The sequence below is a fragment of the Pristis pectinata genome, chromosome 20, assembly GCF_009764475.1.
Source record: "Pristis pectinata isolate sPriPec2 chromosome 20, sPriPec2.1.pri, whole genome shotgun sequence".
Lineage (NCBI taxonomy): Eukaryota > Metazoa > Chordata > Chondrichthyes > Rhinopristiformes > Pristidae > Pristis > Pristis pectinata.
In genome coordinates this window covers 11,617,739-11,681,252 of record NC_067424.1, presented here as the reverse complement: position 1 = coordinate 11,681,252, position 63,514 = coordinate 11,617,739, and the positions used below count along the sequence as shown (strand labels likewise).

Genomic DNA, 63,514 nt, shown 5'->3' with positions numbered 1-63,514 from the left:
TGCTCCTCTATATCTCTACTGCTACCGGGGGGCCTATAGAATACTCCTAGTAGAGTAACTGCTCCTTTCTTGTTCCTTAACTCCACCCATACGGACTCTAGAGATGATCCTTCTACAACATCCATCTTTTCCACAGCCGTAACAGTGTCCCTGACCAGTATCGCCACCCCTCCCCCTCTTCTCCCCCCTTCCCTATCCCTCTTAAAACACCGAAAACCAGGAATATTCAATATCCACTCCTCTCCTGACGTCAGCCATGTCTCAGTAATAGCCACGATATCATAGTCCCCCATACTTATCCAAGCCCTCAGTTCATCCCCCTTATTCCTGACACTTCTTGCATTTAAGTAAACACACTTCAGTCCATCTATCTTACTACTTTTGCAGCCTGTATTCTGCTTCTCCTTCCCCAAAGCCTCTCTACCTGTTTGATCTAACTTTTCCCCATTCCCTTCTTCCTCTGACCTACTCCTCCGGTTCCCTTCCCCCTCACAAACTAGTTTAAACCCTCCTGTACCACCCTAGCAAATCTCACCGCAAGGATATTGGCCCCCTTCTGGTTCGGGTGTAACCCGTCCTCTCTGTACAGGTCCCACCTTCCCGAGAAGAGATCCCAATGATCCAGAAATCTAAAACCCTCCCTCCTGCACCAACTTCTCAGCCACACATTTATCTGCCACCTCCTCCTATTCCTACCTTCACTATCACGTGGCACTGGCAGCAATCCTGAGATTGCTACCCTTGAGGTCCTGTTCCTCAATTTTCTGCCTAGCTCCCTGAACTCACTCTTCAGGACCTCATCCCCCTTCCTACCTATGTCATTGGTGCCAATATGGACCACAACTTCTGGCTGCTCTCCCTCCCACTCAAGAATTCTGTGGACCCGATCAGTGACATCCCGGACCCTGGCACCTGGGAGGCAACATACCATCCGGGATTCATGCTCACTGCCACAGAACCTCCTGTCTGTTTCCCTGACTATCGAGTCCCCTATCACTACCGCATGTCTCTTTCCCACCCTTCCCTTCTGAGCAGCAGTACCAGTCCCAGTGCCAGAGACCTGGTAACTGCAGCTAGGCCCCTGCAGGTCATCCCCCTCAACAGCTTCCAAGGCAGAAAACTTGTTACTGAGGGGAACAGCCTCCGGGGCTCTCTGTCCTGTCTGCCTGCCTGACTTCTTCTTCCTCTTCCCTCCCCTGACCATCACCATTCTATCTGCCTCCTGAACCTCAGATGTACCTACCCTAAGGGGGGTGACTGTCACCTGATGCACCGTGTCTACAAAACTCTCTCCCTCCCTTATGCTGCGCAGTGTTTGTAGCTGCGACTCCAGCTCATCAACTCTGAGCTGAAGTTCGTCCAGCCTCAAGCACTTACTGCAGATGTGGCCATCTTGGACCGCAGCAAGGTCCACGAGTTCCCACATCAAACAGCTGCAGCACACCACCATGTCCTCCATCTGACTACCTTTTTTTTCCCTAGTTAGTCCCACCTACAAATCTATAATGACCAAAAGCTAAACCTTGCCTTTACCTACTTACCAGCTACTTACCCTCCTTGCCCCTTCACGCTGAAATCACATTGTATGCTGAGACGAGGAAGATGTGGAAGTGTTTCTTATGGTCAGTGGTTGCTTTAAGACCTCTAAATTCAGTCTGTACCATATTTTGCATGTGCAGAGGAATGCAATCTCACTTCTGAATCATTCGGGTATCGGAGATCAGAATCATGCTTAGTATAGGGCTAAATAAAGGAAATGAATGAAAAATTTACATGCTACAATTTTGGCAATTGCTAGCATTTGGAATCCTGTTTAATTATATTTTAAAACTGTTTGCTTGCAGCCTAAGAAATGCTTCCATTTGAATTTAATACAGGAGTTGGGATGTCATGTTACAGCTATATAGGACATTGGTGAGACCGCACCTGGAATATTGTATGCAGTTCTGGTTGCATAGCTATAGGAAGGATGTAATTAAGCTAGAAAAGGTGCTGAAAATATTTGCAAGGATGTTGCTGGGATTGGAAGGCTTGAGTTATGAGAAGAACTGGATAGGCTGTAACTATTTTCTCTGGAGTGTAGAAGGCTGAGGGGTGACCATGCAGAGTTTTATAAACTCATGAGGGGCATAGATAAGGTGGATGGTCAGTCTTTTTCCCAGGGTAGGTGAGTCTAAAACTAGAGAACATAGGTTTAGGGTGAGAGGGGAAAGATTTAAAAGGGTAGCTGAGAGGCAAGTTTTTTCGCACTGTAGCTGGTATATCGAACAAGCTGCCAAAGGAAGTGGTTAACGTGGATATGATAACAACATTTAAATATCATTTGGACAAGTTCATGCATTGGAAAGGTTTAGAGGGATATTGGCCAAATGCAGGCAAATGGGACTAGCTCAGGAAGCACTTTGGTCCACATGGATGAGTTGAGCTGAAGGGCCTGTTTCCATGCTGCATGACTCCCTGTGACTAAAGCCTAAGCAGATGGCTGGCAGGGCAGTGGGATTGTCCTAGAACCACTCAGTTATGGAAGAATGTTGGTTCAGGACAGAATCAGCATTGACATGCGGTGGACTCGAGCTGTTTTTGCTTGTTGTATAAGCCTAGGTAAAAGGGAGGGCTGCTTCATTTGAGTTGCTGGCAAATGACTAGTACCTGTCTAGTTAATTCCAACATGGAGTCAGCATCTTCAGCAGAGAAGAGTTATGATTGGCAGAGGGGAGTGGGGGGAGTTGTTCAAATGCTTTATTCAAGTTTTAATTGTACTTCAGAAACCCTATAGTGATTCACAGTTACTAACTAGATATCATGGCATTATTTAATAATTTGGCCTGGCTATTAAGAATTTCATCTCCCAAATGAAGCTGAGGTTAAGCGTTATCCCAGAATTTCCTTTATTTTTTTTAACTGAAATCCGAATGCAATAGATTACCATTTTCATTGCTGCTTTGCATTGTGCATATTTGGTCCAACTCTGAAATGGAACAAACAGAAATTCTGAAGTTTGGAAGAGAAACACAATTCATATATTTAAAAAAAACTAAGTGTATTTCAACTCAGTGAATATTTTGAAAGTTGTATTTTTCCAGTGAAGGACCTAAAGATGGGTATCTGCAATTAAATAAAACCAGTTTTAGAGAAAATATAATTTGAAGGTCTGTGGGCTAATATGTACAATTAGTAACTGTAATTGTATCATGTAGAATCATTAATTTTTTGCAAAAAATAATCTAATCTTCTGAGCCATAACCTCAAGCATCCCTGCCTAGGTTAATCAAACCAGTAAATGGTTTGAGACTACTTTGTCAGCCTGAAGCAATTTAAATTAGTTCAGTCAGAGATTACCATGGGGATTTGTCTGGAAGAAAACTCATGAAGCCATAAATAGTAAAGCTCACAATGGCAAAACACTTATTGCAACTTTAATGACCATTTCATCCTGGATCTTGCCCTCAGCATAGTTTTAACACTGACTTTTTTGTAGTGTTGATCAGTAAATTTTACATTTCTCTCCCCACCATAATGTGGCTTCAGTGAGAACCAAGTTGGGTGGGGGAGGGAGGGAAATGTTCGTGCTTAAAATAGGCATGTAAATTCAAAAATTTATTTAGCTGAGAGGAAGTAGGGCATTTATTTGACTGGGAATCTTTTCATTTATTGGAATGAAAGAGAGGACTAAGTTATCAGGAAAAGTACTAAAGCAATAATTTAAATTAAATTACAGATATGTATTCAAAAAAATGAATACAGTGGAAAAAAGTGAATGGGTCTACAAAAATGGGACAAACTTTCTGGAACAGGAGAAGACAATGAAGTCGTATTCATTTGTAACTAATTTTGAAATGCTGTCATTCACATTTGACTCAGAGACTGCTCCGCTTTGGTGCTTAATTACTACTCTTTCTACATGCTCCCAAATGAAACAGATTCTTCATCTAATAAAATAAACTGAGTAATGAGGTAAGATCTTTACAATGCACAAGAGCAATTTTTTCGCCACATCTCAAATGAAGGTTCCAATGTGGATGAGTGTGATGTGGTAATTGAATGTTGGTGCAGGAGGTATTGTCAGCATGCGGATTTGAGCTGTAAAATGTGGTTTTCAACTCGGTGAGATCAAGGGAACAGTGTGATTAGTGGTTCCCTTGTATTTTAGAGATGGTGCCATCATTTTGATCCCTTCTGCGTATGTTTTGCATTATAAAACTGGAATTGTTACAGCATGGAAGGAGGCCATTCAGCCCATTAAAACTGTTTTCTAAAATAGCAATCCATTTTTCAGTTTTTTCTATGATCATGCAATTTATATCTTCAAGTATATATCCAATTCCCTGTCAAAAGCAATGATTAATTCTGCTTCCCTTTTAGGCAATGAATTCCAGATCATAACTATTTGTTGCATGAATATTTCCTCATGAACTGAAAAGAAAAAAAATGCTGCAAATGCTTGAAATCTGATACAAAAACAGAAAATGTTGAAATAAGCAGGTCAGGTAGTATCTCTGAGGAGAAAAACAAAGTTAGTGTTTCAGTGATTTTTTTTCTTAACTAGGATAAGTTGGATAAAGAAGGAAGTGTTGAGTGTAAAGGGATGTCTGCAACAGAGTGACACTGATTGATGTGGTGGTGATGGTCTGGCTGAGAGAGGGTAGTGAAGGCTTGTTAATTGCAGCTGATCTGTCTTAAGGAGATGAGTGAGAACAGAGGAGAAAGTTTAAAAAATGCTGTAAGTGTAAGATAAAACAGGGCAGATGCTAGAAATTTCAAATAGAACACATTACTCAATGGGTCACATAGCACCTATGGAGAGAGAAAAAGATGACGCTTTGCCTTGTTAATTTTTTAATATCAGAATTGGCCAATTCTGATACATAATGGAAAGGCTGGTTGTTGATTACAACATTGAGGCCAGAGGGTGTATGTAACATGACTTGTCAGACAACTATTGTTCCTTGAGCTTACATTGGGCCTGATTTGAACAGTTCAAGTAGCAAAGACAGGTCAGAGTGGGACTGGGACAGAGAATCAAAATCAACTGGAGGCTCAGGGTCATCCTCGCAGCCTGAACAGAGCTGTTCTGCAAAGTGGCTTCTCTGCATTTAATTTCTCCAGTAGAGAGGAGACCACATTTGTGACTGCCAAATGCAATACAATGAATTAGAAAAAGTCAAAGTATGTCATTGCTTCACCCAGAAGGAGTTTCTGGATCCATGGTTGGTGGGAAGAGAAGAGGGCAAAATGGCATATGTTCTATCATCTACCATTGCATTGGGAAAAGGAGGACTGGAATTTGGTTAAGGTGGAGGAGTTGTGGAGGGAACTGTACTTTGAATGCTGAAAGAGAAGGGGAAGATGCATTTGATGGTGGTATATTGTTAAAGGTGGCAGAAGTTATGGAGCATGATCTGTTAAATGTGGAGGCTGGTAGGGGTGAAAGGCAAGGACAAGGGGAGTACTATGATCCTCAGGAAAGGAAGGGAAGCGAACTCCAATCACCTTAAACCTTGTCCCTTCTGCCAGTAGAAAGTTTTGCTTTATTCTCTGTGAAGACCATTAATTATTTTGACTCTCACCAACTTTTACTGATACACCATAGAAAGCATCCTATCTGGATGTATCACGGCTTGGTACGGCAACTGCTCTGCCCAGGACCACAAGAAACTGCAGAAAGTTGGAGACACAGCCCAGTGCATCACAGACACCAGCCTCCCCTCCTTGGACTCTCTGTCTTGGCGAAGCAGCCAGCATAATCAAAGACCCCACCCACCCAGGACATCCTCTCTTCTCTCCTCTTCCATCGGGTAGAAGATACAGGAGCCTGAGGGCACGTACCACCAGACTTAAGGATAGCTTCTACCCCACTGTGATAAGACTATTGAATGGTTCCCTTATACAATGAGATGGACTATGACTTCACGATCTACCTTGTTGTACTGCACTTTCTCTGTAGCTGTGACACTTTACTGTTATTGTTTTTACCTGTACTACATCAATGCGCTCTGTACTAACTCAATGTAACTGCACTGTGTAATGAATTGACTTGTACAATCAGTATGCAAGACAAGTTTTTCACTGTACCTCTGTACAAGTGACAATAATATACCAATACCCCTCTCAGCTGGGGAAGAGAAGAATCCCCAGCTTTTCCAACACATCCACTTAATTGAAGTCCTTCATTCTTAGGCCATTCTACTAAATCTTTCCTCCACTATATGGGGTATTTGCCAGCTCCCTATCGCTTTTGAAGAAGCTGTATGCCAACCAGAAAACAAGGCTCTGGTAGCAGAGGGCATCCATGCCAGTTATAAATTTGAGCAGAGAGAAATAACTACCATAAATTCACATCATCTACTGTGTCTGGGATGGGTAGAATGTGCCAGGGGTCTTCAGACATGTAATCACAATTATCTTTGAGCTTGGAGAAAAATCCAATTGTGATAACTTCAGAGAGGTCTCCTGGTGTCTACCACAAGAATAGTCATCACCAGAGTGTTCTTCAACCACCTCCTCCCAGTAGCTGAAGAACTTGATATGTTATTGTCACATGTACTGAGATACAGTGAAAGGCTTCTGTTTTGCATGCCATCCACACAGATCATGCATACATAATTACATTGAGTTAATAAAAAGAAAACACGAGGCAGAATATAGTGTTGCAGTTACAGACAAAGTGCATTGTAGATAGATAAATAAAGTGCTACACAAATTGCATTTTCTAGAGGTTCATCATCCATTAACTACCTTTTTAGACCTCAAAAACTTTTTTAACTCCATCAAACTAAAAGAGACTGAGAGCATCCTCTATAAGTTCTGCAGCCCACAGACATTTGTCTCCATCTTACATCTGCTTCATGATGGCATGCAAACATGAGTTTAACCAACAGATCCACAGTAAATAAAACGTCAGTGGAGACTGGTGGTCAACAAGGGTGAATCAATGCCCCATCATTTCTGGTGCATCTTTCTTGCCTCAATGCTGCACCTCACCTCACCTCAAAAGCTTCCAAGTGGAGAAGAGCTAATCATCAAGACAAATCGGAAACTTTTCAATCTAAATAGAAAATGCTGGAAATACTCAGCAGGTCAGGCAACATCTAGAGAAAGAGAAATGAATAATAGTTCCGGTCTGGGACCCTTCATCTAAGCAGGGAAGGAAAGAAAATAAGATGGTTTCCTATAACAGAGAAAGTGGGGAAGGATGGATAGAACAAAGAGGATATCTCTGATAGGGGGAGACCAAATTAGTGAATTACTTGAATTTAAATTCCCCAGCTGCCTTGATGGCAACCAAACACCTGTCCTTTGGTTCAGTGGTCCAGGGCATTGGATTCTAGCCCTGGAATTTATTCATTGTACTACCATGCTACTGTAGCAGCTGCTTAATTTTAATATTTTGTTTATGTAGGTTTGTTCATTCGTCATTGGCATTTGGTACATTGTGCTTTATTAGACTTCATTTGAATAAAAAATGCACAACAGGGAGAGAAAAATAAATGATAGTCTAAGTACCTTTTGGCATTGAAAGTCTCTGCCTAATTTTCCATGTAGTTTGCAGAACATAAAATTGGGGCTCACATTTGTGGATTTACTGTGACTGAAAATGTTACATGATGCATGCTGTGACTCAAAGGCGATTACATAAAATTCCTAATTTGCAATTTAAATCAAGAGGCACTGGTAGTTAGCGTAACACACTTTTAACTTTATTCTAGTATTTGAAGAAGCTTTGTAGACGCTGATTGCATAGATTGCTGCTATTGCAATAAGTCAGAGCCCCTGCTGTGTAATTGGATGGTGCTCTTCAAAGCAAGAGATGGAACTGAACAAACAAGGCTGATGCAAACAGCCTCTAAAACATTGCACCTTGAACAATGAGGAGCCCATGATTTTTATTTAATTCACTCTCAGGACATGGGTATCACAGGAAATTTGTTCTTATAAATTTTGATAAATTTTTTATAAATTCATTCTTGTGTTGTGGACATCACTGACATTATTTGGGTTTCTTTGTGGTGCTAGAAATTAATTAATACTGAAAAATAAAAAATATAGAAGTAGGCCATTTGACTCTCAAGCCTGCTTCAATATAATTGTGATTGATCCTCTATTCCAATAACACATTCCCATTCCCTCCCCATACCCCTTGATGTCTTTTGTGTCCGGAACACTCTCCACTCCCTCATTAAGTATATTACGGAACTTGTCCTCCATTGCATTCTGTGTTAGAGAATCTCATAGGTTCATCACCCTTTGAGTGAAGACATTTTCCTCATCTCAGTCTTAAATATCTTACCTGCATCCTAAGACTATGACCTCTCATTCTGGACCCCCTGGCCAAGGAAATCATCCTCCCTACATCCAGTCTGTTGAGCCCTGTCAGAATTTTGAATATTTCAATGAGACCTTCACTCATTCATTTAAATTCTAGTGAATGCAGATCGAGTTGATCCAATCTCTCCTTAATTAAACAGTCCTGCCAGTCTGGTGAGCCTTCTCTGCACTTCCTCTGTGTCAAATATGATGATGCTAACAACCAAAAGTAATAAATTTTAACTTAATTTAAAATAAATGAATTGGAGCACATGGTTTAAATGTTTTGTGAGGTTATATGGAAATAAAATCACAAACTGATTCTATCCTTACCAATCTAGGCACAGCAAGAGAATCAGCTGCAGTGACTTCTCATTCCCACACCATTCTCTCTGTAGTCCCATTGGAATCTTTCCACGACCCCTTCTGAATTCTCATCTCTGCCCAAACCCTTGAGACACTGTTACATGATTAAGGGAAACAAAGTTAGCTTCCATTGATGACATCCAGCTCCATCTCACCATCTCTGACTGTCTCTATTTGATATAAAATCTCTGTTTAAAATAGTGGGCAAAATAACAACACAAGACATTAAAGGTTTGTACAGTAATCATGAACAGTTTTATTTTTGGGCTCAAGTAAAATGCGTGGGGCAAATCCCACCTATTTCCTACTGATTTCTGTCACGCATGGCTCCTAAATAACACATTTGAATATGGTTTATATATATTCTCATATTTATAGTCTACTATTTCATGTTTTTTCTTGAGAAATCATAATAACTTTCATCCCCTCTCATCGAATAGCATTCACTGAGCAACTAATAGTGAGGATATGAGGGACTCTTATTCCTGCCAATAAAATTCTCTTGGGACTAAGTTCAAGGGCACTGATTTGTTATGCCAGACATTCTTTACAATCCTGCGGTGAATGAAGTTCACATATTTTAAATATAGTGTCTGGCTGTCCATTCTTTTAGCCAGTCAAAAATGTTTCATGTATTTGTTATATTTTTAAACAAAATGAGTGTCTATGTAATTAAGTGCCATTAGATATAATGTACATGATTTGTACAATAATTTTTAAACTTTGTATTTTGAGTTTGTGAGATTAGTACAAAGGTAATCTCATCTCCATCATGAAGTCATTGGCCCAGAATTTTCTGGAGTTAGACACTTCAAAGAATGTACTGTCGGTTAGGTATTTTAGTTCAAAAAACATACTGCGCTCCAGCTAGCAGTGATAGCTGATAATGGCAGGACCTATGCTAAGAGGTATCTGGGATTTTAGTGATCAATAGCACCAGCAATTCATCACTTTAACTCATGAGGTTTAAGGATAAAAAAATAGTCAAATTGGACATAGAGATAAAAATAGAGGGAAACAAGATATGGATCAAGAGAGAAAACACAGACAGAAAAGAAAAGTAGAAAAACAGGACCTCTTGGAACAAGTTATTATCTGCAGGAGTGAGACTCTGTGTAGTTTCAATTGATCCTTTGCTTGGTCAGAGACTGAGTGGATTTGCAAGAACACAGATCTATTTATTTAAAAGGGGCATGTCATTAAGTAACAGTCTTAATTTTATGCAAATACCATGATGTTTAAGATAAGATAAAATAAAACAGCATTGAGGGCAATTTTTAATTTTCCCAGGACTAAAGTGGGAAAAGCAGAACTATCCAGGAATTTATCATGATTCACAGCTGACAGTGAATCTCTTCCATACCACAACAGCTGAGCTATTTACAAATTAGCAAAAGTATGTGCCAATAAAATCTGGACCTTGCGCTACTGTCTTCACAGTGACTTGTTCTTGTCCAATTACTCCTTCTTCAGAAGTCCCTTAATTTTCACATCCTTCTCAAGAATACAAAGGACTCCTCAAAGGGGAATAATCTGTATTAAAGCCGCTCTCTCTGCCTGCATAGCAGTGATCAGAATCAATTTTTAAAAATTATTCCCAAGATATGGAGGTACAGTTATTAAGGCCAGCATTTATTGTCAGTACACAGCTGCTCTTGAGAAGGTGGTGGTGAGCTGCCACTTTGAACTGCTAGTAATCTGTGCAGCAAAGATACACCCACAGAGCTGCTAGGGAGTGGGTTCAAGGATATATACCCAATGAAGGAGCAGCTAAACATTCATGTCAAGGATGTTGTGAGAGTGAGGATCTTTGAGGTGGTGCATATGGTGTCTTTGTTCTCGTGGCTAGTGGGGTTTGGGAGATGCTATCAGAATATGGAAACCTGTACATTGAATAACTGATGTACGGTAGTGTTGATCTCTGAAAAGCGCAATATTGGTCCTAGTGAAATGCATTGTCTTCCATTCCAGATGCTGATTGTTCCTGCTATCTGTGCTGTTCTTTAATAAATCAATTCAAAATGGCAAAGATTGACATGTGTCCAAAAACTTTCCTCTACCCCTTCCATATCCACTAATTTTCCTATATCACAGGACGAAGTTTTAGACAGAGGTATTCTTGGCGTTCATGCTCCCCAGTTATACTGGGTTGCCCACCTCACCATATTTCACTAAATTATGCCCATACCATGATTTTCACAGGTTAATTTTGTTAATAATTTTGATGACAGAAAGGGAGAATAAAAATGGCAAATTATTATCTGTTTGTTTCTTGCCAAGTGCATAATCATGTGGGTTATCAGTGCTGTTGTATATAATGTACTGTCAAATGGAGAATAAAACATTGAAGAAATCTCTCCTCAACACTGTGTCACAAACCAGCAACAAAAGAAACACACTGAGCATGATTCAGTGTTAAAAACTATTTTATTAATCACTACTTATGATAATACGTAAAATAAAAGTAAAAATGTTAGTATGTTAGAATTCAAGAATGTTAAACCTCGAACGTTAACCCCAAAACTAAACTCTTCGTGTGTGTGTGTGACAAAGTCCAAAACTCCCAGTTCCGGAATGGTTCTTAAAGTTCAGTTCCGCAAGCCATAAGGTGAAACATGAGCAAGGGCTTCTTCAACAACCACCGTTGTCTGAAGATAAGATGTAGATGTAGAAAAACATAGAGAGAGTACATACGAAATCCAAATGTTCCACGATGGAACCCAAACGACACTTCAGTGTTAACTCGGTAGTGACTTCCTCACCCCGAAAAGCATCCGAACCGTGGTCGTCCACACACAAATACCTGTTTCCTTCTACAGGTCAGCAACAAAGTGAACTCCACCGGATTACTTCCAACTTCCATACATGGATTTCAGTGGCAAACACAGTTATTGTTTCTCATCCATCGATAGAGAAAACAAGCAGGCTGGTGTCTCTCTCCCTTCTCTCTCTCTCTCCTTCTTCTTCTTCAACAACGTCATTACGTCCTTTATCTTCTATTGACGTAAGCACGCCCCACACACACATACACACACACTCTCTATCTTAAAGGGACTTTCACTGAGTCCGTAACAACTGTAATAATGCTCAATAAAATAGAAACTGTTCAAAGAATTCAAAAGAGGAGCCAAAAATAAAGCACAGGGTCAAATGGGACAAAAACATATATAATTTGATTCTACATTTATTGTTAAATATTCTACAAACTATTACAGAAAAAAGTTTTTTTTAATTCCAGAGCCAGGTTCAAAATTAAGTTGAATCATTTATTATTTCATTACATATATTCAATAGATTTTTATTTTGTTCACTTTCGTTTCCGTACTTGGACATGCTGAACCACTTTTTAGAAAGATTATTGATAATCTTTCTCTTACTTTCACTCTCCAAGCTACTTCTCATCCCCAGTAGAAAGGATTTAATAGAAGGTAGCTGATCTTTCTGATTTTTTTCAACAGCAGTCTCCATTGAAAAGTGAGGAGCAGAGAAGCATGATGGTTATGTTGCTGGGATAGTAATCCAGAGGGTACTCCTAAGAATCTGGATATAGATAAGTTCAAATACAATGACAGCTGGTGAATATTAATTGGTAAATTGGTTTATTATTGTCACATGTACCGAGGTACAGTGAAAAACTTTGTTTTGAATGCCATCCATACAGGTCATTTCATTACAACAGTGCATTGAGGTAGTACAAGGGAAAACAATAACAGAATGCAGAATAAAGTGTTACAGCTACAAGGAAGGTGCAGTGCAAGTAGACAATAAGGTGCAAGGCCATAACAAGGTACGCTGTGAGGTCAAGAGTCCATCTTATTATACAAGGGGAGCCTTCAATGGTCTTGAATAAAAAGATAGTTTCAGTAACGATGACTATGAAACCACCAAGTAAATGAAAAACTCACCCCCTCTCCTGTTCCCCACCCACCTCATTAATGTCTTTTAGGGAAAGAAATGCATTGTTATGTGATCTGGCCCATATGATTGACTCTTATCTGGCTCTGAAGGGGCCTTGCTGTCCTCTGAGTTAAATTGCAACATCCAAGAAGGTGCTTCCTAATTGGAAAGTGGCTCAGCTTCATAAGGACAAGAGAGGGGCTTAACTTTATCGAAATGCATATCACCAGCAAGGACAGCATTTATTGTCTATCCCCAATTGCCCCTGAGAGAGAGGTGGTTAATCACCTTCTTAACTGCTATAAACCTGCTGTACTCCCAACGTTGTCATGTGGTGAATTCCAGGATTTAGACCCAGTAATGATGAAGGAATAGCAGTACATTTCCAAGTTATGATGGTGTTGGACTTGGAGGAGGTGCTGCCCTTGTCCTTTTATGGTGGTAGAGATCTCAGATTTAAGAGGTGCTATGGGGTAACCCAAAGGAGTCACCAGCTGTCACTTTGCAAATCGTATACACTCCAGCCACAGTGCACCAGTGATAAGAGTGGTGAGGTGTCAACTGAACAGGCTGCTTTGCCCTAACCTTACCAGTGATGCCCACTTTCTGTGAATAAAAAGCATTTCTCCTTTACAAGGTTAAAATTCCATTGCCAAGAGACATAAAGCATTATTGCAACTTTATCTTTTCATAACCTCAATGCTATGTTGGTGCTGGAAGCGTGGCGATACTTGCGGGCTGCCTGCAGAACACTCTACGCAAAGATGCATTTAACTGTGTGTTTCGATATACATGTAACTAAAAAAGAAATCTTATCTTATCTTATGTCCCAAAGTGCTTAAGATTAGTGAAATAATTTTGTACATACAACAAGGCTGCCTGGTTAAAACACATCATTCTCTTGCTCATGGTTCCCGATCATTGAAATGGGGATAGGAATCAGAATCAGAATCAGATTTATTATCTCTAACTTATATGATGTGAAATTTGTTATTTTGCAGCAACAGTACAGTGCAAAGACATAAAATTACCATAAATCACAAAAATAAATAATGTAAAAAAAAATAGAATAATGAGGTAGTGTTCATGGGTTCGTGGACCATTCAGAAATCTGATGGTGGTGGGGAAGAAGCCGTTTCTGAATCATTGAGTGTGGGTCTTCCCCAATGGTAGTAATGTGAAGAGGGCATGTCCCGGATGGTGAGGGTCCTCAGTGATGGATGCAGCCTTCTTGAGGCACCGCCCCTTGAAGATGTCCTCGATGGTGGGGAGGGTTGTGCCTGTGATAGAGCTGGCTGAGTCTACAACCCTCTGCAGCCTCTTGTGATCCTACTGATTGGAGCCTCCATTTCAGGCTGTGATGCAACTAGTCAGAATGCTCTCCACCGTACATCTATAGAAATTTGTAAGATCCCAGGATTGATTCTCAGTCCTTATTCAGCTGGTTGTCTTAGCCACAGTACTACAAGTAGCTACAGCACCACTGGGTAAAAAAAAGACATAGTTCTTGTTGTCAGACACTACCCAGTCACTCTACAGAAGGTAGGAGGTGCTGATTGAACCATGGTCCACAAATGCTCAATGCTGCAGGAGTGAAAAAGGAAATTTCACATAGAATTAAGAGCTGTCAGAACCCATTGAGTGATAGATCATCCAGCACAATTCAGTGAATGATTTTGATTTGGCAAATGATATACTATATGGTCACTATCACACCGATATTTGTGGGAGCTTGCTGTGCTCAAATTTCCTATTTTATTTCAGTGGATATATTTCTAACTGGGACATGCTTAAGTCATGGAAGTGTTGTATAAATTAAAGGTTTGTTAGACCTGTAAATAAAAGCTAAATACACCTTTAAGAAAATTGTCTGAAAGGAAAACATTTATTAGTTATTGCTTAAGAATACCAAACAGCTGTAAAAGAAAATTCACCCACTCAAAGCAAAATGAATGACAAATTTAAAGCCCTGATATTTTTTAAACACAAACATTTTCAACGGGTTTGTCTGCACAGAACTTGATTGCAAATTCTAATGTAATTTGATTGCAAATTTTAATGTGACTAATGGATTCCAGTATCACAATCTTAGCCTGCAGTGATGGTGCAGTACTGAGGAAGTGCTGCACTGTCGGAGGCACAGGGTTTTTTTAGGATGAGACGTTATTGGTGGACTTATCTCCCCTCTCAGGCTGAAGGAACAGAAGATTGCCTTCCAGCGCCCGGGGGCAACATCTACTCCTCCAACAGCATGGTTTAAAGAAGAGCATCTGTATGGCCACTGTTGAGCTTATTCCATTCGAATAAGCGGCCACACCCCCTACAGTGGCAACACTCCAAAAAGTATTTGGAACATCCTGGGGTTGTGCAAGGCGCTTCAGAAATGCCGAGCCTCTTTCTTTACCGATAAGATTCCGCCTGCGGTTGTTGGCTGTGGTCACCTGGCTCTGCATCCACCCCCGTGTGAATGAGGGTTGGTTCCGGATGACGGGCAGAAGGAGCCCCCACCCTCCCTATCTGGAGTGTGAAGGCGGAGCGGGAGCGGCTCCGGATTTCAAGGAACATTCACAGGTCAGTGCCCAGGCGTTTGATGCACTGACCCTGCAGCGTGACTACCGGACCTTGCAGGTATATATATATGTAGATAGACAGATAGATAGATATTGTATTAAATATATATTGTATTCAAAGAAGCAGATGGTGTGAAGGACGAATTGATCTCCACGGCGGAGTAAACCCCCTTCTCATTGTTTGGGGGCGGGGGTTGAGTTGTTGCAGTTATTTGGAGGGGTCTCCTGATAATTGCCGTCGCAGGCGTTTGCAAACCAGCTGGGATATTTGGGGTTGGGGCGGACACCTGTTTTAAGGGGTGGGGAGAGTGTGGGGATATGCCTTCATTGTCCCCGGCGAACAATGCAAAGCTGAGCCCAGCCCCCAGCGCTGGAAACCTCTCGCAAAGTTGCTGAGAAACACCCTTGTCCTTGGGGTTGGGGTTGGTGGGGGACTCCGGCGGCTGTGGCTGGTCGGTGCTCGGGGGGTGGGGGGAGGCTGGGGCCAGCAGCCGGCGGGGTGGTGTGGCGGTGTGTGCCGCGCTATTCAGCGCTGGCGGCTGGGAGAGGGGGTGCGGGGAGGGAGAGAAGGTCCCTGTCTGGGCTCCGGACCACAGACAGTCCGGCGCAGGCAGGCGGGTACAACTTGCCCCTGTTGCCCGACTCTAACCATAGTCACCGGTTAGTCTGACTGTCTCGCTCTAACTGCAGTGTAGTTACCCTACAGTCTGACCGCCCTTTCCTCTGACCACAGTCGCCCAGCGGCTCTCTCCCTGACTACAGTCTAACTGCTTTGGATGGATATGGGCCAAACATGAGCAAATGGGACTAGCTTGGATGGGCATCTTGGTTGGCATGGACGAGTTGGGTCGAAGGGCCTGTTTCCGTGCTGTATGACTCTATAACTGCCCTACAGTTGCTGCCTTTTAACTACAATCCCCAGGGTGACTGACTGTCTTTCCCTGACTACAGTCTGACTGCTCTCTGCTCCAACCATGGTCACTCAGGAGGCTAACTGTCTTTTCTTGACTACAGTCTGACTGCCCTTCACTCTGACCATGGTCACCGGGGAGGCTGACTGTCTCTTCCTGCTTGGTTGCCATGCACTCGCTTGTCGTTCCCGAGCACCGTGGCTGTCTTTCACTCTGACTACAGTACACCAGTAACACAGGTAATTAGAACTAATTTTGTAAAACAGTAGTGATATGAACTATTGATTAATTTGCCTTTTTTCTTACAACATAGGAGGCCATTCAGCCCATTGAGTCTATGCCAACTTACAGAAAATTCCATTTTCCCTGTAACATATTCTTCCCATAAGCTCTACCACCCATATATTGTGGGCAGTTTGTAGTGGGCATTTAACCTACCAACACATCTTTGGGATGTGGGAGTAAACCAGAGCACTCAGGAGAAACCATGCCGTCACAGGGAGAACATGCAAACTCCACACAGACATTATTAGAGGTCAGGATTGATCCCAGATGGTTGGAGCTGTGAGGCAGCGGCTCTACTAGCTGTACCACTGTGCCGTTCCCTAGGCTGTTGAACTATGTTTTCACTTGCCAAAAATGTTAACTGTGTGCACAGTGGAGCATTTACTCCCTTGCTGCATCTTCCCTATATCTCTGATGCCAGTGTTGAATCCTATGGAGAATAGTCATCAATCTGGCCCAGTTCTAAGTCCCTGCACATTATGGGCTAGTAAGCTTTTCTGCTCTCTTGTCTCTCTCCCTGCTCCATGAGCTCCTCATCACTCCTTGAGCAAGTGGTGGGTGAGGAGCATCTTGGACCAAGCTTGTGTGATGTAACCTTGCACTGCTTTGCATGACACCTGGGTGCCAACTCCACTTAGAAATGGTAAGATGGCATGAAAGTATAAGAAAAGGAGCTTGAAGAAAGCAAACCTTTTAATTTAAAATACTCGATTCATGGGAGATCCCTATAGTAAAAGATATCAATGCCTTAGAGAAGAGTAACCAATTTGATCAGGAGACAAAACTTGGTTTATGCATAGATGTCACCAATTTATTTCTTGATGTTTCCCCCTCTGTTGGCATGGATGCCAACTCTTGGAATACAGCCTGGCTGGAGGGCACTTGATTCTCTGTGGTCAAGTGCCCAATCAGCATAGATGCTGAGTTCCAGCAGGCGATTTGACAATCTACCTTGTTTGTTCTTGCACCTTATCGTCTATCTGCAATGCACTTCCCTGTAGCCGTGACACTTTACTCTGTATTCTGTTACTGTTTTTACCCTGTGCTGTGTAATGAATTGATCTGTACAAACGGTATGCATGAGAAGTTTTTCACTGTACCTCAGTACAAGTGACAATAATAAACTAATACCATAGTATCACATTTAAGCCTAATCCTGCCCGTCCATGATTGTCAAGTACACACGTACAGGAGACAGCATCTGCAGTCTCTTGCCTCTCCACTCATACTTTATGGTGGGGGCCATTGGATAATGCTCAGGTACAGCACTGACTGATTTTACCTCTCCCTGCCCTCTCTACCTATCCAACCCACCAGGTGCCAAGGCAATTTATGGCCACTTAGCTGGACACAATGCATACTGGAATGCCCTACCAGTCATCATCTTGTTATCCTTCTGATCATTCGGGCACTGCACAGTCTTTATAAAACATTATGGTGAATTTCTCAGTTGTTAACATTGATCGGTTTTGCTCTCAGACATTGACCCTTCTGCCATGGCCACTGGAGCATTTGCCCAGCATAAGGTACAAACACAGGGAGTATGTGCAGGAAAAAACCACAGGCCAGAAGTAACAGGGTTGCTAACTTTTAATGAGATGTCACACAGCCTTCCAACAGCAGAACTGGGCAGCCTGCCATCCTTTGCAGAATGTGACCTAAATCTGTCAGCCCAAAAGAGCTTATTATTTTGGTTTCTGTTGGTGAAAGGAAGCTGCCCTTTGCTCGCCTTTGGTAAGTGTCCAGTTGCTGTCCAGATCCAGTGACTTGGGTTCGATCCTGACCTCGGGTGCTATCTGTGCAGAGTTTGCAAATTCTCTCTGAGACTGCTTGGGTTTCCTCCGGGTGCTCTGGTTTCCCCCCACATCCCAAAGATATGCCACTACGTTCGCTGGCCACTTTAAGTATAGGTGAATGATAAAAGAATCAAAGGAAAGTTGATGGACATGTAAGAGGAAATAGGTCAGTGGGAAATAAGAGAGGGAATGGGACAGATGGGAAGCCGGTATGGACCCAATAGGCTGCATGGCTTCCTCCTGTGTTGTAATAAGTACGGCTCCCTGAGATTTGATACTCTTTTATTGAGGGGATGGATATGGTTTATTGAGTTTGCTTCTCCCTTAGTGAGGATGGTTAGGGATGGAGAAATGAGGGAGTAGGCTAGGAGTGGTGCTGGGGTCCTTGGGTTGTGACCAGAAAAGTGTGGAGTTATCCGTTCGGAAAGGTGGAACGCTGGTTCTTGTTGACATGTTAGCAGAAAATTTACAGTGAGATTTATTCTCTCCCATATACGTTGAAGTAAGAGCTACTAGATGTATACTACACATGGTTAACTTTAATAGTGCTGGTTGGCTTTGCAATTAAAAAAGCCATGTTGCAACTTACATAATCATGCACTTTAAAGCCAACAATACATTTTTGAAGTGTAATCACTATCATAATGTAGGAAACATTGAATTCAGTTTGCACATAACACAATCCCACAACAGTAATGTGATTATGGTCCAAAAATCTGTATCTTGGTAGTGTTGAATAAGAAGCATAACTGTAACATCCTCTAGTGCAATGGAGTTATCCTTCCTAAAAATAGCATCAGGGATCCAACTTTTGCCAGCAACATCCTGGAACCTACGCTCCTTAAAAACCATCCGTCTGCATTGGGAGACTTATTATGTCTCTTGATCCTTGGATTTATGATGGACAAGCATCATCTGGGGATGAGGTCCAGGAGTCAGTGGTCAACCAGGAATGCCTACAAAATTTATCCACGCCAGGTCTGGCCAAGGCAAGATTACTCATTACACAGTACGTTTCTTGATCATTGGCCAGAACGTGACAGAGAGAGAACTCCGGTATACTTCTTTGACATGTATGGGAGTCATTACATCCATTGATGGGGATTAAGAAAGAGAGTGTGTCTTAGAATATAGAACAGTACAGCACAGGGATCGGCCCTTCGGCCCACCGTGTCTGTACTGACCACGATGCCAATTTTAACTAACCTATTTGCTTGCACAAGGTCCATATCCCTTCATTCCATTCCCTGACTGTTCATATGCCTGTCTGAATGCCTCTTCAACATTGATATTGTAGTGATTCCACCACGTCCTCTGGCATTGTGTTCCAAGCACCCACCACTCTCTGTGTAGGGGAAGAAAAACTTGCCTCGAACATCTCCTTTAAAGTTTACCCCTCTCACCTTCAACCTTTGCCCTCTTCCAGTGCCAACTTCCTTCAGTAATGAACCATTATGTGACCCTAGGTAACTTGTTCAAGAGTCAGAGGTGGGACAAGCATCTAACGTGGGAATTCTAGCTTTCAAGTCACAGTTAACACGTGTTCAACAAGGCAGCCCTCCATTGATAACTTGGTAGAATTCTCTCAGCTTCATTTTGTTATCTTCTGGTTATATGGTTCCATGTGGTCTCCCTGCACTTGTCACTTATTTGATAGCAGTTGAGACTGATGCTAAAAGGGGGTTACATTGAGATCATTTCTTAAACAAGGCTTGTATTTCCTTGAGTATGCAAGATTATGGGATTATCTAATTGAAATGTTTGAAATAATTAAATGGTTGCATAGATAGAAAGAAACAGAAGTCTAGGCTAAGGAATCTTAAATAGGGGCCTTAAGATTGGAGTTGGACCACTCAGAGTTCATAACAGGAAACATTTTCTCAAATCTGCCACCAAACGGGTTGTTGGATCAACTGAAGATGTGAAGATTGAAACTGATTTGATTTTTTGGTGGGAAAGATATTGAGTGTTATGGAATTAGGGAGGGTAGGTGACCAGGCTGGCGCTGAGGGCCTGGATGCTATCAGTATGAAAGTTGTGTTGTGCTGATGCAAAGCATTGTAGTGGAGCCAGTCCATTACAAATCTTCTCCAAAGGTAATATTAAGATCTAACAATTTCCAACATCTGCATACTTGGTAATTATGATGCATACTATTCATAGAAACTGCCTCATTGCAGTGAGGGAAGCCACTCTCTGGTTAAATGCACAATCACTGGTCATGCTATCCAAACCAGCTTCGATTCAGAATCAAACTAACGTCATTGAAATGTGACCTTTTTTATTTCCCTTGAGTGTCTCCTGCAGTGCCTCAGAATCAGATCTTAACCAATAACAATAGACTGCATTTATATAGCACCTTTTGTGGTTAAAATATCCCAAAATACTTCACGAGAGTGTTATCAAAGAAAATTTGACACAAAAGGAGATATTAAGAGAGATGAAGGAAGAAAAGGAGGTAAAGGGGTGGAGAAGTTATGGAAACAAATTCCACAGCTTATTAGCTTCCTTGTTATCATCCAATGAGACTGCCATTTGACGTCTAAGAATAAGTGATTTGCTTTAAAAAAAAATCAGCACTTTAGATTTAAAATATCTGACGTATTTTGTTTCCCGAAAGAAACAGATGTAGTTTAACGCTGAGGTTTTGCTTGATTCAATTGCTGAAGAAGACCTCCTGTCAAATAGGAAAACCCATTGATATTTGCAGGGGTCACCAGCAGTGAGAATGCAGGAGCATTTTAATACAGCTTTTCTATTGCATGAGGAAATGGTGCCAAGGGAGGAGAGAACAAAATGGTCTTTGAAGTGCATTAATCTTCAATGAGTTACAGCAGTGAAATTAGTTCAATGAAATGCTTTCCTTTCACTGCAGTTTCTGGAACTAAAGTTATCCCCTGCACTCTGGCTGCCTCTGCATTTTCTTGAATGCCGGATGCCACTGGCCAAGGCATTTGTTTACATTTCAGTGTTTATAGGATTCCTTTTTTGGTTCAGTCCTGCTGTGAGTCAGTGACTTAGTCTTGAACTCAGTGGGAAGCTGAACTAATCAAACAAGAAGATTGCACCATTGATAACTAGCCTTGGTTGAATCAGTGTAACAGTATGAGCACCACAATTGGACAGAGTGTCTCTCTGCCAGCATTCCTGTCCATGAGCACCACGTCGTAGCCCCTCATGCTGGAGGATGTGAGGTGCCCTGCACTCCAGTCCCCTGCCTGAGAAGTCATTCCTTATGAATGTGTTGCTAAACGTTTCCACCATGGTGGGCATCACAGTCAACATTCCTGCCTCCTGAGTTATTGCAGTCGTTCTGGTGAAACTGCTCCCACATATCAGGTAGTGAATTTAAGGATATAGACCGTTGATGCTGAATGTCCAACCTCTTGGACATCTCAGTGCACTCAACATGCAGTGAATTACTTTTGAAGTTGATCACTGCAGGAAAACCAGCAAGTAATTTCCACACGCGTGTGCTGAATGACTAGGTAATCTGTTTTAGTGATGTCAGTGTGGGATAAATATTGGACTAGATCTGGGAATAACTCCCCACTCATCTTCAAAATAGGGCTATGGGATATCTTGTGACTAGATAGGGACACAGTTCAATGTCTCACCTGAACGACAGTTCCTCTGACAATGCAGCACTCCCTCATTACTGCACTGAAATGAGTGTTTGGATTATATGCCCCAGTCACCAATGTGTGATTCAAATTTACAAGCTTCTGAGATTAAGTTGCTCGTGACCCTCTCGTGGTTATGGCTCCATTCCCAGCAAGGCACTGCCAGTTGTGGTGGAAGCACTTGTGAATCCTGCCTACTTATGAATTAAAACAAGTGCCTCTTGGGTTTTATGGCTTAGTTACTCACTAAATAAACTCACCAAACCAACAAGGAAGCTGACCAAGTTAAGTGTAAGCCATTTTAAGAAAATTTATTCTAAAGGTTTCATTTATTCAATGTGGTGTGAACAGTTGCTGCATCGTGTATTGGTTCTCATTGTAATTCTCACTGTCTGTGACAGCAACAGAATGATTAATGTTTTATCCCAATTGGTCTTAACTGAGTTCACAGTCACTGAAGTTCCGACAATAGCTTCTGTACAAAATAGGTCAGATATAACTGGCAATTATAACTTCGATAGCTTGTTAGAGAAATTCTTTCAGAAGAATAAGTCTTTATCTGAGTTTGAGAAACTACATTTATGGAATCATTATTCATTCCTTGAGGTCACATCAATTTTACACAGGATCCTATTCTTAGAATGCCACTGAGCTCATCGGTCCAGCACACTGGGGACCATGTTGCCCATCCATTGAAGTGCTTATAAATAGGAATCCCATCAATTAGAGGTGCCAGTGTGGCTCAGCTGGTTGGACAATTACTTCTGTGTTAGAAGGTTATGGGTTCAACCCTTTCCCCAGCATTTGTACTTGTAATCTAGCCTGAAGCTTCAGGGAGTGTTGAAATTGCTGACTTTTGGATGAAATGATAAACTCTGGAATTCCTGGATGAGCTGTTGAACTGGTCTGAGCTGCCACTTGGGTAGATCTGAAGGATCCCCTGCCACTGTTTTTTTTAAAGAAAGCAGTGGAGCTGAGTGTCCTGGCTGGAATTACTCCCTAAATTGGCACCCAATAGAACAGTTGATCTAGCCATTGTTTACTTACTATTTCTAGGAGCTTGCAGTACTCCCTACATTTACAACACTGACTTTTTTTAAGGCCAGTAAGGTACTTGGAAAAACTGAGATGTTGCTTGTACTGGTGTAAGCTGCAACACCATTAGTGCAGCTGGTAGCGCCTCTGCCTCAGAGGGCCAGGGACCTAGGATCAATTCTAACCTTGGGTGTGCATTCTCCTTGTGACCTGCATAGATTTCCTGTAACTGCTCCAGTTTCCTGTCACATCCCAAAGGTGTGCTGGTTGGTAGGTTAATTGGCCATTTTTAATTGTCCCTAGTGTGTAGGTAGGACTTTGTACTTCGACACCTTTACTTATTTGTTGCCCCGATTTAAGGCCTCTGAAGTGGAGTTATTGAATAAAGGTTGCTATTAGCACCATGGAGACACAAGAAATTCTGCAGATGCTGGAATCTGGAGCAATACACAAAAAGTGCTGGAGGAACTCAGCAGGTCAGGCAGCATCCGTGGAGGGAAATGAACAGTCAACGTTTCGGGCTGAGACCCTTTATCAGCACTGGAAAGGAAAGAGGGCAGAAGCCAGAATGTGGATTGGCACCATTGTGTCATTAGTGCATCCATACCAATTCACCAGCTTCTGGAGCAGAAGTACAGTCAGTTGGCACATCATGGGTTGGATAATCCAGGCTTGGGCTCCTTGTCAGAACATAGATTTGTAAAATCTTTAGGTCAGGAATTAAAGAATATTATGGGTTAACCTAAAGGTGTCAAAATCAGTGTCCCAGACTATATTCATTTAGCTGAACTCAACCAGCGTGACGTTTAGTGGACACCAGAGTGGAGAGGGTAAGGATTTTTAAAATTTATGTTTGGTATCTGGATAAGGATGGCAACCTTGTTTGCTGAGAAGGTAATGATGCCTCTTCCTCTTCAGCAACAGCCCATTTGATACAAGTGACTTGACAACAGTTAAGAGTCAATTATGTTGGTGTGGAGCCCAACCAGGTGAGAACAAAATCTTTCATAAAATACTGCTACCTGTCTTTTTTTTTCCAACAACACTGTAATGGTTTCACTGCTTTTTTTATTACCCTATTAAATTTAAAGCTAAATTAGAAATTCCTAAGGCATCTGGTGGGATTTGAACTCCCACTTTTGTGGGATACACTATCACACCACCCTATGCATCTTGGCAAGCAAGTCTGTATAGGAGCAACACATAAGATGCTGGAGGAACTCAGCGGGTCAGGCAGCATCTACGGAGGGAAATGGATGTTTCAGGGCGTGACCTTTAATCTGGACTCCAGATGAGGCCTCAGTCCAGATGAAGGTCTCGGCTCAAAACATTGACTGTCCATTTCCCTCCATAGCTGCTGCCTGACCCACTAAGTTCCTCCAGCATTTTATGTGTTGCTCCAAATTCCAGCATCTATAGTCTGTATAGGAGGCAAGGGAGGGTAGAATTGGGATTGTGATGTGCTCCCTTCTGCAGTCAAATCACCTCCTGATGCTCTGTGTGTAGAGTTGCATATTATGAATGGTCACTATGGCAGAGAATCGAAGAACAACTTGTAGCACTCTGTAACCGAGAGGTAATGTTGCAGCTATATAGGACCCTGGTCAGACCCCATTTGGAGTACTGTGCTCAGTTCTGGTCACCTCACTACAGGAAGGATGTGGAAGCCATAGAAAGGGTGCAGAGGAGATTTACAAGGATGCTGCCTGGATTGCGGAGCATGCCTTATGAAAGCAGGTTGAGGGAACTCACTCGACCTTTTCTCTTTGGAGCGACGGAGGATTAGGGTGGACCTGATAGAGGTGTATAAGATGATGAGAGGCATTGATCGGGTAGATAGTCAGAGGCTTTTTCCCAGGGCTGAAAAGGTTGCCAAAAGAGGACATAGGTTAAAGGTGCTGGGCAGTAGGTATAGAGGAGATGTCAGGGTAAGTTTTTTACTCAGAGAGTGGTGAGTGCATGGAATGGGCTGCCAGCAACGGTGGTGGAGGCGGATACGATAGGGTCTTTTAAGAGACTTTTGGAAAGGTACATGGAGCTGAGAAAAATAGAGGGCTATGGGTAAACCTAGTAATTTCTAAGGTAAGGACATGTTCAGCACAGCTTTTGTGGGCCGAAGGGCCTGAATTGTGTTGTAGTTTTTCTATGTTTCTATGTTCTATGTAACACCTTTGCCAAAATTGGAGGGAATTCTTTTTCCTTTTTTGTTTTTATACTCAGGATATATAGTCATAAATTATTCCAAACGGTGGTGTCTGCAAGGTTCAGAGTGTGATCCTGGCTTCACCATCTCATGGGGCCAGTGGGTATGACCCATTCAGCAAACATTTCACCGTGCAAGTGACGTGAAGTCCAACAGAACTCAGCTTGACTGCTGCATTATGTGGAGGAGACCTTGCTGAGCCCGGCTCTGAAAATCAGCTAACAAATTCAGCTCTTCAGTCAAGGCACAAATTGCAAATCCCTTCTATATTTTATTAAATCACAATAATGGAAGAGCCAGGCCCCTGCAGATGAGTTATACATGTGACAGGATTACTCAGCAGAGAAGCGCAGGTTATCAAAGCTGATTCTGTTGCCTGGTTACAGAAGCTCACAATGTGAGATCAGCTGTTGCTAAGACTTCTTGTCATTGCTGGAAATAACTAAAAGAGACTGGGAGCTTTCTGGGATTCCATGCTACCTCTGTTAGTGTGATGTGGCCTAGTGCAGTCTAGGCATTGTAAGTACTGGGATGTTTCCCTTGGATTTGAACCGAAGCTTTGGAAATCCATAAAGTCCCATCTCGTGCTGGGAGAATGAAGTGTGTGATGGCTACAACTGCATGAAGAAATAATAACAGGTCATTTTGCCCTTTGAGCTTGCTCGGCCTTTCAGTACGACCTTGGCCGATCATCTTCCTCAATTTCACCCCTCCAAATCCCTTAGTATCTATCCCCATCCTGAGTATACTTGATTGGAGCATCCACAACTCTTTGAAGTAAAGACTTCCAAATTCAAAGTTCACCAACATTTGACTAAACAAATTTCTCCTCATCTCTGTCCTAATTTTTAAGTTTGTGTGTCCCAGTTCTGGACCCTCGCATTCTCGCAGCATCTTTGATGTTTAAGCCCTTGTTTCAATGAGTCCTTCTCTCATTCTTCTGAATTTCAGGAAATAAAAGGAAATTCTTTTCAATTGCTCCTCTTATGACCATACCCCCATCCCTGAAATCGGTCAGCAGAATGAAACTTTATTCCACTCCCACAGAGCAAGTAATTCCTTCCTTAGATAAGAATAAAACTACACACTACTTCAAGTGTGTGCTCATCAAGTCTCTGTACAATTGACCATAACTTCTTTACTCTTATAGTAAACACCCTGTCAGTTGTGCCCTTAACTTTGGGGTTTTGGCACAACTTAATTTACAGTGAGGAGCCAGCAACCAAAATGGTTGCCCATCCAACACACCCTGTAGGGCTGATTTCACTCCAGAAAGGAGGAGGTATCTGGAAGCATTGTGGGATATGCAAAGAATGTCATGAAGAAGGATAAATTGCAAATTACAGATCAGTGTTCAGGTTTGATTTCTCATCAGCACTGAGCCAACTGAAGCACAAGATTTTCTGTTTTAAGTTGCTCAGCAATCCGCTCTCTCAAAACCATCGATTTTGTTTACGTTACAGTAATTCAGCAGTGGTGCGGTTTTGGTCGGTTGTTACAGTAACATTCAGCATTGCACTGTTCCTTTATCATTACATCTTTCTAATCGCAATGTGTCACACTGGCTGCTCTAGCCTGCCTCATTCTCTTCCTGTGGTTCCATTTTGGGCTGCATACCAGAGCTGACACCACAGTACACGGACTGACAAGACCTAGCTTCAGTCCCTTCTTCACTCTGCTAAAAACAAGGAACATGATCACAGAAGTTTCTGGGAGGACATCTAGTGAGAGTGCATGAGGAATTTCCACATTTTAAAAACCTTTCCCCACAGCAGAAGTAACTTTGGGTGAGGAGGGATCCCTCATACACATGAGGTGTTCACCGATTAGCAGTGGGCGAGGTGGAGTTGTGTGTGTGAATGGCTCTGACAGCTGATGTTACCCTACTGAGCACTGAACCCAACAGACTGAGCGGTAGAGAACGAATTGCTGTTGCGTGGGTTGTTAAAGTGAAACCATATCGGTCTTCTCAGATAGGAGGTGAAAGGTTCATAACATTATTTGAAGCAACGCAAGGGGTAACTCGAGGACACTTACTGCTCTGTAGACACTATTAAAAAGACCAGAGGTTGTTTACTGTTTGTGGGAGCTTGCTGTGCACAAATTGACTGCCGTGTTTTATAAATTACCACAGTGATCATAATTCAAAATTAATTAATACACGGTGAAGTTCTTTGTGATTTGGGGGCAGATTAGTGGCGGGGGGAAGTCAGGGGGTGGGGGAGAGACATAAATGCACACTCATTCTTTGACTTTTGCAAGATAGGATCATGTTTATTACACAAGAGACCATTCAGTCCAACACGTCCATGCTGGACCCAAGCTTCCTGCCGCCACATTTTATCCAGTCCTGTCCCTTGTTTATCCAACTTCCCTGTAAATGGAGACACAAGATACTGCAGATGCTGGAATCTGGAGCAACAAACAATCTGCTGGAGGAACTCAGCGGGTTGAGCAGCATCTGTGGAGGGAAAAGTTGACAGTTCCTTCTGCCCTCACAGATGCTGCTCAACTGGCTGAGTTCCTCCGGCAGACTGTTTGTTGTTACCTGTAAATGCCTCAGTTGCAGTTTGCCTGCACCACTCCCTGTGGTAATGAGTTCCATATCCTTGCCTCTCCTTGGGTAAAACAATTTCTCCTCAGTTCCACACTAGATGTGTTAGTCACTGCCTTACACTGAGGAGCTCCGGTTTTGTCTCCTTTGTCAATGAAATATTTTCCCCATATTTACGTTTTTAAAATCCCTTTTTATTTTTAGCTTCAATATCAAGTCACTCCTTGGCCTTCCCATTTTTGGAGAAAAGCACTCCAACCTGATTGGTCTTTCCTGAGAACCATGACTTCTCATTTCATGGAAATTGGAACTGAGACTCAATGCATTTGAAATATCTTCTCTGCATTTCAGTTCTATCCCTTGGTCCAGTTTTGCAGTTTACCACATGGAAGAGACATCACACTAAAAGTATACTTCTTAAGGACAGAAAATTTGAATTGGAGAACCAAGATGCTTCCAGAGTAATAAGCAATGAAACTAAAATATCTCCAATGCATTGAAATGTAGTTAAACAGTTTTCTTTAATAGCAGAGTTCCCCTTGATAGCTGAAAGAGAGTAAATACAGTGGTCAGCTGAGCCACCTGGCTTGGGGAAACTATAGTCCTAGTTTGCTGAATGGGGTTCGTACAGCAATTGGCTCTATTGGTATTGGTTTATTATTGTCACTTGTACCGAGGTACAGTGAAAAACTTGTCTTGCATACCATTTGTACAGGTCAATTCATTACACAGTGCATTGAGGCAGTGCAGGGTAAAAACAATAACAGAATATAGACTAAAGTGTTACAGCTACAGGGAAGTGCATTGCAGGTAAACAATAAGGTGCAAGGTCAAACAAGGTAGATTGTGAGGTCAAGAGTGCATCTCATTGTATAAGGGAACTGTTAAATAGTCTTATCACAGTGGGATAGAAGCTGTCCTTGAGCCTGGTGGTATGTGCCTTCAGGCTCCTGTATATTCTGCCTGATGGGAGAGGGGAGAAGAGAGAATGACCCGGGTCGGTGGGGTCTTTGATTATGCTGGCTGCTTCACCAAGGCAGCAAGAGGTATAGACAGAGTCCAAGGAGGGGAGGCTGGTTTCTGTGACACGCTGGGCTGTGTCCACAACTCTCTGCAGTCCCGGGCAGAGCAGTTGCCATACCAAGCTGTGATGCATCCAGATAGGATGCTCTCCATGGTACATCGGTAAAACTTGGTGAGTGTCAAAGGGGACGTTCTAAATTTCTTTAGCCTCCTGAGGAAGTAGAGGCTAAGCAATGAAGAAGCAAAGCCCTGGGTTCCTGCTTCGGACTCTTGCTCAGTCTAAGGTGTATCCATCTGTCAGGTGAGACTGGCGTCAGGCTCCATAAGATGGGATTCACTGCTCAGGCTCATTAACAGAGGTGGTTTAAGTGAGGTTAGAGAAACCTTCCCCTTCTTGGAACTGTGTATCAGAATGAGTTCAAACAAGGAAATTGGAGGGAAAAGTCTTGCACCATTTACAAGTTGTCGGTCACCACATCTTCATTTTTCCTTTACAGTCTCGGCATACTCTTATGTTGTCTGGGAGTTCTGTATCAATTGCTGCAGGATGGATTACTGTAGCTAAAACCAGACTTGCGTTGTTCACATGGCACTTTGGAGGACCACATAACAAAGGGGGGGATGGAAGCCTGTTTAACTGCCACGTCCGTTCCCACCACCAAGTCATTTCACTGGCAGTCCCTAGCACCATTAGCCATTGGTCGAGTCTACTGCGCCCCCGTGGAGATTGGAGGGCAACTCTACCTCATCGGGGGCTGTGATGAGAGTGGGTCCCCCATGAACATCTGTGAGGTCTACTCCCCGGAAGCCAATCAGTGGACCACCCTACCACCCATGCCCACGGCAAGAGCAGGCGTTGCTGTGGCTCCTCTGGGGAAGCGAATCTTAGTGATTGGTGGCATGGGAGTTCAGCAGAACCCTCTCTCTACTGTGGAGATGTACAACGTGGAAGAAGGCAAATGGGAAAAGAAGAATCCCTTGTGCGAAGCTGCCATGGGTGTCTCCGTGATTGTCAAAGGTAATTGCAGACAGTGACGAGCGATCTCGGGAATATGTAGAGAAAATGGGATTATTTAGAGTGGGTAAGAGTAAGGGAGACCTATGACTGATATTCAAAGTTATGAGGAGGAATTTCTTCAGCCATAGGGTGGTGAATCTGTGGCATTCGTTGCCACAGAAGGCTGTGGAGGCCAAGTCATTGGGTGTATTTAAGGGAGAGATTGATAGGTTCTTGATTGGTAAGGGGGTTAAGGGTTACAGGGAGGAGGCAGGAGAATGGAATTGAAATGGTGTGGTTGAATGGTGGATCAGACTTGGGCCGAATATATCTCCTATATCCTATGGTCTTATATCTTATACCTACTCCTATATCTTATGGTCATATGGGTTTGATAGACTACGAAGGGAGTGTTGGCAACCTAAGGAGCAATGGCACAGGATCAGGAGGGGAATGTGGAGATTTTCTTCATGCTGCAGGTTACAATGATCAGGTATTTCTGCCTGAAAGAGCAGTAGAATGAGACTCAACAGTAACTTTTTAAAGGGAATCGGATAAATATTAAAAAGGAAAGCAGTGCAGTCTATGTGGACAGAACATCGAAGGTGGGCCAACTGATAGCTCTTTCAAAGAAGCATGATGGGCTGAATGGCTTCCCCTACATGATTCTGGGGTCATTGAAGAAGGTTTAATGAGGTTCCTGTTATCATAAGCAGGCAATATTAGGCAATGTGGACACTTTGGAGCGAGCATTACCAACTGCGTTCTCATCTCCCACCTACACCCCCAAGTGCAACACAAGGCCATCACCATCACTTCCTTCGCTCAGCCAAAAAACCACATGGACTTTCCTTACTAAATTCAGTGGAACACTGCTGCTTCTCCACAGATATACTATCCCCACAGGAGGAGACATCTGGCTACTGCACGTCCCAGCTGTTTGTTAGTTGAATCACTTTCTTGACACAGCCATGTCATTTCCCCATAAGGTGACAACCATGACTCGGTTTGAAGTGGAGGGTTGTGGGTTCCTACCACGTACTATATAATCTAGCCCGTTACTCTAGAGCAGTACTGAAGAGTGCTACACTGTTTGGTGTGCAGTCATTCAGATGCAATCTCGGACATAAGAGCCAATGGCACTATTAAGATCATAGAACATAGGACAGTACAGCACAGGAACAGGCCCTTCAGCCCACAACATCTGTGCTGACCATGATGCCAAATGTAACTGATCCCATCTGCCTGCACATGATCCATATCTCTCCATTCCCTTCATGTTCTAAAGGGGTTCCCGAAAACGCTTCCTAATGCCCTTTCAGTACAGATGTAATCATGCTGTATGGCAGTGAACTGAAACTTGCCATGAACTTCTTGACTTGTGTGTTTCCAGACTGTCAGGTGTATGCGGTGGGTGGAATGGGGTCAGACACGTATCCACAAGCTCGCCTCCAGCAGTACGATATCACGAGTGACCTTTGGCATGCGCTCCCCCCCATGCCTACACCTAGATACGCAGCCAGTACCTTTCTCCAAGGTGGCAAGATCCACGTATTTGGTAAGTCTTGGCGCTTTGAGAAAGAAAGCTTCATTTGCTGTACTGCTTTTCCCAATCCCTAGGCTGCACTTCCTGCATTGCCATTAAAGTACTGTTTGAAGTGAAAGCATTGTTGTAATGTGAGAAATGCCAGGCAATCTATACACAGCAAGCTCCCACAAACAATCTGACTGTGACCAGATAACCTAATGGTGTTGATTGAAGGTCAGACACCAAGAATAACTTGCCCGCTTTACTATAGTGCTGCAGGATCTTTTACATAGCAGGTAACACCTCATCTGGTAGTTGGTACCTCTGACTGTGAAGCACTCCCTCAGTGCTGCATGAGAATTGCTTGGATATGTAACAAGCTGCTTCTGCACGGCTCTGTAACTTTTCTTCCCTCGCTTGGCCTGCCTGCCACATTGGAAGTTATCAGGTCTGGGATATCTGACCACGAAATCCTGAGGTCTCATTGCTTAGTAAAACAATTTAGAACAATTTGAACTGGGATAATGTGTGTTTTTTTTCTGGGTAGGTGGGAGACAAGCAAAGAATCCAGTCACCGCCTTTGAAGTCTATGATACTGAGGCAAGGTCGTGGGCCAAGTTTCCCAGCATTCCTTGCCGGCGATCCTTCTCGAGCTATGTGATGACTGAGAAGAGTTTTCTGGCTCTGGGAGGTCTCCAGCAGGCACGGGGCTACAAGAAGCCCAAGTTTGTCAGGACTGTGGAGGTGTTTGACATTGAGCAGGGTACGTATGGGCTTCATAGGAAATGCAAACAGATGTAAGCTGCACAGCTCCCGGAAGCTGCTCCACCATTTGCAACGTTGAGCATCCCCTCCATTTCCCACACTACTTCTCTCGCCACCCGCCCACCACTCCCACCCCAAATAAAACAGAGACTGAGTTCCCTTGGTTCTCACCTTTCACCTCACTAGCATCCGCATCTGGCATATTATCCTTCACCACTTCCATCCACTGCGAAGGGATCCCACCACCAGCCTTGTCTTCCCCTCTTCCCCCCACCTTTCTGCAGGGACCACTCTCTCTGTGACTTCCTGAGACACTCATCTCTTCCCACCCACACCTCCCCATCCCCTGGCACATTTCCCTGCAACTACAAAACCTGTCCCTACACCACCTCCCTCACCACCATCCAGGGACCTAAACAGCCATTCCAGGTGAGGCAGCGATTCACATGTACCTCCTCTAACCAGTCTATTCCAGTCGATGCTTGTGATGTGGCCTCCTCTACATTAGAACATAGAACACGACAGCACAGTACAGGCCCTTCGGCCCACAATGTTATGCTGACATTTGATCCTACTCTAAGATCTATCTAACCCTTCCCTCCCACATAGCCCCCTATTTTTCTATCATTCATGTGCCTATCTAAGAGTCTCTTGAATGTCCCTAATGCATCTGCCCCCACAACCTTTGCACATTGGTGAGACCATGTAGTTTAAGCAACCATTTTGCAGAGCCCCTGCTCTCTATCTGCAATGGCCACCTTGACCTTTTGGTTGCATGTCATTGCAATTCCCCTTCCCCTTCCCAATCCCACACCAAGATGACTGTCCTCAGCCTTCTCCACTGCCACGGTCTCTCCCTTTGTTCACCTTTTCCATCCCTCCTCCTCGTCACCTCGACGGGCTACCCTGCCCTACCTGGTCCCATCTGCCCGTCACCCACATACCTGAGTTTCTTCTCCCTTGGTTCCCTTTCCTATTCAATCCCCCACCTGGTTTCATCTGCCTGTCATCTAACACCCCCCCCCCCAATCATCTGTTTCCTACCAGCCTCTATCTCATTTCTCCCTCTCCCTTCTAGATACTGGCTGTCTTCCCTCTACACTCAGTCCTGATGCAGGGTCTTGACCCAAAACATCGACCTTTGCCTCAAGTGGGCACACGGAGGACCTAAAGCTACCTTGACCTGCTGTACCTTTGGGCACACCAACCATTAAGGGGTAATAGAGAGCAGGACTGGGCCCATGACTATGATGGTTGGAATTGATGGGGTCAGCACCTTACTCAACGCAGTCGGGGATGGATCTTGGGACTTTACTCAGTCTGCTGCAGAAGTCTTGAGTCTTTGACTAGTTTGTGCTGACTTTTGTTTCAATAATATTCAGCATTATAACAGCAAAATCCCCACAGATCTAAATTACATTTCGTAGGGTGGATATTTTGACGTTTAACCAGAGTTTATCTTGGTAAACTTCAAGCAATGATAGGGGAGCATAAATGTAAGATGTGGCTTTGTAACTCCAACAGGGAATATGAGAAAAAATCTTTGTCCACACAAAGGGGAAAATGTAAAACTTGGTTACAGGGTATGTGGTAGATGCCCTTTAAGGTGAAGATGGGATAAATACACAAGAGAGCGAAAACTGAAGGATTGGGTGAGTGTATAAGGTTTCACGCACAGCATTGATCTGTTGGACTGATACCTGATGCAAGAGTACTTTGTAAACAGGCACCTGGGTCACACACTGGTTGTAGAAACCGGCCGACTTTTCCTTGCTGGTGATAAGAAAGTAATATCTCAAATAGCTACTTTTAGCTGTTTTAGATCCTAGCAGTATCCTAGAAATTCTGCAGGGGCAATTATTGTGTTAGCATTCTTTCAATCTTTATTTTATTGAAAGTTCTAACTTAGGCCATTCACCTCCAGTAACTTGCCCAAGCTGGCAACTCTTCACACAGGAGTCTAGACCATATTTATGTAATTATGGAGAGGGGCGTCTACACACTTCTCCCTCATTCACGCTGAAGGATAGTCAGTTAATTAAACTAACAGGGGACTTCATTAATATGGCCTTATCTCAACTGGGGAATGAGCTTGGAAAAGGTTGTGACTGACATATAGACAAACAGACAAAAATACAGAAAAGTAAGATTTATTAATTGAAGTACAGGAAAACTCTAATAATCCTCTATTCGACTATTCTGAAATCCTGACGGTTTGGTATATGCTTCACCTGGTGCTGATTCCCCCACTCCCTCTAACACACCTGGGTCCTGGTTCCCATGCTCCCTCTAACACACCGGGACCCCGGTTCCCCCACTCCCTCTAACACACCGGGGCTCTAGTTCCCGTGCTCCCTCTAACACACCGGGACCCCGGTTCCCCCACTCCCTCTAACACACCGGGACCCCGGTTCCCACGCTCCCTCTAACACACCAGTGACCTGATTCTCATGCTCCCTGTTCTGTTTCCTCCTCTACCTCGAAACTTACCAAGTTCACTCAAAAATGTATTATTCTACTGTGTAACATAGTTTTTTAAAAAAAATGCATTAGGAGTTTGATGGGATAATAATTGGAATAATATTCCACAGTTGGGTAAATCTGCCAGTCCTGCATCACAAAGTCCTGACAGTGCTGGTTTAACAAAGATTTACTCTACTTTGAAAAAGAAGGAAGCATCTCTTTTCCTGCAGGGGGTGAAGGGGAGGAATGTCTTAAATTACATTAACATTGCTTATATTTTGTTTAATGTTTAAATTGAGTCTGTTCAGTGTTTTACTCTAGAAATGATTGTTTCCTCCAATCCCCATCCCTCTCTGCTCTGCTACTCATTGGTCCGATCCAGGGGCGCGATTGGCTTGTTTTTTGGGGTGTGCTGCAGGAACAAGAGTCTTGGATCTGGGGTTGGGCTCTGAGAGTGGACGAGGGAGGTTATAGACCCTGGGAGTGGAAGCAGTTGGACAATTTGGCCCATTGCAGATATCATAGAGACCACAATGTCGTAATTTAGATAGGGCATTATTTATTGAACAAAAGGAGCTTGTAGAAATGATGTCTTGGCTCTCTTCTACATACTTACTCCCACGCAAGCAAGGAACTTCTGGCAAGTTTTACACTAAAACAATGTATCTACAACACTTTCAACAATTAGTCACATGCTGGAATTACTAAAGTTGTACTGGCCTATAATCACAAACATTCAGGACATACCAACTGTGGGAGGTCTAAGGAGATTAGGATAAAAATAAGGTTTCCATCTGGATCAGCTTCTACCGTGCTGATAGTTGCTTGATACAATGAAAATGGAGGTCTGGACTGATCATAACAACAGGACTTGTGTAGACTTTTGATGGAGATCAGAGGTGAGGTACGGAATCCCTCAGTAACACAGAGCAGTTTATGTGCAGTTCCTTGCAGTGTTGCTGATTTGTATTCGGGAGCTGGAACCCAGGTTGATTCCATCTTCCCAACATAGCCCAGCTAGATACAGTGTTCCTAAAATTAACCAACAGTACAGGCCGGGAATTATTTGCAGACTTGTTAATTGCCTTCAGTGGAAATGATAATGAGGAGACACAGAAACAGTCCACTGATTTGCTGCCATTCATTTTACAGCAGTGCATGGAGTCGAACACTATCACCAAATGTCTTTTCGCCCTTTGTCTCTCTCTTGTTCACTCCTCAGTGAATATTTTTGTTTCTTGGTGTAAGAATTTACCTGCCTTGTTTGGGCTGTAAAGAAGAAATTAGATTGATTCATGGGATGAGAGGGTTGTCACATAAAGAAAGATAGAACAGAACAGGCTCTGAGGACATTAGAAGAATGAGAGATGTTCTCATGTGTAGGATTGGCGGGATAGGCCCAAGAAACTGTAATCGCTAGCTGCAGAGTTTAAAACTACAGATCATAAGCTCATGATACGGAATGGGGAATTTTCTTCTCTTTGGACTGTGAATCTTTGGATGGTCGGTCTGAGTAAATGGAAGTCTGGAATGCTTTTTTGGATACTGAGGGAATCAAGGGTAATGATTGTAGAGTGGGAAAATGGAATTAAGGTAGAAGCTCAGCCAAGAGTTCAACAAATGACGGGTTATGTGATTTGCCTTCATCTCTTATGTTCTCTTTCACTAACTATTCACCACTCTATTTCCTGCCTTTTCTTTCTCCCTCTTTGTTTTCCTCTCTCTCTCTCTCTCTCTCACTTCCATTTCTTGCTTATGTGCTCTTGTTGTTCTCTGCTCACTCCCACTTACTACCCAGGAAGCTGGATAAAGACTACACGTCGCTTAAACATGAAGACTAAGAGGGCAGACTTTGTGGCTGCATATCTCCAGGGAAGGGTTATTGTGGCTGGAGGACTGGGTAAGTCCGTCACTAACATCATTCTTAAATAATTCCAACTTTTGAACTCCATTTAAAGTCCTTCTGTATCAAGTGCCATTTCTCGTTGACAACACAGGCCGTCTGCCCTCTTCTCCATATGGATCTAGTTCCTAGATACTGCAGGAGGCTACTTCAAGTTGATAAAAAAAAACTCCTAACAGTGAAGTGTTGTCTCTCAGCTTCTTTAAAATAACCACTTGGTTTTTAAATAATAAGATATTTATTTATTAGTCACACATACATCGAAACACACAGTGAAATGCGTCTTTTTGCGTTACTGAGTATTTGCTGGGGGCAGCCTGCAAGTGTCGCCACTCTTCCGGCGCCAACATAGCCTGCCCACAGCTCCTAGCCTGTACGTCTTTTACATGCTCCTCCCCAGGTCACGACGGGGTCTCCGTTCCTGACACCTGTTCATAACCCGAACAGTTCGTAAGTCGGAAATGAACAAAACCAGTGTGTGGGAGAGGACCACAGAAAGAGCTGTGATGGGAGACGGAGCGGGGACGAGCAGCTGCTAGCCGGCCTCACTGACTCGGTGAGAGAGCAAGTGAGTCTGCTGGGCGCTCTCAGCTCTGCTCACCTCAGCTTGGTGATGTGGTGAGGGAGGAGAGGGCACACAGAAAGGCCCCATTCCCAGCCAGCAGGAGATGCCTACAGCTCTGCAGCAGCTGGGAAATCCATCCCACTGATCTCCCAAATGCTTGTTCGTATGTATGTGCTGTCCGTAGTTGGGTGTTTGTAACCTGGGGAGGTTGCATCATAATTACATTTTTTGCCCATACTTAGTTGTCCTTGAGAAGGTTTGATGTGACTCAGTGGATTGCTAAACCATTATAGCAGTCAACAATGTTGGGAGGAAATATTAGCCAAGACTGGGTAGGGATGGCAGTTTTCCTCCCCCAACAGAAAGGAAGGCGTGCAGTTATATACAGTGATTGATCTGAAACTTCGGAGGTCAGGAGATCAGATTAGGTGTTCAAGTCTCCAGAATGGGGCTCAATCTCACCTTGTGAAGCGAGCAAGTTGCCACCGAGATAACAGAATGGCAGTAGGGAAGTACAGAAGATTTGTTAGCTTCCCGCTCATTTCAAAGTGCCACCAGACACATGCTGCAGCCACTCATACTCTTTCCTAAATGGGAAGGCTGCGCTTAGAAGACCCAGGAACGGGCAGGGTGTCTGCATATTTCTTGAAAATAAATGGTTGGCCTCAAACTTGAGGTGTGTGCAATTCCAGGTTGTCACCAGCAGAGGCTGCTAAAGGCCAAGGGAAACAAGTCAAGTCAATGGGATCTATTCACTGACACATGAGATAGATCTGGATGGGATTTCATCCAGGGAATACCTAGCCTTCAGATCACATCATCAAACTGCTTCTTAGATCTGTCCTCCTCCTGGTGATGTTGAAGGATTGGTCAGGACACAGGAGAGAACTGCCCTAGTGATATTTGTCTTTCACCTGAGATCTGTTCTTTATTTACTATTACCATTTTTTAAAAAAAGCCTTTCTAATAGTGCAGCATTCCCTGAGGATGCTGCATTGGGAGTGTCTTCTGAAATCATGCCTTCAATTTGCAGCAGGTGAAGAGACTGTCGGATCTGGTTATTTCTGAATCTGCAGGTTCTTTCAGGAGTCCAGGAATGAGTTGAAAACAAAGTTTTATTGGAAAAGTTTAAAACAAAGAAACAGTCAAAGAGCACATGGCACTAGCTTTACTACTAGGAGATGAGCCGAGACAAAAGGAACTAAAGATGAGCTAGGGCTGGTGGGGGGGGGGGGCGGTTGGGGGAGCAGAAGAGAGCAAGAGGGTGACTAACAAAAAAAAATGACACCTTTTATCCCTGAGATAAGAGGTACTCATTAGCTAACAACAGGCCAATCAGGAAACCTATCAGATACCTGTGGCAAAACCAACCAATGAAAAAACACATATTCACGTGATGGACAAACCAATAAGCTAGGAAGCGGCCATTCCTTGTGCGGCCACTTGAGGTGTATTAAACACTATACATGTTAAAAAAAACTAATTAAAACAGTCGAATCCAACAAGTATGAGGAACGTGGGAACGCACAACTTCCTCACTCAGCAGCGAGACCACTGCCCACTGAGTGGTGGAGCTGGTAGAGACCCTGCCTCCTCTCCTGTCTGTGTGAAATTTGCACCTTCTCTCTCTGACTGCACGGATTTCCTCAGGGTGCTCCAGTTTCCTCTCTCATCCCAAAGACATGCAGGTTGATGGGTTAATTGGCTACTGTAAATTGTCCCCAGTATTGGTTTGGTTTATTATTATTGTCACTTGTACCGAGGTACAGTGAAAAATGTGTCTTGCATACCAAACGTACAGGTCAATTTATTACACAGTGCAGTTACATTGAGTTAGTACAGAGTGCATTGATGTAGTACAGGTAAAAACAATAACAGTACAGAGAAAGTGCAGTGCAATAAGGTGCAAGGTCACAACAAGGTAGATCGTGAGGTCAGAGACCATCTCATTGTACAAGGGAACTGCTCAATAGTCTTATCACAGTGGGGTAGAAGCTGTCCTTAAGCCTGGTTGGTATGTGCCCTCAGGCTCTAGAATTGATGTAAATGGGTAGTTGATGGTGGGCTGAAGGGCCTGTTTCTGTGCTGCACAACTCTAAGCCACACCTTGCAGGAGGGACGGGGAAAATCTCTCTGGTGCAGTTTTCATATAACTGAATTGTTTTGCACCCTTTCTCCACCTTTTACACTTCTTCAATATAGTTCTCATTCCTCAATGTAGTTTAGTACAAGCCAAACCTTTTAAGTTTTCCTCAAGGTTGCCTGCATTTTGGTGTCTGTCGATAACAAATTTCCAAGGGAATGGGCCCTTTGGGCTCAGACCTTCAGCTCTTTCACTGCGTAGATGAGAGGTAAATTCTGGGAGAGTTGGAGGGAATGTCGGGAACAGAAACAGGCCCTTCAGCCCATGGAGTCCACACCAACCATCAAGCATTAACTCCATTATATTCTCCCCACATTCCCTTCAACTCTCCCAGATTCTACCATTCACAGACACACCAGAAGGAGGTGTTGTGAGCAGGTGAGACTTCCTGCACAAAGGCAAAGTCGAGTTTACTGTTCTATGCACAAGTACATGTGTGCAGAGGTGCAATGAAAAACTTACTTTCAGTAGCATCACAGGCACATGGCATTAAATACACAACATTCACAAGAAAAACATAAATTGCACAGGATTTATACAAGAAAGAACACAATTAGAACAAAAAACACCAAGTCCATTGTAGTGCAAAGTGGTCTTAGTGTTGCTGTACTGAGATAGTGATTCGGGTTGTGCAGGTTGGTCCAAGAACCAAATGGTTGAAGGGAAGTAGCTTTTCTTGAACCTGGTGGTGTGGGACTTCAGGCTTCTGTACCTCCTGCCTGATGGTAGCTGAGAGAAGATGACGTGGCCTGGATGGTGGGGATCTTTGATGATGTATGTCGCCTCAGAAAGGAAATGTGAGGGACAGTGGTCTCAAAAATATGAGGGTCAGTGGCCAAAGGAGTAGGAGACAGGATGGGTGGGGACGTGACAAGGGAGTGCGTGCTGGTGGGAGATAGAGGGCACTTGTCAGGGAGTAGGACCGCAGGAGATCTGGGGCCAGGAAGAAGAGGACATTGGAGACACGAGAGGCTGCAGACCCTGGTATCTGACTGCTGGAGGAGCTCAGTGAGTCGAGCAGCATCTGTGGGAGGAAAGCGATGGTTGACCCTGAATCAGGACTGAAAGTGTAGAGGGGAGATAGCCAGGTTAAGGAGGTGAGAGGGACAGGTGAGGTGGGCTGGAAGGTGATAGGTGGGATCAGGTGTGGTGGAGGTTGATGGGCAGATGGGACCAGGTGGGGAAGGGGGAAAGGAGAGTTCAGAGATGGGGGCTGGAGGGTGAAGGATGGAAACAGTGAGAGGTGGAAGTGATGGAGCAAGACATGGGGACAGGAGACAGACAGAACAAGGAAGCAGAGATAAAGGATAGATATGGGACTCGCTTTGTATTTGTTGTGGAAATAAGTGACATTGGTGTACAACTATTGTAAAAGGTCTTTGTCGAAACATAAATTGGTTTATTATTGTCACATGTACCAGGGTGCAGTGAAAAACTTGTCTTACATACCGTTCATATAGATCAATTCATTACACAGTGCATTGAGGTAGCACAGAGTAAAACAATAACAGAATGCAGAATAAAGTGCCGCAGCTACAGTGAAAGTGCAGGTAGCCAATAAGGTGCAAGGTCATGATGAGGTAGATTGTGAGGTCAAGAGTCCATCGTATTGTACCAGGGAACTGTTCAATTGTCTTATAACTGCGGGATAGAAGTTGTCCTTGAGCTTGAGCTTTCAGGTTTTTGTATCTTCTGCCCGATGGGAGAGGGGAGAAGAGAGAATGTCTGAGTGGGTGGGGTCCTTGATTATGCTGTCTGCTTAACCGAGGCAGCGAGAAGTGTCGACAGAGTCCATGGAGGGGAGGCTGGTTTCTGTGATGTGCTGAGCTGTGTCCAGAACGGAAACATCCACGAGTGAAAGTCTCTCGGGTGAGTTTCCATGGGGACCATTACCCAATGTGAGCCACTGTGTATTAAAGGATGCAAGGGAATTAAAAATAGACATGAAAGGAGAGGGTGGTGGGGAAGTAATGGGACCCCAGGTTTGCCTCATGGATAGAGTTCTTTTCTCTGGAGCATCGGAGGCTGAGGGGAGACCTGATAGTTCATAAAATTATGAGAGACGTAGATAAGAGAGACTGCCAGAATCTTTTTGCTGGAGTAGAAATGTCAAATACTGGAGGACATGCATTTAAGGTGAGAGGGGAAAGTTTAAGGAGATGTGTGGGGCAAGTTTTTGTACACGGAGAGTGGTGGGTGCCAGGGACGGTCTGCCGGGGGGAGTGGTGGAGGCAGATATGACAGAGGCGTTTGAGAGGCTTTTAGATAGACACATGAATATGCAGGGAATGGAGGGATGTGGATCATGTGCAGGCAGAAGAGGTTTAGTTTAATTTGGTACTGTGTTCAGCACAGACATGGTGGGCCGAAGGGCCTGTTCCTGTGCTGTTCTGTTCTATGTTCTATTCTGTTTAGGCCTCTGGCAGAACATTTGATTTTCAGGTTTCCAGTTTAGGTTGACCAGGTTCTTGTCAGCAGCTGGAGAAGAACCTTAAAACTGCTTGGGACCTGAGCACGCATTAGGATGAGTCACGAGGTGCGTCTGCTTTTCAGGTGACCAGCCAGCTGTCCTGAGCTCAGCTGAAGCCTTGAATCCAGTGAAGAATCGGTGGGAGAGGCTGCCGCCCTTGCCCACCGCCCGTTGCACCTGCTCCAGCATAGTCTTTAAAAACCATCTCTTCGTGATCGGTGGGGTGTCACAGGGACCAAGCAATGCCGTCGAAGCTCTCTCCCTCACGGACTCATAAGCACTTGAGGCCGATTCGTTACTTCAGAGTGGAATAGGTGAGCTATCATCCAAAAGCCAGATGGAGGTCTCTTCATCCAAGGTTTTTTTTTTATCTCTTTTGCTTCTGGATATAGAAGGCTTCAACCCTTGTGAAATGTCAGAGCTCATGAGGAAGGCAAATCTGTTTTTTAACCACACCCATCATTTCCCCAACACCTGGTGAATGAACTGCTGGAGGAAACCTTCAATACCTGTGCAAGTCGAACTTTGTGTGAAGCAGTCTGTTTTTACAGATGTCCAATGTTTCAAGGACTTTGCACGTTTGTAAGCCAAATCTAGTTGAGCAGCACCACGTTCTATCATCACCCTATTCCTTCTCCATGTAACATGAGGGTTAAGTTAAAAAATGACTTTCTTTGCACATTCCTTTTTTTCTTCCTCAGCCATCTCCTTCCAGAGCTTAGGAAGTTTATCCAGGACTGTTCCAGAGATGAAGTAGGCTTCATTTATTTTCAATTAAGGAATTTTTGAACAGAGCTGAGGTGAAGTTGGCTTCCTTCTGTGAAGTCACGAGGGTGGGGCATCAATTTACCAATGAAGAAGAAGATTTGTTGCTTAACTCAATCAATCAGGACATGAAAACAGGCTTTTAGTCTTGGTTCTTGGGCTCAAGATGGGAACAGAAATGGACCTTGATTTGACCTCTAACTTCAGACAATCCTCTATGTACCTCAATGCTTGAACTGCACCAACTCTGACATTGTCCCTTTTGTGCTGTGTGGTCGTTAACATTTGTGCCATGAAAGTAGCAGGCAATGACTATCTGTAAGAAGAGTCTAACCAACTTCCCTTCACTTTAATGCTGACACCATCATCTAATCCCATACTGTCAATGTTCTGGCAGAGACTATTGACCAGAAGCGAGAGATAGGTGGGTCTCTATAATGACTTGACTTTCCAACACCTTTCCACCATTTACAAGACACAGCAGGAATGCGATGGAAAACTCTGTCTGCCTAAATGAGTGCTGCTCCAAGAACGTCCAAGAAGCTTGGCACCATCCAGGACAAAACATCTCTTGAGTGGCACCTCATCCAGCATCTTGAACCTGATCCAAGAGTGCAGTGTGGCTGCAGTGTGCACCATCCGCCAGGAGAGTGTGACAATTCGCCAAGTCTTCCAGAGCACATCCCAAATTTGTGATCTCAGCCAGCTGGAAGAGGAAGGACAGCAGGCACGTGGGAATCCCACCAGCCACAGGTTCACCAGTTGCACACCATCCTGACTCTACCTCCTTCATCACTAGTCCAAGATCCTGATACACTCTACTTAGTACATTAGTAAGAGTATCTCTGTGACAGAGACTATTGGTTCAAGAAGGCAGCTCAGTATCTCCTTAAGGGTGATTATTAGATGAACCAGCAATGCCCATATCCTTTGGATAAAGAAATTAAATTGGAAAACATGTTGATGATGCCATTGAACACTGAAACTCTAGACAATTCTTGACATTGAACAGTAGCATCAAGCCTATGGTACATCAACATTAACCAATAAAGTAGGTCATTGAGTCCCAGCCCATGGAGGTTCCAGTTGATTTTGGAAGAAGATTCCAATTTGCATCTTCTGCGCATACTCCATGATGCTGCTACACTCCAACCAATGGCAATGAGTGAAATGATTTTGGATGCAAGAAACTAAAACCATTAAAGGAATGGTGAATTGAACGAGTTAACAAAAGCTTTCTAATGGAAGACTTCAGGATCTGCTTGGCTGTTGCCCAGTACCACAATAGCACTGGTGTGAATAGTGTTAAATATATTGGTACAGATGCACTGTTCTTTATACCGTGACAGCATAGACAAGTGATGTAATTCACCAGTATAATTGTGCCCTTGGCTTCAGTGTAAACTCTGGTTGTTGGCATTGTTTTGAAAAAACTGGGGAATTTGATAAAGGGTTTAAATACCTAGACTAAACTATTCAGGGGTGTCTGAACATAAACTTTATTTTGATTGAATAGGCTTCATGGAAAACGTTTCCATTCCCAGAGAAAGTCAAAACCTGGGGATTGAGATGAAAGATGATCAATAATCAATCCAGTAGGGAACATAATATAAGAGAGAGGAATTTGGGAGACACTTCTTCATCTGGAGAACAGAGTGGCAAAGATGTTAGTTACATGCCAGACACGCAGTTACACAGCAACCTAGACTAACAATGCAAGGAAATGATTGCCATCTGATCATTCATTTACTTTTATGCTCCAAATACTTTCTCTTCCTCCACCACCACTCCCACTACATCACTTGTGGCTTTTCTTGGCTCACGCTGGTACAATAATTGTGACCCAATGTTCTTTTAAATTTCCTGCTTCATCCAAAGCCTAAATACACTTGTCTACATTTGTTGCCAGCGCATTGAAACCTTAAAAAAAAATAATGGGAGTTGATACTTTATTGCAGGATCCAACGCTGTGCAAATGAAGTGAGGAAGGATACAAGATCGGGTATGTGGTCATTTCCTTGCATTGTTGGTTAAGGCCTCTGTTCAAAAGCGACTGTTAGCTGCTAAACCTGAGCAAAGGTACCTAGAAACTGGTTTCCAGTTGCTTCCAACTCCACATCTCCTGCGGTCTGAAGGATTTTGGCCAAATATTTGTCTCGCATGGAACTACACTGCTCCCAAACCAAGCCGAGCTTAAAGTTTTTTTTTAAATCTTCATGGAGGTAATTCTAATTGAAATTATCTGTATCAAATGACAAACTACCTCTGGACACATGAATAATTTCCCAACTGAGGCTCAATGTCCCTTTTACCAACACCCTGTCCTGGGTGTGTGGACGTATGCAAACAATGGCCCATTGAGTGAGATGTTCCTCTGTGACACTCTAGACAAGAGATTACAAAGCATTTACAGCACGCAAAAGCAGCACCTCGAGGATTCTTGGGGTCATCTAATTGTGAGAATTCCCCTGAATGATTAAATACTCCTTGTATTAATGAACTTCACTCTCCAGCCATTCTCTGCATTAAAACATTTCTTTTGAATTCCCTACTGGCTTTATTGGTGACCATGTAGCCTTGAGTTGTGGTCTTACCTGTGTTGAAACATCTCTAATATTCTACAAAACTCTTATATAAACTTAGAGGTCCCATTGGATCATCCCTCAGTCCTTTCTTTCCTGGGGAAAGGTGTCCCAGTCTATTCAATCGTTTCTGAATGGTTTAACCTCTTGGTTCAGATGTACTGCAAAGCACAACAAGGCTCATAAACCACAACAGCCCCCTGGTTTACATACGTGATTAAACTGCTGGGATGTGATTGTTGACGGTGGTAAGTTATTACAGTCAGGAATATTTTCAATTAACAAGGAGAGTCATTGTTCATTTACGCTGTCTCTTTGTATTGAGAATGTCAGCAGTGAAAATTTTGATGTTAAAGTTTTGCTGTGGTGACCTGTTATAATCCCTATTTTACATCATTTCTTCAGATTTATTTGAAGGGCAGCTCAACGTGGAGAAAGTAAGTTGACAGACTGTCACTCTGCAAATCAAAGGTGTCAAAGTTATTTCACACCACAATCTACACCTGGCTTCCCGAACTTCACCACCTCCCCACACAGTGTTACTTTAACTAGAAACCCTTTCTCCAATGTAAGGGGATGGGTGGGGTAGGGTGCATGGGGGTGCAGAATGAGAATAGTTTTGGTTTTGTTTCATTTTCCTCATGGTTATTCAGCAATAGCTCAAACAAAATGCTATCTGCAACTTCTACTGACTAACTCTCTGGTGGTGAGTACGTCTTTACTGATAGGGGGAAACCTTTCTGTTCCGGCAGAGTGAACAACAACAACCTGCCTTTACATAACGTCCTCAAGCTACTTCACATGAGACAAACAAAATGTGACACCAGGCCACACAAGGGAATGTGGGGAAAGGTGACCAAAAGCACAGTTACAGGGAGAAGATTTTCAGTGGGCAGTGGAGCGGAGGGGTTTAAGGAGAGCACTCCAGAGCTTAAGGCCTGACACAGACACCAATGATGGAAGAGCTGGGGGAACTCAGAACTGCTGAGGGTTACACAGCTGGAGGTATTTAGAGATAGTGAGGGGAAGGGCAAAGACATAGCTTAAAAAAAAGGATGAGGATAGTTAAATCAAGGAGTTGGCAGATGTGAAACCAGCACATTGTTTTCCCGTGTAGGTCTGGCTAGTCACTAGGAAGACTGGGTGTTCACTAAAGACTTCATTATCCTCTTGGAGCACAAAACAAACTTCTGGAGGAACCCAGAAGGTCAAGCGATATCTGTAGAGGCGAAGGGGATGGTTGACATTTCATTCTGAGACTTTGCATCAGGACTCCAGGTTTCAGCATCTGCAGTCTCTTGTGCCTTCACTGTCCTCGTGCCTGGTATATTCTAGTGTCCCTGTCATCACCTGCCTGCTCCCATGTCTCAATGCACCCAGTGAGAGCAATTGTTAAACCTACGAATTGGGGGAAAGGAAGGATTTGGGACCAAACATCTCGTAGTGTTGTATGATTGTCACTTGTGAATTGCAAGGGGGCAGAGTTGTGCTAAATTAGATGGTGTTCACAATGGAAGTCTGGGTGTGAATGTTTAATTCCAGCATCAGTATCTGATGAACAGTGACAACTAAGCAGCTTTGTAAGGAAGAAATTGAAAGAAAACATGAACCAGAACTAAATATCAATAATACCTACAAGTTCATCTTTAGCGTGTAGAGGTTTCAGTGGAATCTGTGATTCTATACCCTCCCATTTTCTCCCCTGAATTCTGCTGGAATTTGGATCCATGACAGATAAGGTTCTCAGTCAAGCTAGGTCACATTCAGTGTTGGTCTTCTTGATGATGGGCCATGGAGAGTTGGGGATAGCCGTTAAGTCCGGTGCTCTCCTCACCCTAAGAATGCACACAGGAGCTACGCAGCAAGCAGATTTAAATCAACACTCTTCTGTTGCTGCTCACCACCACTCGTGGAATCTTGCTACGGAGGGAGAAGGTCATTTGGCCCATGAGTTATGTGTTGACTCGGTGAAAGGCTCTATGAGGCGACAGAGTGGTGCAGTGAGTAGAATTCCTGCCTCACAGCTCCAGGGACCCGGGTTCAATCCTGACCTCTGGTGCTGTCTGTGCGGAATTCGTACGTTCTCCCTGTGACCGGGTGAGTTTCCTCTTGGTGCTCCAGTCTGTGCCCACATTCCAAAGACGTAAGTCGGTGGATTAGTTGGTCACTGTAAATTGCCCCTAATGTAAGTGAATGGTAGAATCTGGGGGCACGATGAGAATGGGGTACAAGGACAATTAGTGGGAGAATGAGGTTGTTTTCTGACCAGCATGGACTCGATGGGCCAAATGACCACCCCCTACGTTGTAAGGAGATACGGTAAAAATGTGATCCAATTATTATCCCCCACTTTTCTGCATTTTGTTTTCCTTTTCCAAACTGAAGCACAAAGCACTGGAATTAAGAGACAAAGTGCTCTACCAAATGAATCAGCTGGGCTTCTTACAGCGACATGTCTGAGAGAGTGAACCTGGGATTTACTAGTCAGTAACAATGACCACTGAAGGAGAGGGTTCCAGGGAGCTAACAGTAGAACACTCTGCTAGCAGCATATGTGGGGCGTTGAAAACCGGCATCAGGGTTTCGACCAGAAACATTGACAGTTCCATTCCCTCAACAGGTGCTGCCTGACCCACTGAGTTCCTCCAGCAGATTGTTTGTTGCTCCAGGTTCCAGCATCTGCAGTCTCTTGTGTCTCGATAGCAGAACCCCATTTGATGTGCAATATGCAACCCTCATCAAGTGCCATTCACCCATTACCCCTGTGCCTGCTGGTTTGAGATGATACAAGGCTCAACAATATCTTGGTTTTAAATTTCTCATCCTTTTAAATCCTTTCATGGCTATGCCCCTTCCCTCTGTAACCTCACCCAGCCCTAAAACCCTGCTCTTTGTCAAGTCGGGCAACCTGTGCCCACTGGATTTTCATCTTCTCCAGTGGTGGCCATACCTTCACTGCGGAGACTCTAAGCTTTGCAGTTCCCTCTGTAAACCTCTCCATTTCTTTCCCCACTCTCTTTAAACCCCTTGACAAAAGTTTGGTCATCTATCCTAATTTTTCCTGATCAGCTCAGTCAATTTTTATTTGATAACAGGTTTGTGAGTTCCATTTGGTGCACTTACTACCTTAAAGTTTTTTAACCTAAATGCAAATTATTGATATATTTACATGTCTATTCATTGCTATGCTTCATGTCATTGGTTATAGCAAACATTGGTCTAAGAAAGCACGGGAAAGTAATCATTTATATTTTCAATGCCCATGGTGTTAACTTGGAAGGGTGTTCTTATGTTGTTTTATTGGACTGGGTTCTCTAGCACTGCAACATGGCAAGGGGCTTGGTACTACCAAGGTGAACCCTAGTGTTTCACCCTGCATTGTGGAGTTATGTTAATGGACAATGGGATCATTGATGTCCTTTCAGTTACTGCCCAACTACAAATGTGCCAATGTTTCTTGACCCAAGGCCACTATTATTGGCTTCAGCATGCTGGAAGAACAGAAAGGAAAGAGTGAAAGAAGGAAAAGAATGCTATTCCAACTCGATTTGTGTACATTTATCTCTCAGATGAGTTCAATTTTGGGCCTGGCAGTGATGCACCCAGTGTTGAAGACCCCATCAGTGCTCCATGAATGGGGTCCCACAAGATAATGGGAGACTTAGGCAAGTTATCAGTGAATCCAATATTGGCAAACCACACACTGACAACTGGAGGGATGAAATTTGAAATAGAAATAGGGTACATCTATAAAGACACAAAACATTGGAAATGGCGTTAGAAAAAGCAAAAATTTTATTGAGAACTAATTGGACTCATCAAAAAAATATTTTCTTGAATCCTTGTGCAGATTTGTGCAATTGTGAGCAGGACCTGGCCTTGCAAGCACCGAGGAATAAATGTTAATTAGTCTTTGTTTCCTATCTCCTTTAGGTTAAACAGTATTGTGGGGAGTTAAGCACCTATTACTTTTTCTGAAACAGAAGAATTGTTTCAAAAGTTTTGTATTGAAGTTAATGGTTTTGGTTTAAAAGAAAACACTTGTGACATAGTTAATTATTTGTCAGATCAAAATCATCAATCTGCAAAACTGCAGGTGAACATTTAACAATTTGTTTGTTGATGTCTAATAGTTGGAATGTTCCCTGTCTTATCTCTTGCTATTTTATTGCACAGATGGCAAAGCCACATTTAGTTTCCATTTCCAATTGCCTTGACCACTCGGTTGGTTTGTTAGATCTTCTCAAAGGGCACAAAGTGTCAATACTATGGGACTAGCGTTCCTAAATTATATTAGTGAATTGGTTAAGAATTTGTGAAAACCCAGTGGCTTTCAAGGCCATTTCTGTTTGGTGTTAAAGGAGTTACTAGAATTCCATGAGAACGGGAGCCTGAAAGTACATCCCCAGTTAGTGAAATTGAAGTTAATGGAATCTATTTTGAAGGCAGCGTGCGATATGCTGATAAAATCTTAATGTGCGTTTAGAACTACTGATTATGAATGGATTTCTGGGGCAATGGTGTTTCTCTGTCGAGAAATTTCTAAACATATTCTAGTCTGTCTTCTACCTTCCTTATAGTTGCATGACTACAATGATTTTGGAAATTCATTGCAATCAATCTCTTAACAGCTAGTTTACAATAATCCAGATCCAAAAAAAACCCCATAGATGTAAAGTCACCTGTTCCTCCCAAGCATGCTACACTTATCATGCAGTATCTCAAACTGCTCATCAAAACTTATCCCAAATTTTTACAACGTGTAATGGCAGGATTTAAACTCAACCTCTAAACTGTTGGTCAGATGCTATTAAACAAAGTCACTGTACTTCATAATGTTAATAGCTTTTGTGCAGTGGATCAGACTCGGCAGCAACACGAGGATGCCCAAGAAAACTGATCTGGGATTTGGTTTAGGAGAATAGAGTCATAGAGTAATACAGCACAGAAATAGGCTCTTTGGCCCAACTCATCCATGCTGACCAAGATGCCCCTCTAAGTTAGTCCCATTTGCCTGTATTTAGTACATATCCTGCTAAACCTTTCCTATCCATGTACCTGTCCAATTGACTTTTAAATGTTATTAAACCTGCCTCAACCACTTCCTCTGGCATCTTGTTCCATATATGCACCATCCTCTGCGGGAGGAAGTTGCCCTTTGGGTCCCTTTCCCCCTCACCTTAAACCTATGCCCTCTAGTTTTTGATTCCCTTTCTCTGGGATAAAGACTGAGTGCATTCACCCTATCTATGCCCCTCATGATTTTATACACCACTATAAGGTCACACCTCAGTCTCCTATGCTCCAAGGAATACAGTCATAGCCTGCCCAGCCTCTCCCTATAACTCAGATCCCTATGACTTGAGTCCTGGCAATGCTCTTGTAGATCTTCTCTGCACTCTTTCCAGCTTAATGATGTCTTTCCTGTAACAGGGTGACCAAAACTGTACACAATACTCCAGATGCAGCCTCACCAATGTCTTGTCCAACAGCAACATAATATCCCAACTCCTATACTGAAAGCCCAGACTGATGAAGGCCAGCGTGCCAAAAACCACCTTCACCACCTTGTCTACCTGTGACGGCACTTTCAGGAGATGTGGCGGAATTTGGTGCTATTTGGAAAGATAAGATAGCCAGTACTTGACATGTTCTTGAACCGAAAGCCACCTTGTGCCTCAACTAAGATAAGAGATATCTTTATTAGTCACATGTACATGGAAACACACAGTGAAATGCATCTTTTGCGTAGAATGTTTTGAGGGCAGCCCACAAGTGTATCTACACTTCCGGCGCCAATATAGCATGCTCACAACTTCCTAACCCATGCGTCTTTGGAATGTGGGCGGAAACCGGAGGACCTGGAGGAAACCCACCCACACACGGGAGAACATACAAACTCCTTACAGACGGCGGCCAGAATTGAACCTGGGTCGCTGGTTCTGTAATAGTGTTACGCTAACCGCTACACTACCGTGCCTTCCCTCTATGCTGAAACCAGCTACAGCAAGGCATGTCAACACTGAAGATGGCTGGAGTGGGTAAACTCAACCAACTTTCAAATTTGTGTCCATTTTTTTTCTTTGCATCAAGTGTTTTATCGTGCCATTCTTGCAGTTTCTATAAGGACAGTTTTAAGTTGTTTTTTTCTCTGGAGCTCAGAAGAATGAAATGAGATCTTGAGGTTGACTTCCCTAGCTGGAGAGTCTGCATGAGTAGACGTAGCCTTGGAGTAAGGGGACAACTGTGTAGGGTTAAAATAAGAAATTCCTTCATTGAAATGGTGGTGAATGTTACTAAGTCTTGGTTCCAATAGGCTGTGGGTGTTCAATCATTAAGTAAGAAGATTATATTCAAAATAGAAATGGATAGATTTTTGGGAAAGGAATCAATGGATTGGGGAGATGGTAGGAAAGTGGATCTTACTATTTGGTGGAAAAGGCTTGAGGGTAAAAATGGCTAAATCCCGCTCCTGTTTCTTGTGTTCTTTAAAATGATATTGTTGATGTAGATATCTTGCTTGATAAATGCCAAACTTTTTTATTTTTATGAAGTGCTCCTGAGGTATTCTGTAACATACTTAATTAAACTTGGAGTTAATCCCATTGAACATTATTGAAATCCAGAGAATGCAATAACAAAAGCATAAATCATTGATGCAGGATGTAAATTAAAACAATTTGATCATTTTTAGTGGGAAATCAGAATGAACTGTCCCTTGGACACAAGCTGCATTTGATCCTAAGGGCCTTTGTACATTCCAGCCATTGTTTTGCTCTGGTAAATTTATGTTGTTAAGTAACTGGGACAATAGATGCTTAGCCAAGTGTGGTCAATGTTTACAGAGATTTCAGGTGTACCCATTTTCAAGTTCTTGGGATGAGGTGTAGCTATTAAAATCCAATTAACAACTGTGTTGCTAGACGTTCGAGACCCCAGGCTTGTATTTACAAAGTGATGCGTGTGCACTGCATGGTGAATTTTTTTTGGCCTCTGTCAATATTACCAACAGGAAAGAGAGCTGCCCTTCTTTTTATATTTGATGCATAGAGAGCCACTTAGGGGCTGAAAGTGGGAGCAGCATAACTGGATCAATAGGCCTATAAAAAGTTATCCTCCAGTTTGTGATGCTGAGAGAGAAAGACTTGTATTTATACAACTACTTTCATAGAACATAGAACACTACAGCACAGTAACAGGCCCTTCGGTCCACAATGTTGTGCCGACATTTTATCCTGCTCTAACGTCTATCTAACCCTTCCCTCCCACATACCCCCCCCCCCCCCATTTTTCTATCATTCATGTGTCTACCTAAGAGTCTCTTAAATGTCCCCAATGTATCTGGCCCCACAACCGCTGCAGGCAGTGCATTCCACGCACCCACCACTCTCTGTGTAATACAAAAAACTTACCCCTGACATACCCCTTATACCTTCCTCCAATCACCTTAAAATTATGTCCCCTCGTGTTAGCCATTGTCACTTTGGGGAAAAGTCTCTGACTGTCCACTCGATCTATGCCTCTTATCATCTTGTACTTCATGACCTTCAATTATCCCTAAGAGTGTTAAAACCAACTTTTTGAAGCGTAGATATTGTTGTAATATAAGAAATGGAGAAGACAATATTGGGTGCAGCAGTCACTGATAAACTATAATGTGATAACAATCAGATCTGTTTTTGCAGTGTTGATTGAGGGCTAAAGATTGGCCAGGATCCTGGGGAGAATTCCTCTGCTCTTCTTTGATATTTTATGCCCAGCTAAGACAGTAACCAGGACTTTGGTTTAACCTCATCTGAAATACAGCACCTTCAACTGTGTGACGCTCCCTCAGATTTTTTGAGATCTAGTCCACTGACTGCTGCAGCTTGTGGAGCTGCTGCATCTCAGCCTCCAGTGACTCGATTCCATTCCAACCTCTGGTGCTTTCCGTGTGGAGTTTGCGCGTTCTCCCTGTGACTGTGTGGATTTCCTTCAGGTGCTCCAGTCTCCTCCCACATCCCAAAGGTGTGTTGGTGGGTTAATCGGCCACTGTAAATTGCCCCTAATGTATAGGTGATGGAATCTGGGGGGGAGTTGATGGGAATGTAGGGAGAATAAAATGGGATTAGTGTAAATGGGTGGTTGATGGTTGGCATAGACTCAAAGGGTTGGAGGGCTTGTTTCTGTCCTGTAGCTCTCCATGACACTATGACTAAAGTATAGCCATTCCACAAGTTATGAACTTTCACTATCATTCCATTGAGTTTTTGCATGACTGAGTCATAGTCTGTGTGGGGGAAGGGAAAAATCTCATCTGGCACAGTCTTGAGTGATGCAGCCACTAGAGTTGCTTCCTCTCAGTGCCAGAGAACACGGTTCATTCCTGACCCCTGGTGCTGTCTGTGTGGAGTCTGCACATTCTCCCTGTGACCCTATCGGTTTCCTCCAAGTACTACAGTTTTCTTCCACATCCCAAAGACGTGAGTGTCGGTAGATTGATGGGCCATTCTGCATTGCTGCTAGTATGCAGGTGGGCGGTGGAATCTGCAGGGAGTTGATGGGAATATGGGGAGAATCAGTATGGGGGAAATTAGTGGAGGAATGGGATTGCTCTGTGAGCCAGCATCAAACCGATGGAGCAAAATGTCCTCCTCCGTTGTCATAGGAAATATCTGAGTGAAATTTGGGGATATGCCTTTTTGATTTATGGAACTTCAGGAACACATTCAGGACACTTTGTGTATGTGTGACTGTGGGAATTTGTTAAATGGGATACAGACCTGTATCCTGGGGCAGTAAGGAAGAGGCACAATACCAAAGACAGCACTTTAAATATAACTGAAATCCATGTTTATAAGAAGAACGATTAGCTTTTTACCTCCAAATTCAAAGCATAATTGATTAAATACCAAAGGGGACTTAATACACAGAAGGAGCTCTGTATCCCATTTAATGAACTCCCACAGCCATACATACACAAAGTGTCCTGAATTTGTTCATCTGCTGATGTGTATTGGAGCAGAAGGTCCTCAAATAGATTACATTAGGGCCCTGCTAATGGCACACTTTTTAAAATTCATGACTACACTATTTCTGGATGCATTTGTTTAAGCTGTGCTCATATAACTTTAATTGGGCTCAGAGATAAGAGTTGTGGAGTGAGGTGAGGAAGTGTTCTTTGTGAAAGGGAGGTGGGCACTGGCAAATGTGAACAGCTATTGTCTGGTTTTCCCCTGCTGTGCCACCCTCCGCTTCCCTCCTTTGTCTGCACTTGCGGAGAAAATTAAGGTCCTCTAGAACCCTACGCACAAGTCCAGATGATCAGCATTAGCAGGGTAGTCAATTGTCAAGTGAAACAAGGCTGTGTTTTCATTACATGACATTCCCCTTCCAACAGCTTTGCCCCACCAAAGGTCACCTGATGCATCCACTATGGAGACATGACAACAGGAGCACCTCAAGCCTGTTCGCCACTGGATAAGATCATGACTGATGTGTGGCCTACATTCAGATACTGCCCTTGCCTTGTATCATTTAATATCTTTGGCTGTCAAAAACCAATCAGTCTCAAATTTAATATTATTGGTGTTGGTTTATTATTGTCACTTGCACCGAGGTACAGTGAAAAACTTGTCTTGCATACTGATCGTACGGGTCAATTCATTACACAGTGCAGTTACATTGAGTTAGTACAGAGTGCATTGAGGTAGTACAGGTAAAAACAATAACAGTACAAAGTGTCACAGCTACAGAGAAGTGCAGTGCAAAAAGGTGCCAGGTCACAACAAGGTAGATCGTGAGGTCAAGAGTTCATCTCATCGTATAAGGGAACCGTTCAATAGTCTTATCACAGTGGGATAGAAGCTGCCCTCGAGCCTGGTGGTATGTGCCCTCAGGCTCCTGTATCTTCTGCCTGATGGGAGAGGAGAGAAGAGAGAATGACCCGGGTGGGTGGGGTCTTTGATTATGCTGGCTGCTTCACCAAAGCAGCGAGAGGTATAGACAGAGTCCATGGAGGGGAGGCTGGTTTCTGTGACGCGCTGGGATGTGTCTACAAATCTCTGCAGTTTCTTGTGGTCCTGGGCAGAGCAGTTGCCATACCAAGTCATGATGTATCCAGATAGGATGTTTCCTATGGTGTATTGACAAAAGTTGGTGAGTGTCAAAGGGGACATGCCAAATTTCTTTAGCCTCCTGAGGAAGTAGAGGTGCTGGTGAGCTTTCTTGGCCGTGGCGTCTACGTGGTTGGACCAGGACAGGCTATTGGTGATGTTCACTCCTAGGAACTTGAAGCTTTCAACCCTCTCGACCTCAGCACCATTGATGTAGACAGGTGCATGTACACTGCCCCCTTTCCTGAAGTCAATGAGCAGCTCTTTTGTTTTGCCGACATTGAGGGAAAGGGTGTTATGACACCATGTCACTAAACTCTCTATCTCCTTCCTGTACTCCGACTCATTGTTATTTGAGATACAGCCTACAACGGTGGTATCATCTACAAACTTGTAGATGGAGTTAGAGCAGAATCTGGCCACATAGTCATGAGTATATAGGGAGTAGAGTAGAGGGCTGAGGATGCAGCTTTGTAGGGCACCAGTGTTGAGAATAATCGTGTGGGAGGTATTGCTGCCTATCCTCACTGATTGCGGTCTGTTGGTGAGAAAGTCAAGGATCCAATTACAGAGGGAGGTGTTGAGTCCCAGGTCTCAGAGTTTGGTGATGAGTTTGCTTGGAATTATAGTATTGAAGGCGGAGCTGTAGTCAATAAACAATAGTCTAACGTATGTGTCTTTACTGTCCAGATGCTCCAGACCTGAGTGTAGGGCCAGGGAGATTGCACCCACTGTAGACCTGTTACAGCGGTAGGCGAATTGCAGTGGGTCGAGGTTGTCTGGGAGGCTGGAGATAATGCATGCCATGACCAGCCTCTCGAAGCACTTCATGATGGTAGATGTCAGAGCCATTGATCGGTAGTCATTAAGGCATGTTACCTTGCTTTTCTTCGGTACCGGGATGGTAGTGGTCTTCTTAAAACAGGTGGGAACCTGAGATTGAAGCAGGGAGAGGTTAAATATGTCTGCAAGTACCTCCGCCAGCTGATCAGCACAAGATGAGCACTCGGCCAGGGACACCATCTGGGCCAGATGCTTTCCTTGGGTTCACTCTCCGGAAGACTGATCTTACATCCTTGACGGTGACCATGGGTTCAGTTGCATTAGAGGCTGTCAGGGTGGTTAACGTTTAGTCTGGCACTGTTTGTCATTTGCAGAAAAAATCTCCTAATTTCTACTACATACAAATGTTTCCTAATTTGAATCTTGATAGACCTGGACAATGCCTCCTAATCCCAGACTCCTCAAACAATAGAAAAAGTTTCTCTCCATCCACCCTACAAGTTGCCCTTAAAATCTTCCCATCTATTCCTTCCCATTTGTTGGTGGGAAAGTGAATCAACACTTCATTAGCCAAGTGCTTGATTCTTGACAGTTAGTCATCACGTTTATTTCCCTATGTTTGATTCATCTATGACCAGTGAAAATAGCGGTCAGAGAAAACTAAATAATTGTCTTGAAACTCCAGTACAACCTAAAGGGTGTGTGAAGATTGTGTCATGCAGAGAAACAAAGACCATTTTGGTTGTTGTCTCACTGGATTGGATTCAGCTATGACAGCAAATCAATCAAGTAAAATTGTGTCGCCTGAGACTCCTCCAGGAGGGAGCTGTACTGGAGATGGGTAGGGGGCAGGTGGGGGTGGTGGTGGTTGTGGTAGGAGAATGTCCTTGTATCACTGGTTACCAGCATTCACTGGGGTCACTGCAATCCTCCACTCCAGCCGCTGGCGGTCAACTTTGGCTAGGTGAGGGCTTGGCGAGATGTTACCATTGTGTGGGGGAGGGAATGGGGTACTCATATCTGGTGGGAGGAGGGAGTGGGTGGTGGGAGGAGAGAAGGTTGGTTGTGGTTGTGGCCTGGAATTTGGTGAGGGTTAGCAGTTGGGATGAAGAAGAACAACATGTTCTGACAGGGACAACAGATTTTTTTTGCACCCCCCCCCCCACATTTCTCATTTCTTTTTTCCCTTTTCCTTGGAGCAGACTCGATGGGCCAAATGGCCTACTTCTGCTCCCTTATCTTGTGATGAGGCTGTGGGAATAAGATATTGGGGTGGTGGAGGACAGTAAATGGCAGTAAAGAGGTGGTCGTGGAGTTGGAGGAACACAGATCAGGAGTTTTGGGGGTGGGGGAGATTTCAGGATCAGACATTCTGCCAAGGAATGAGGGGCAAAGAATTCAGCAAGTGTATTCTATTTATTTAAACGTCTCCCTGTTCACCTCCCTTGCTTTTCTGTAAAATGAAAAATAGAAAAGCAGAATATTATTTGGATGGTGTGTGACTTGTGTGTGCTCAGAGGAACTGGATTTCTGCTGAGCCTACATCTATACTGCATTCAGTTTTAGCCTGCTTATTTATGGAAGGATGCAGTACAGTAAAGGTTCACTAGGTTGATTACTGGGGTGAAAGGATCCGGTTAGAATGGTATAGATTGGTGTTGTAATCTCTGGAGTTTAGGAGAATGAGAGCTGATCTTATTGAACTGGACAAAATTCTGAGGGGAAGTAAGGTTGATGCTGTGCGGATGTTTCCGTATAATCTCAGGATAAATGGGCACCATTTTAAGGCAAGGTTCCTAAGGGTTAGAAATGTTTGGAATTCTCTAACTAAAGCTGCAGTTTTTATTAAATAGTGACGCAGGCTTGAGGAACTGTGTGGCCTGCTCATGCTCGGACCCCAGAAACTGAAGGACAAAGGTTTCTCTGGAGTGGCAGAAGCTGAGGGGAGATCTGAGAGAAGTTTATAAGATTATTAGAGTAGACAGCCAGTATCTTTTTCCCAGGGTCAAAATGTCTAATGCTAGAGGGTATGCATTTAAGGTGAGAGGGGGTAAGTTCAAAGGAGATGGGCAAGGCAAGTTTTTTACACAGAGTGGTGGGTGCCTGGAATGCGTTGGCAGGGATGGTGGTGGAGGAAAAAAATGACAAAAGCACCTCAGAGGCTCTTAGATAGGCACATGAATGTGCAGAGAGTGGAGGGATATGGACCATGTGTGGACAGAAGGGATTAGTTTAGTTAGGCATTTAATTACTATTTTAATTAGTCTGGCACAATATCATGGGCCGAAGGGCCTGTTCCTGTGCTGTCACTGGTGCTGTCTTCCAACTAAGATGTAAAAACCAAGACCCATCCACTCTCTCGGTTATTTAAAAAAAATCCATGGCATAATTTTGAAAAAAATATCGAGGAGTTTTCCCCTATCAATATTTCTCCCTGTGCTGGAGAGATCGATGATCTAGTCATTTTGCTTTGCGAGAGCTTGCTGTTTGCAAGTTGGCTGCTGTGCTTCCTAGACGACATTCTTGACTACACTTTAAAAATATTTCATTGGGTGTAAAGCACTTTGGTGTTTCATGGGGACCTAAAAGGAGCAATATTAATGCAACTTCCTTCTGGGACCCAAGGTTTTGTTCCACATGAAATGTCTGCCTGCATCCACTTTGAGGTCACAAAGCCCAGAAACTATGAATAAATGAATGACTTCATTAATTGTGTGTGTATCTCCACTGTAAACTTTAGGAATTGTGTAGAAATTCAGATGACTATAATTCACCATTAAGATATTTTGTTTTATGGCCCAAATGTAAATGTATGGACAATTGAAGAATAGCTTTACAATTAGCCATATTTGCTTTACTTCAATGACTGTTTTTTTAACTTGCCTTGTGTGTCTTTCTTCCTCTGTCTCGCTGACCAAGTCACATGTAGAGTGGATTGCTCCTTGCCAATCAGTATACACAGATAAATAAAAATATCACTTTATCTTTGGCCGGGCATTTCCCAACCTTGTGTTATCACCTCTTACATAGTCGCTAATTGTGTTATTATCTCAAGATAACACCACAACATGCTTTCATCAAAACCACATCTTGGAAACAGTCAGCAGCTCAGCAAAAATCAATAGAGAAATTTGCCATGAAATTATAATGCAATTCATTACATCCATGTTAGTTTTTTATTCTCCACGAAAGCAGCAACCCTCTACTCCCAATTCAGATTACCTGGAAGGTCTTGCCCAGAAACAGGCCATTTGACTCAATAGTTTTATGCTGGTCATTATGCTCCACATGGGCTTCTCACCCTACTTATAGTGCAGCCAACATTAACCTTCTTTCGCAGAATTTACTTTGTACTCCCTTACAATTGTCTCAACTGCTCCTTATAGAAGCAAATTCCTCTCTCTAGCCACAAAGGCTTCTTGAAACCTCCTTTTGGCTTTTTCTTCCTGAGGCATAGAATACAAAAGAAGGGCAGTCATTATAAAATAATTGTTAGGCCACAGTTAGAGCACCTTATACGGTCTTGGTCACCATACCACAGGAGGATGTGATAGCAGTAGAAAGGGTGAAAAGGAGATTTGTGAATGATGGCAGGGTGGGGGGTTGTAATCGCAAGGAAAGATTGGCTGGACTGGGATAGTTTAGAACATAGGTGACTGACAGCAGACTTAATGGAGACATATAAAATTACAAGAGGCTTGAACAGGGTGAACAGGAATGAATCATTTCCCATAGCAGGGAGGACAATAATTTGGGGGCATAGATTTAAATTAATAGAAACATTAAGGAGGAGTTGAGGAAAAAATTATTTCACTCATTGCCGCGAGGTAATGTTGCAGCTCTATAGAACTCTGGTTAGACCACACGGAGTATTGTGTTCAGTTCAGGTCGCCTCATTATAGGAAGGATGTGGAAGCTTTAGAGAGGGTGTGGAGGAGATTTACCAGGATGTTGCCTGGATTGGAGAACATGTTTTATGAGGATAGGTTGGTGAGCTAGGGCTTTTCTCTTTGGAGATAAGGAGGATGAAAGATGACTTGATAGAGCTGTACAAGATGATAAGAGACATAGATTGAGTGGACAGTAAGAGACTTTTTGCCAGTGCGACAATGGCTAACACGAGGGAACATAATTTTAAGGTGACTGGAGGAAGGTATAAGGGGGATGTCAGGGGTAAGTTTTTTACACTGAGAGTGGTGGGTGTGTGGAACACACTGCCAGCAGAGGTTGTGGGGGCAGATACATTAGGGACATTTAAGAGACTCTTAGATGGACACATGAATGATAGATAAATGGGGAGCTATGTGGGAGAGAAGGGTTAGATAGATTTTAGAGCAGGATAAAATGTCGGCACAACATTGTGGGCCGGAGGTCCTGTACTGTGCTGTAATATTCTATGTTCTATTGAGTAGTGGAGGTGTGGTGTCCTGGGTGATGGTTGCAAAAACTTTCACCACATTTAAAAAGTACTGGGATGATCACAATCTACAATGTTATGAACAAAGAGCTGTGGAATGGGATTAATTTAAGATCCATTCTTGCCTACCACAGATATGATGGGCTGAATGTCCTTCACTGGTACCATAAATTACAATATTGCAATGACCCTATTGTTGGTTACTAAATATTTCTGCTTTCCCTGCCAGTGTGAAAATCTTCCCATTGTCTACTCCTTCCAACCTTCCATAATCTATCAGATCATATGGTCACACACAGGATATTGGCCAACAGGATCAGAGCTCATGGAAGTGGGGGTAATATATTAGCATGGGTACAAGTACATAGTTCCCTTAAAGTCGCGATACAGCCAGACAGGGTGGTGAAGAAGATGTTTGGCACACTTGCCTTCATCGTTCAAGGCATTGAGTACAAGAGTTGGGATGTTATGTTAAAACTGTACAAGACATTGCTGAGACCACACTTGGAGTACTGTATGTGGTTCTGGTTGCCAAGCTATAGGAATGATGTGATTAAGCTAGACAGGGTGCATAAAAGATTCACCAGGATGTTATTGGGACTGGAGGGCTCAAGTTATAAGGAGAGACTGGATAGACTGGGATTTTTTCCCTGGAGCGCAGGAGGCTGAGAAGTGAGCTTATAGAGGTTTATAACATCATGAGGAGCAAAGGAAGAGTGAATGGTCACAGTCTTTTTTCCAGGGTAGGGGAGTCTAAAGCTAGAGGGCATAGATTTGAGGTGAGAAGGGAAAAAAATTTAAAGGGGACATGAGAGGCAAGTTTTTCACACAGAGGGTGGTGGGTCTGTGGAACAAACTGCCAGAGGAAGTGGTAGAGGCGGGAACAATTGCAACATTTAAAAGGAACTTAGACAGGTATATTGATAGGAAAGGTTTAGAGGGATATGGGCCAAATGTAGACAAATGGGACTGGCTCGGGTAGGCAACTTGGTCGGCATGGACATGTTGGGCCGAAGGGCCTGTTTCTGTGCTGTATAATTCTATGACTCTATGGGTGAGGAATTGTTAACTGACCGAAAGCTAAGAGTGGGAGTAAACTGGTCTTTCTCAAGTTATTGAGTCGTGACCAGAGGGGCAGCACAGAGATTGGTGCTCGGGCTCCAACTGTTCCCAATCTATATCAGCTATTTGGCTAAGTGGGCCAAATGTCATATTTCCAAGTTTGTGGACGATACAAAACTAGGTGGGGTTATGAGTAGGAACAGGATGTAAAGATGCTTCAAGGGAATATAGGCAAGCTAAGCAACTAGTCTAGAACGTGGCGGTTGGAGTACTACGTGGAAAAATGTCAGTGCACAGAGCAGTTTTGAATGGTGACAGATTGGAAAATGATTTTTTTTTTGCCCATAACCATGTGGATTATGGCACTTCAGATGGTCATCCAGGTACATCTTAAATATAGTGAGAGTTTCTGCTACATCACCCAGACCCCTCAATACTCATCAAGTAAAATAGATTTTCCTCAACTCCCTCTAATCTTTCCACTAACTAACTTAAATCCAACCCCTTGCACATCAGTCAATGAAAACCAGCACGCAAATACAGTGACCAGTTAGGGAGGAAAATGGAATGTTGACCTTTATTACCAGAAGATTGGGTGCAGCAGTAAATAGGTCTTTACTAACATTAATCTCGGGAGTTGGTGAGACCGTACTTGGAGTATTGGGTACAGTTTCGGTCTCACTACCTAAAAAAAGATCTCCTTGCCATGGAGGGAGCACAATGAAGATTCAACACACTGATTCCTTGGATGGTCAGTGAAGTGACTAGGACTGTATATTGTCAAGTTCAGAAGAATGACAGGTAATCTCATTGAAATTTATAAAATTCTTACATGCTCAACAGACTGGGTGCATGGAGTATGTTCTGAAAGATGAGGCATTTAGGATTAAGTAGAGGCAAAATTTCTTCACTCAGGGCATAGTGAATCTTTTAAATTCTCCACCCGCGAGAGCTATTGAGGTCATTGAAGACAGATCAATAGAGTTTGGGATATTAAAGGAATCAAGGGATGTGGGGATAGTTCAGGAAAATGGAGCTGAGGTTGAAGATCAACCATAATGTGGATGTGTGGCAGAGCAGGTTCAAAGGGCCAGATGGTCTACTCCCATTCCTGTTCCTTATCTTCAGCCTGCTTTCTGTGGAAGAGAGGAATGGCCTGTTCAGTTTTTTTACTGAACCTATTTGGCACTTTCTCTACTCCTGCTACATTCATTTAATAATCCAGAGACTCAATCTATTCACTGAACTCCAAGTGTGATCTAACTTGGGCTAATATCAGGTGATCTAACTTGGGCTAATAGCATTGTGGTTCAGTTACTGGACTAGTATCCAGAGGCCTGGATTGTTGATCTGGAGAAGCAAATTCAAATCCCACCATGGCTGTTGTGGACTAAATTAAAGTGATTAAATAAAACAGAAAGATTAAAGTTAGTTTTGGTAATGAAGATCAGGAAAATACTGGATTGTCAAGAAAATGCATCTGGTTCAATAATGTTCTTCAGGGAAGGAAATCTTTTGGACTTGCCTGGTGTGGCCTCAATCTTATGCCAAACCCATAACAATGTGGTTAACTCCAAATGGTTTAACAAGCCATTCAGTTCAAGGGCAACCAGGGATGGGTGGTAAATCATGGCCTATTTATAATGACTGTATCCTGTGAATGAAATATAAGATATACCAATTTTAATACTTCATGATTTTGAGTTCTAGGATTACGATTGTTATCCTCTGATTTATCTGCATCAGTATTTTTAATGATTGGTGTAAGCATGCCCTCAGATCGCTCTCTTCATCAGCTATATTAACCACATACTTTCCAATGAGTGTATAACTTCTCACAATCTTTCCCACCTCACACTTACCTACAGTTGAAGTTCATGTACTAAATATGTGCATTTCTGAAAGTTTATTATTGTTTCCCTGTACTTTGTTGTAGCCTTTTCTATTACTGAGTAATTCCTCACCTTTAACTACCTATTCTTAAAAGTTAATATGATGACTTCTTGGTCATAAATTCCAGTGGTTCAGACCTTGCAACTATGCAACATTTAAAAAAAATTCCTACCCTGTCTCAAATCTCTTACCTTTAATCTTATATCAATGTCCATTCTTTCGAGGTCCCTATACTATTTCTATCTACGCAGTGCCATCCTTCACAATCCAAAATACCCGTACTAAATTATTCTGTAACCTCCTCTATTCCAGCTGATCAGAGTTCTTCTTCAGGACCAAATCTGACATCTATTCTACATGTTATCTTCTCTTTGCTGCTCCATGGTTATTAATTTACCAAATGGCTGCAGAACAAGAGGGGAGATGAGAGGTTTTTTTTCTCTCTGCTGACAGTATCTATGATCTAGAGTAAGCTGCCTGAAAGCACATTCATCAGTATCTTTAAAAGGCCATTAGA

The 63,514-nt window shown here is 43.2% G+C and overlaps 1 protein-coding gene across 3 annotated transcripts; it reads left to right on the top strand.

Annotated features, from left to right (window-relative positions):
• Positions 1 to 15,075: 15,075 nt before the first annotated feature.
• On the top strand, positions 15,076 to 54,241 carry LOC127580833 (kelch domain-containing protein 8A-like). Of its 3 annotated transcripts, XM_052034760.1 has the most exons (9): positions 15,076 to 15,195; positions 16,152 to 16,287; positions 23,706 to 23,776; positions 29,065 to 29,585; positions 30,958 to 31,122; positions 31,640 to 31,855; positions 36,119 to 36,220; positions 40,704 to 40,800; positions 41,485 to 41,631. In XM_052034760.1, exons 4-8 carry the CDS (start codon positions 29,189 to 29,191, stop codon positions 40,787 to 40,789), a joined length of 966 nt encoding a protein of 321 aa, XP_051890720.1. In that variant the 5' UTR covers positions 15,076 to 15,195; positions 16,152 to 16,287; positions 23,706 to 23,776; positions 29,065 to 29,188; the 3' UTR covers positions 40,790 to 40,800; positions 41,485 to 41,631. The 3 variants fall into 3 exon arrangements, with proteins under 3 accessions (XP_051890720.1, XP_051890721.1, XP_051890722.1); XM_052034761.1 differs by lacking the exons at positions 40,704 to 40,800; positions 41,485 to 41,631 and adding an exon at positions 54,128 to 54,241; XM_052034762.1 differs by lacking the exon at positions 40,704 to 40,800 and having other exon boundaries at positions 41,485 to 41,796.
• Positions 54,242 to 63,514: the final 9,273 nt, after the last annotated feature.

Coding starts and splice junctions, on each gene's coding strand:
- LOC127580833 (XM_052034762.1), top strand. CDS start 29,189: ATGGAAGCCTGTTTAACTGCCACGTCCGTTCCCACCACCAAGTCATTT. Junction 31,123..31,639: donor TGGCAAGATCCACGTATTTG/GTAAGTCTTGGC, acceptor TTTTCTGGGTAG/GTGGGAGACAAGCAAAGAAT. Junction 36,221..41,484: donor TATTGTGGCTGGAGGACTGG/GTAAGTCCGTCA, acceptor TCTGCTTTTCAG/GTGACCAGCCAGCTGTCCTG.